The 69,065-nt window shown below is 41.5% G+C and overlaps 3 protein-coding genes across 5 annotated transcripts; 2 read left to right on the plus strand and 1 right to left on the minus strand.

Annotated features, from left to right (window-relative positions):
• Positions 1-601: 601 nt before the first annotated feature.
• LOC135548539 (solute carrier organic anion transporter family member 2B1-like) lies at positions 602-25,090 on the minus strand. 3 transcript variants are annotated; one of them, XM_064978252.1, is made up of 15 exons: positions 24,917-25,089; positions 21,848-21,974; positions 19,294-19,431; positions 16,206-16,368; positions 15,833-16,057; positions 15,223-15,321; positions 10,726-10,856; positions 8,832-8,928; positions 8,401-8,565; positions 7,270-7,459; positions 7,000-7,150; positions 6,315-6,484; positions 5,471-5,535; positions 3,349-3,469; positions 602-3,130 (listed from the first exon to the last, which is right to left on the minus strand). In XM_064978252.1, the coding sequence occupies exons 2-15, from the start codon at positions 21,932-21,934 to the stop codon at positions 2,944-2,946; spliced, it is 1,989 nt and encodes a 662-aa protein (XP_064834324.1). In that variant the 5' UTR covers positions 21,935-21,974; positions 24,917-25,089; the 3' UTR covers positions 602-2,943. The 3 variants fall into 3 exon arrangements, with proteins under 3 accessions (XP_064834324.1, XP_064834326.1, XP_064834325.1); XM_064978254.1 differs by lacking the exon at positions 19,294-19,431 and having other exon boundaries at positions 24,917-25,090; XM_064978253.1 differs by lacking the exon at positions 24,917-25,089 and having other exon boundaries at positions 19,294-19,455; positions 21,848-21,921.
• Positions 25,091-38,722: 13,632 nt separating this feature from the next.
• LOC135547861 (olfactory receptor 52D1-like) lies at positions 38,723-44,744 on the plus strand. Its single transcript, XM_064977083.1, has 4 exons — positions 38,723-38,814; positions 43,429-43,818; positions 44,021-44,247; positions 44,392-44,744. Exons 1-4 carry the CDS (start codon positions 38,723-38,725, stop codon positions 44,742-44,744), a joined length of 1,062 nt encoding a protein of 353 aa, XP_064833155.1.
• Positions 44,745-64,989: 20,245 nt separating this feature from the next.
• On the plus strand, positions 64,990-65,928 carry LOC135547964 (olfactory receptor 52N5-like). Its single transcript, XM_064977166.1, has one exon. It carries the CDS (start codon positions 64,990-64,992, stop codon positions 65,926-65,928), a length of 939 nt encoding a protein of 312 aa, XP_064833238.1.
• Positions 65,929-69,065: the final 3,137 nt, after the last annotated feature.

Here is a 69,065-nt window from a genome sequence, read left to right on the forward strand (position 1 = left end):
ACATCCGGCCGTGATTGGGAGTCCCATAGGGCGGTGCACAATTGGCCCAGCGTTGTCCGGGTTTGGCCATGGTAGGCCTTCATTGTAAATAAGAATTTGTTCTTAACTGACTTGCCTACTCACTCACTCACTCACTCACTCACTCACTCACTCACTCACTCACTCACTCACTCACTCACTCACTCACTCACTCACTCACTCACACTCCCCTATACCCCAACATAGTGTTCTGGAAGCAGCAGTGTTAGAGCCAGCCAGCAGACACACTCACAATTCAAGAATGATGTGTCTCTCTGAAATCAAAACAGGAATTGGAACTTTGCCTTTTGACTCTGTGGGACATGGCAGGACTCCCAGATGTTAACTCTGATATTCTGAGATTCAGGTGCATTCAGATATCAGATATATCAATGTTAGGGAGGTCTTGGCAGGTCCACACACACAATCGTTCATGCACCAGCTTGTGTCACCCCATACCTGTTTAAGACAGTAAGTCAGCAAGACACAGTTAATCTATGAAGTAAAAACATGCGATCTCCTGCCAGGACTCCTTGACACAACCTTTTCTGCAGTGAAAGGATGAGGACTGAACATGTCTGTTGATAGAGTTTATTAACCTTGTGTATCATCACTCAGCATGGCAGTTATAAACGCTTGGCTCAGGTTTCACAACATCCCCGCCCCATCTCCACCTCCCTCCTCTCGCTCCCCTTGGAGAGCAATGCCCCTCTTCCATGTCACATGGGTTCACATTAGTTCATTACATGCATGATTTCTTCCCTGTTTGGAAAGGGCCTTTGAACTCACAATGCTTGCCTACCATAACTCATTACATGACAAGAGCAATGGAGAAACAGATGCCTTGTGTGGAATTGTCCATCAAATAAAAATTCCATTTTATATAATGTAGTGAAAATATTTACATTTTTTTCTTCACAGGATAAGATTATAAACATGATATGAGTTGTATATATGTAAGGCACCTCCTCAATCTATAATGATTATTTTCTTTGAAAGTATACGTTCACCACTTTATATTGTTTACAAAGGACAAAAAGTTTGTAAAAAATCTGTAGAAAAATATATGGTATATAAAAATGGTATAAAGCAACCAACATCTGAAGACCATTAGTTTGGTAAGTTTGGTTTAAATGGTCTAATGCTCTCTTTGGTCTGATAATGCTGATCTTCAGTTCATAGATCAGGTGTCTCCTGTAATACTCACTATAGGTAGAGATTACCCTCTAGAGGTCTAGGATCAGTTTATAGCAGCTTATCCTCCCCAAGTCCTAACCTTAACTATAAGAGGTATAGAAAAAGATCTGACCCTGTTTCAATGGATAGGGAACTACTCAGACTGGTCCCAGAGAATGACATGCTATAGTAAACGTGCCATGGCTCAGATACAGCACTTGCTGTACACATTATTACAGTCAGTTTGGGCGCAGTAATGGTGTACTTTCTCTATGCACAGTTTTGGGAGAAGGGAACTATGTTATTCAAGCAGTAATTGAAATACATTTTGCAGTAGCTTGGTGTTACTTGAACTAAATTAAAACATGGTAGTATTTTTAGTAGGTAACTAGAAAGGTATAGGATAGCCTGAACATGTGACAGTTGGTTTGGTGTTTCTAGCTTGAATGGTTCAAGAGTTACTGTTGGTGAGGTATTTTATGCAAATTTGAATAGTTCTATTGAATACGTTTTTTAAGAATTGGAAGTTATGATAGTCTGAACATGTGAAAGTTGGTTTGGTGTCTCTAGTTTGAATGGTCTAAGAGTTACTGCTGGTGAGTTAATCTATGCAAATGTGGGACACATTCATGTAGTTATAGTTAAAGATTTTAAAGAATTTGAAGTAGGTATAGCCAGAATGTTTTAAAGTTGGTCTTGTAGCTCAGCTTAACTGGCCAAGGAACGGGTTTATTTTAATAAGCAACCCCTGTATTCCTATGGTTCTCATTTAAACTCATGTTCATTTTTGCACATTTATAGTTAAAGTATACATAGTTTAAGAAAATCCTTTGACAGGAAACCTAAGTTGGGTCAGTCTGAACATTTCAATCTTGGTTTGGAGTTAATAACTTAATAGAGCTCATTTAAATATTGATATGGTTCAAAAGGTATAAATGTTATCAAAAATATTTTTCTCAAGCAACCCCAATTGGGGCAGTCTGGGCATTTGGAAGTTGGTTTCGTGTTAAATCGTTTAAGCTCGAGCGGTCTAAGAAATCAAATAATAATAATATGAGTATGTAAGAAATCTAGAGTTGCACACCTAATTACCTTTTGCCATGTAGGGGTATAGTTAACTACTGGAACTACACCCTACCTTTTTGCAAAAATAAAATGGGTGATGTAGTCAATAATCTTGTTTTTTCTGCATCACACCTGCCTAATTATTTTTTTTCATTTAGCAAACGAGCTTATTCAAAATTTATTCATTTTTGTACTGGTCCACCATGGGAATCAGACCCCCAACCCTGGCATTGCAAGCACCATGCTCTGCCAATTGAGCCACACATTACTTAATTCTCACTTGCCTATATGTGTTTAATAGGCAAATTACACATTCTGTTGATACCCCAAAGTGATGTGTTATTGCAACTGGTAGTCTATGACATTTCAGATGTCATTTTTATTTGTATAAATTTTCACTTAGTAGTTTGGATGTAGTGAACTCCTTTTTCAAAGTAACTTTAGTTTAATAAAAATATATATTTTTGTTAAAGGGTAGCTTTAGTATAGCTTAACTTCTTCCAGTGTGAAGTAATTGCTAGCTTGGTAACCTATATTTTCAGAGTAGCTTCCCCAACACTTTCGAAGCAGCTCTCATTTCTGTAGTCTTCATCGTAACCCTCTGGGGGATAGAAATAGACTTTCTACGCAGTTCGCAATTCAGTTCTTTCTTTTTTTCTGTTCTCCTTCTCTATCAGGCCTCTCTCATGCTGCCATATTCTGCAATTCTTTGGAGGCAGTGTTCTTGTCTGGACTCTGCTCTCTGTCAATCATAGTGTATCCCTGTCCTGCCTGCTGGCCTTGTTTTCCTGCCCTATGTCTCAGGACCAGGAGGGACAGCAGGAAGCAGACAAACGCTCCGGTGACAAAGAATGCCTGCAGACCCAGGAACCTGCACACAGAAAAGAGGGGGGGATATCAGACATACTGTATACTCTATAACAGGCCTGGATCTAAGAAATAGAGTATTGGAAATACTTTTAAATACTTGAACTGTGTTTGATTTAGTTTGCCTGGTAAAATGGTCCGTAACTACTCTATGCTAAATCAAGTGCATCTCAAATACTTTCTAGTATGGTTGACATGGCTGACATATCTGTTGGCTCTTGCCTCTGTCTGAAGAGGTCCATGTTGTAGTAGTGACAGGACGTGTTCTTCCCACACTTCTTCCCCCAGATGATACAGGTGGTGTCTATGGCAGTGCCATACAGAACTGGGGCTGGCAAGAACGCTGGAGACACACATACACAGAATTATAAACACACATCCATGCACGCACGCACACAGACATGCATGCACACACTGTGTAAACATAGATTTAGATGAGTGCCTGTGAGGGGATTCTTCTTGAGTGGCAGTGTTTTTATATTAATTATCCCCGTAGAGTCTTATTTCCATTGTGCCCATGGTCCTGCTTAAAGGTAGAGTCAGCTAAATGACATTGCATGAGCAGCAACGCAGATATTGCAATGAGTGAGATGCTTCACACTTTACAACGTGGTAGCCACGGGACCAAAACAGCAGAGAAGTTTGGTATCTCGCTCCAATGCTCTTAGTTGTTGTGGAAATTGACCCACTATGCTGTTTGCTTTGTGCATCTACGTCATATTGCTGACTCTACTATACCTTTAATGTCACCTAACAGGAAGAACAGAGTAACATTTAGGGTTAAATATTTAAAAGGCAGTTTCCCAGACATTTGCTGTTAAAATGATGGATGTCTGCTCGAGCAGAAAAGTCAATCCCTGTAGGTCATTTATCTAAATTTCTTGGAATCCAAGGCAAAGAGGTGAGTGTGGCTGTCTTTGTAATGCTGATATACAGCGTCTTCAGATAGTATTCACACCCCTTGACTTTTCCACATTTTGTTGTTTTAAAAGGTGGGATTAAAATGGATTTAATTGTAATAGATCTACACAAAATACTCTGTAATGTCAAAGTAGAAGAAAAATATGAACATTTGTAAAAAAAAAATGAATAATAATAATAATTTTTAAAATTTAAAGTAGGAAAATAAACACTAAAATGTTTTGATTACATAAGTATTCATACCCCTGAGTCAATATGTACACATTAGAATCACATTTGGCAGTGATTACAGCTGAAAGTCTTTCTGGGTAAGTCTAAGAGCTTTGCACACTTGGATTGTACAATATTTGCACATTATAAATGTCTTAATTCTTCAAGCTCTGTCAAGTTGGTTGTTGATTATTGCTAGACAGCCATTTTCAAGTCTTGCCATAGATTTTAAAGACAAAACTGTAACTAGGCCACTTATTTAATGTTGTCTTGGTAAGCAAATCCAGTGCAGTGTTTACTGTATTTGGCCTTGTGTGTTTTAGGTTGTTGTCCTGCTGAAAGGTGAATTTGTCTCACAGTGCCTGTTGGAAAGCAGGCTGAACCAGTGATGTATTGTGTTGGATTTGCCCAAAACATAACGCCTTTTATTCAGGACTTGAAGTTTATTTTTGTCCTTATTGCAAATAGCATGTTTGGGAATGTTTTTTTATACTGTACAGGCTTCCTTCTTTTCACTCTGTCATTTAGGTTAGTATTGTGAAGTAACTACAATGTTGTTGATCCATCCTCAGTTGTTTCCTGTCACAGCCATTAAACTTTAACTGTTTTAATGTCAACATTGGCCTCATGGTGAAATCCCTGAACAGTTTCCTTCCTCTCCGGCAACTATATCTTTGTTGTGACTTGGTGTATTGATACACCATCCAAAGTGTAATTAATAGCATAACCATGCTCAAAGGGATATTCAGTGTCTGCTTTTTAAAAACATTTTTACCGATACCAATAGGTGCCCTGCTTTGCGAGGCAATGGAAAACATCCCTGTTTTTTGCGATTGTATCGGTGTTTGAAATTCACTTCTCAGCTGAGGAACCTTACAGATAATTGTATATGTGGGGTACAGAGATCAGGTAGTCATTAAAAAATAATTTTAAACACTATTAATGCACACAGTGTGAGCCCATGCAACTTGTTTTTTTGACTTCTTGTTAAGCATTATGTGACTTGTTACTCCTGAACTTATTTAGACTTGCCATAACAAATGGGTTGAATACTTATTGATTCAAGACATTTTCAGCTTTTCATTTTTATTCATGTGTAACAATTTCTAAAATCATAATTCTACTTTGACATTATGTGGTATTGTGTGTAGGCCAGTGACATAAAATCTAAATTGAATCCATTTTAAATTCAGGCTGTAACACTATAACTCACCCAGCACTCTGAAGAGCATGTACTGAACCCCCACAGCAAAAGACTTATCCTCTGGTCTCACTGTCCTGCAGAGGAGAGTGGGAGAGAGAAGGACAAATTGATGAAAAGGGTAGATGGGACGGAGAGTGAAAGGATGGGTGATGGGTAACATCAGTAACAGAATCAGTGCTTGTGTGAAGAGGCTACTGGCCAGCTGGATGGAACTGCGTTTAAATCAGAGTGAATCACAACAGCTGAACGGATGCAGTAAACCATGTCAGACTTATCGCTCTCACACACACACACACACACACACACACACACACACACACACACACACACACACACACACACACACACACACACACACACACACACTTTATCTTGAAATCTTTGTTGTTGCATGCACCATAGAGACCTTTTCCCCTACATATAATCATTGAACATTGGTCACTTTAATAATGTTTACACACCGTTTTACAGACTTTATATGTATATACTGTATTTTAGTCATGGCTCAACCTATGTAACTACTGCTGTACACACCATTGCTACTCATATACTGTCCATTCTGTCTATACGCACCATTATATATATTTATCTTCCTGAACTCTGACATAGCTCGTTCTGATATTTCTTAATTTATTTTCCCTTTTTGGATTATGTGCGTATTGTTTTCTAGGCATTGGAGCATGAAACAAACATTTTGCTGCACCTGCAATAACATCTGCAGATCTGTGTACGTGACTTTGATTTGCAGATGCTCTCCCTCTCCCTCTCCCTCTCCCTCTCTCATTGGTGTGTGTGTTCAGTATGTTAGTATCATGTTAGGCCTGTGTGTGAATGGCGTGTGTGTCTGTTCTACCTCAGTATCATCATGTAGGATGGGGTCTGTGAGAATGATGCAATGAAGCAGGTGAGAGCAGAGAGAATCATGAAGGGCAGGAGGAGGTGTTTACAGTCACTACCGCATGTCCCTGGCAATGCATAACCATAGGATCCGCTGACCCCTATGCAGCCACAGTCGGTGTATTTCTGTCAGAGAGAGTCACATGACGTTAACCACTGGCCAATCAGACTCACACCATTGCATCTGGCAGTAACTGTTGGCATTAGTAGGTATGAATGAGAATCTCACAAAGACGTTGAAAAAACATTATCAAGAAACAGTCTATCTGGCTTCAAGCAAAACTAATATTCTTCTCCCAGGCTTTGTGTGATGGTGGAGTGCATGTGTGTGTGTGTGTGTGTTGGTTCAAGAATGCTGAGTCTGGCTTTAAACTCTGTTTTCCATGCCGTAGGCATCGGGTTGTGACAGTAAAGCAGAAGTGAGGCCCCTTTAGAGTCTGTCTGACACGTCTACTACCTTGAAACCCATCATCTAGGGTTTCTTCAGTCATTCTGCATCTTATATGATTTCATTTTCTCTCTGCTTTCTTATTTAAGCTCATGTGCAAATATAATACATGGAAGATTCATTGAATGGGAATGGTTGGCCAGGAGAAGTTAGGATTCGGCCCATTAATGGATAGGCAGGTGTAGTGGTTTACCAGGATTTTGCTGGTGTTGTCATCCAGTACTTTGGTCAAGCAGCCTGCATGACAGGGCGATCTGAACTCCACCCCATCTGAGCCACACACGGGGTTAAAGGCCTCAGTTGGACAGGAGCACCCAGAGCTACACTCCAAAGGCCTGTTCTGTCTGAGAACAGAAGAAGATGTAAGAGACATGGTGCCTGGTACAATATGGCAACATATGGCTCAAGTGTTGTTTTAAGGAGGGTGGAGAGGTGAAGGTAACCTTTTGAGACGGCAACCTACTTGGTGGGGTAGACGCCAGTGACCCTCTGTGTGGAGCAGCCGAGGAGGAGGAGAGGCAGTGCGGTGAGAATACACATCAAGATGGCTGACGTGCACATGAGGGCGGAGCCTCTAGTAGAAATTTTCAGCCTCCTCATCAGAGCCCCGCCCAGCACAATGCCCAGCACCGCCAGAGGGATGTTCACCCCACCTACAGGCACACAAAGATCAAAGAGTGAGGGTCACTCAGAATAAAGCAGTAGGCACATTCCAGATCATGTTAATTGCAGTCGCCCTGCACATCTCAGAAGACAGCTATGTTAATATGGTTCCGGAGATATTAAACACGGTGAGATGTGTGCATCCCGACTTTGAGAAAGACAATCTGGAACACAACCAATGTTTCCCATTACTTATGCAGGGTGGTTCCCCTCTGCCTAGCTCTGTTAACCCCCTCCTAAAAATGGTCAGCCTTATTTGGTTGTCATGGAAAATGTTGATATATTGGCAGCTTCAGTTGCTAACACTGGTGATTTTGCACCCCGCCAAAGAACTGGCTACAACACTGGGGTAAAGGGCAAGTAAATCCTATCCAGATTTGAACCTGTTCATCAAAGAGAACACATTGTATTCCAAGGCTATAAACATGGGTGGCATGGGTTTGATTGGCTGTGCTCTGCACATACAATGGAGTCTTTATCGTCTGGACAGCATCTGTAAATGATTACCTCCAGTTGATAATTAATCTGACAGATTTTTATGCAGATTTTTCTACTATGCTAATCAGATTTGGGGCGGCAGAGTAGCCTAGTGGTTAGAGCGTTGTAACCGGAAGGTTGCAAGTTCAAACCCCCGAGCTGACAAGGTACAAATCTGTCGTTCTGCCCCTGAACAGGCAGTTAACCCACTGTTCCTAGGCCGTCATTGAAAATAAGAATTTGTTCTTAACTGACTTGCCTAGTTAAATAAATAAATAAATAAGATTTCTACAGGGCGAGGACATTGACTTTAGGGGATTCAAAGTGTTTACGTGGTAGTTTTCTAATTTTCATTTGGTCCATTGGTTGAATTTCCATTTGGTCTTATTTCTATTCAAATGAACCGTAATCTAAACCAGGATGTTCCACAGAGATAACGAATGGTGTGTCTCACCGATCATCATGTTGGAGAAGGAGGCGGTCTGAGTGAACTGGCGCTCTATGAACTTGGCCATGAAGGTGGCGAGGCCGGCTATCATAGCTGCCAGGTGGACCTGTGCCAGCACCACCAACAGGTAGATGGGGTTCCGCAGGGTCCTCAGGGCGATACGGGGGAAACCTGGGAGAGAGAAGGGGAGGGGAAAGAGAGGGAGACGAGGGGGAGAAGGAAGAGGCGAGCGAAGCCGCTGCTAACTGCTTCAGATCATATTTAACAAGTGATGAAAAGCAACAATAGAGGAAGAGAGAGACCACCACAACTACTTTTCATATACTATCAGTATCATGACAGTGACCGTCACCCTCAACACCATGTAGTTACCCACAGACACAATGAAGGGAAATGGAAAGGAAACAGACGGATGTGGTCTTATAAAAGAGTCTAACTTTTGAGGAACTGTTTGAGGGTGAGCTCCTGGACGGGGTCTGGCAGTGGTTTCTTTTCCTCCTCGGCTCTGGGCTCTTTGGCATTGCCTGCAGCTTCCTAAAGAGGGGAGAGGAAGATCCACAAGTATTCTCTTTACTCGTGTTAAAACAGATTTGAGTGTGAATACGGTACAGTAAACATGTAATCCTGCCTGTATTGCATTAACTCTCTCTAATAGCCTTTGCAGAGACCTGGGTCACACGATGTGGCCAAGAGATAGTTTGTCTGTTTGCGAAATGATCAAATGTAAAGTGTATTTTTTATTTTATTTCACCTTTATTTAACCAGGTAGGCTAGTTCAGAACATGTTTTCATTTACAACTGCCACCTGGCCAAGATAAAGCAAAGCAGTTCGACACATACAACAACACAAAGTTACACATGGAATTAACAAACATACAGTCAATAATACAATAGAAAAAGTCTATATACAGTGTGTGCAAATGAGGTAGGACAACGGAGGTAAGGCAATAAATATGCCATAGTGGCAAAATAATTTCAATTGAGCAATTAAACACTGGAGTGATAGATGTGCAGAAGATGAGTGTGTAAGTAGAGATACTGGGATGCAAAAGAGCAAAAATAAATAAAAAACAGTATGGGGATGAGGTGGTTGGGTGGGCTATTTACAGATGGGCTATGTACAGGTGCAGTGACCTGTGAGCTGTTCTGACAGCTGGTGCTTAAAGCTAGTGGGGGAGATATGAGTCTCCAGCTTCAGTGATTTTTGCAGTTCGTTCCAGTCATTGGCAGCAGAGAACTGGAAGGAAATGCGGCCGAAGGAGGAATTGGCTTTGGGGGTGACCAGTGAAATATATCTGCTGGAGCCCGTGCTACGGGTAGGTGCTGCTATGGTGACCAGTGAGCTGAGATAAGGTGGGGCTTTACCTAGCAAAGACTTATAGATGACCTGGAGCCAGTGGGTGTGGCGACGAATATGAAGCGAGGGACAGCCAACGAGAGCATACAGGTCGCAGTGGTGGGTAGTATATGGGGCTTTGGTGACAAAACGGATGGCACTGTGATAGACTGCATACAATTTTCTGAGTAGAGTGTTGGAGGCTATTTTGTAAATGACATCCCCGAAGTCAAGGATCGGTAGGATAGTCAGTTTTACGAGGGTATGTTTGGCAGCATGAGTGAAGGATACTTTGTTGCGAAATAGGAAGCCGATTCTAGATTTAATTTTGGATTGGAGATGCTTAATGTGAGTCTGGAAGGAGAATATACAGTCTAATCAGACACCTAGGTATTTGTAGTTGTCCACATATTCTAAGTATGCTGCAATGCAGTGCATTCAAGTTACACGCCAAGCTTTAGACCTTTTAAAGCTCCAGCATTCAAGAGAGAGAGAGAGAGAGAGACTGTGTGTCTGTGTTTGTTTTCGTGTGTGTGTGTGTGTGTGTGTGTGTGTGTGTGTGTGTGTGTGTGTGTGTGTGTGTGTGTGTGTGTGTGTGTGTGTGTGTGTGTGTGTGTGTGTGTGTGTGTGTGTGTGTGTGTGTGTGTGTGTGTGTGTGTGTGTGTGTGTGTGCGTGCGTGCGTGTGTGTGTGTGCACGCCAAGTTATGCTCTGGCATGTTAATGTGATATCCAGACTCTTTCACTATTGAGCAAGACCTGGCACGAGTATTCTTCTTTGTGCTAGATGCCTGATTAGAGAAACATGAACCAAAATCTGATTTTTTTTCTCAGAATGATGGATATGAGCCAAAACCTTATTCAACAAGGTCAAACCACACCACTTTCACCTGCTCTGAACCACATATTTTCTACGAGAGAAGATTGTGCAACTTTCATTAGAGTCAATAAATCATAAATACATGTCATGACTGTGACACAGCTGGTACACAATCACCTCTTTTGGCATCTGTTGGGGGAAGAAGAGGTAGGGCAGGGAGGTGAGAAAGAGGAAGGAAGCTGCCACGACAAAGCCCAACCACCAGGCTCCCACCCAGCGAGGGTCCCCTCTCTCCAGACCTATCTCATCTGCAGACAGGAGAGAGACATGTTATTGTACTAGTGGCAAAGTACATGATCAATAATAAAATAAAAATATTTGATGAAACTATTAAATCAAATAATAAATTGAATCAAATGCACTGTATGTATAGAAGTGTACCCTGATCTCAGTTCCTGGTTTCAATATGTTAAAACGTTTTCAGCAATTTTAGACAGTGTTCAGAGAAAGTTGTTTTTTCCCTAGGTATCATGCAACAGAACATTGAATCTCCGTCAAACTGATAGCAGTTTCCAGGAAGAAATCACAGTCTTTCACTTTCAGTCATTGAAAATGAATGTGGAGCTTCTCCCAGTGAAAGAGAGTGATTTCTTCCTGGAAACTGCTATCAGTTTGCCGGAGGTTAAATGTTCTGTTGAATGAGGTCACACTGAGTGTAGGAACCCAAATTCCAATTAAGAACCTATTTTACTCCAAAAAGGGAGTAAAGCAGATTTCTCTCATAGAAATGAATCTCATATCATGCACTGTTTTACAGAAGTAAATAAATTAAATTATTCATTATATGCAGTGCATTAGGAAAGTATTCAGATCCCTTGTTTTTTTCCACATTTTGTTGCATTACAGCCTTATTCTAAAATGGGTTATATTGTTTTTTTCCTGTCAATTTACACACAATAGCCCATAATGACAAAGCAGAAACTAATTTATTTTTTAAAAACAAGTCTTCCTGGGTATGACACTACAAGCTTGGCACACCTGTATTTAGGGAGTTTCTTCCATTCTTCTGAGGAGCGTCGCTGCAGAGCTATTTTCACGTCTCTCCAGAGATGTTCGATTGGGTTCAAGTCTGGCCTCTGGCTGGGCCACTCAAGGACATTCAGAGACTTGTCCCAAAGCCACTCCTGTGTTGTCTTGGCTGTGTGCTTAGGGTCGTTGTCCTGTTGGAAGGTGAACCTTCATACCAGTCAGAGGTTCTGAGTGCTCTGGAGCAGGTTTTCATCAAGGATCTCTGTACTTTTCTGTTTTCATCTTTGCCTCGATCCTGACTAGTCTCCCAGTCCCTGCCGCTGAAAAACATCCCCACAGCATGATGCTACCACCAACATGCTTCACCATAGGGATGGTGCCAGGTTTCCTCCAGACGTGACGCTTGGCATTCAGGCCAAAGAGTTCAATCTTGGCTTCATCAGACCAAATAATCTTGTTTCTCATGGTCTGTGAGTCTTTAGGTGCCTTTTGGCAAACTACAAGCGGGCTGTCATGTGCTTTTTACTGAGGAGTGGCATCAGTCTGGCCACTCTACCATAAAGGCCTTCTGGAAGGTCCCATCTCCACAAAGGAACTCTGTGCTCTAGGAAGAGTCTTGCTGGTTCCAAACTTCTTTTATTTATTATTTGCCAGCTCTAAGAAGAGTCTTGCTGGTTCCAAACTGGAGGCCACTGTGTTCTTGGGGACCTTCAATGCTTCATACATTGTTTTGTACCCTTCCCCAGATCTGTTTTTCAACATAGTCCTGTCTCTGAGCTCTACGGACAATTCCTTCAACCTCATGTCAACTGTGGGACCTTATATAGACAGGTATGTGCCTTTCCAAATATTGTCCAATCAATTGAATTTACCACAGGTGAACTCCAATCAAGTTGTAGAAACATCTCAAGGATGATCAATGGAAACAGGATGCACCGGTCTGAATACTTGTGTAAATAAGGTTTTCCTGTTTTTGTATTTAATACGTTTTTCGCTTTAGGACACTGGCCATGATTGTTGTAAATCCAGTTTTAGAGGTATCTGAAGCATTGCAGGGTGAGAACATGTCTGTAGTGGTGGCTTTGGTTCACACAGAAGGAGGTTGAATATTTGCTTGTTAGAATTCACAGGAGCGGAGTGAAGGTCATCGCTATCATTAATATTATTCCAGCTAGTCTTCATTAACACCTGATTTTACTCACTGCTTCAAACTCAGGCATGTAAAGAAAACACCCTAACGTGATCCTTAGTACATAACCCACCCTATATTGTATTCCAACCCTAACCCTAGCTTTATGTCCACTTCCTGGTTCAACACTAACCCTAGCTTTATGTCCACTTCCTGGTTCAACACTAACCCTAGCTTTATGTCCACATCCCGGTTCAACCCTAACCCTAGCTTTATGTCCACTTCCTGGTTCAACACTAACCTTAGCTTTATGTCCACATCCCTGTTCAACACTAACCCTGGCTTTATGTCCACATCCCGGTTCAACACTTACCCTAGCTTTATGTCCACATCCCGGTTCAACACTAACCCTAGCTTTATGTCCACATCCCTGTTCAACACTAACCCTGGCTTTATGTCCACATCCCGGTTCAACACTTACCCTGGCTTTATGTCCACATCCCGGTTCAACACTTACCCTAGCTTTATGTCCACTTCCCGGTTCAACCCTAACCCTAGCTTTATGTCCACATCCCGGTTCAACCCTAACCCTAGCTTTATGTCCACATCCCGGTTCAACCCTAACCCTAGCTTTATGTCCACATCCCGGTTCAACACTAACCCTAGCTTTATGTCCACATCCCGGTTCAACACTAACCCTATTTTTATGTCCACATCCCGGTTCAACACTAACCCTGGCTTTATGTCCACATCCCGGTTCAACACTAACCCTGGCTTTATGTCCACATCCCGGTTCAACACTAACCCTAGCTTTATGTCCACATCCCGGTTCAACACTAACCCTAGCTTTATGTCCACTTCCTGGTTCAACACTAACCCTAGCTTTATGTCCACATCCCGGTTCAACACTAACCCTAGCTTTAAGTCCACATCCCTGTTCAACACTAACCCTAGCTTTAAGTCCACTTCCTGGTTCAACACTAACCCTAGCTTTATGTCCACTTCCTGGTTCAACACTTACCCTAGCTTTATGTCCACATCCCTGTTCAACACTAACCCTGGCTTTATGTCCACATCCCGGTTCAACACTTACCCTAGCTTTATGTCCACATCCCGGTTCAACACTAACCCTAGCTTTATGTCCACATCCCGGTTCAACACTAACCCTAGCTTTATGTCCACATCCCGGTTCAACACTAACCCTAGCTTTATGTCCACTTCCTGGTTCAACACTAACCCTAGCTTTATGTCCACATCCCGGTTCAACACTAACCCTAGCTTTAAGTCCACATCCCTGTTCAACACTAACCCTAGCTTTAAGTCCACTTCCTGGTTCAACACTAACCCTAGCTTTATGTCCACATCCCTGTTCAACACTAACCCTGGCTTTATGTCCACATCCCGGTTCAACACTTACCCTAGCTTTATGTCCACATCCCGGTTCAACAGTAACCCTAGCTTTAAGTCCACATCCCGGTTCAACACTAACCCTAGCTTTATGTCCACATCCCGGTTCAACACTAACCCTAGCTTCATGTCAACATCCCGGCTCAACCCTAATACCCTGACTACACCGCTCACGTTGTGTGCGAGCGCGCTGCAAAATAAATGTAGAAATCTATGTTATTCAATTATTGCACCCACACTGCTCGCGCGCATCAACGAGCATCTGCGTTGCCAAGGGCTAAAATAGAAGTCCTTTCTACTTCTGACGCAGATCGCACTGAAAGTCCTGCCTCTCCCATCTCCTCATTGGTTTTTAGAAGCAGGTATCCACGTGCCATTTCCTCATTGGTTATACCAACGTGGGTGATTGAAAGACGAACTGTGTTGCTGGTTGTTGTGGTAATTCTATGAAAGTTTAGATGCCAATCACGATATAAGTTCAAAGATGAAAAAGCCTGGAAGGAGGAGAGATGACTAGAAACGATTCGGTTGACCATTTTATGTGTGGATGAATTGTCGGAGTAGAGGACCTTGTGCATTTCAGGTAAAATAACAACCTAATGATTATATCCCAGGACAAATTATCTAGCAACAGCAAGCTAACTAAATAGGACAAAATAGCTAGCAGGTTTGGTGTGGGGGGACAAAATAAATTGATGCACGATGGCGCACGCGCACAGCCAGTTTGGGTTCTGTGTAACCCTAGTTTTATGTCCACATCACAGTTCAAACCTCCCAGTTCAAACCTAACCCTATGTTTATGTCCACATCCTGGGTCATCACCAACCCTCAATCCTCGTTAAATTTTGGTGAAACTCATTGTCAGTAGTGTGATAAGAGAAAACATGACCCCTGGATGTTCCTTCCCTATATCAACTCTAGATTAAACACTTCTGACATGCTGTGAACATCTGAGGAGTGCCTGGGACTGTGTGTGTGTGTGTGTGTGTGTGCGTGCGTGCGTGTTTGTGTGTGTGTGTGTGTGTGTGTGCGTGCGAGCGTGTTTGTGTGAGTGTGTGTGTGTGTGTGTGTGTGAGTGTGTGCGTGCGTGCGTGAGCAAGTGTGCTAACCTTTGGACATCTTATCGATGTCGACATAAAGATTCAGCATGAAGGAGCCCATCATGAAACCAAATGCAGGACCGATAGACGTGACAGCCAGGAGAATACCTGCAGGGGGGAACCACAGTCGGACTTAACACTCCTGTTGTGGGGTCAATACAGTTAAACAGAAAATAAAGTGCGACTGCTCATGATTTGCTTCTCCCCAGATCATACTTCCGAGTTGATGAAAAGAAAATGAAAGTCTGCTCATGGTTTTTAGACTAAACTTGACACAGCCTTGAGAGCTGCAAACAATGAGTGGATACAAAACATTCACTTTTGTTTCATTGCTATTTTGTTCACCTTCTGCACCAGGGTTATGTGTGAAATGTCTCATCTAGCACTCCATCTAACATCCCTGCAAGTATTCCCAGTATTGGAGGTTATAGAGTGCAGGCAAAAGTTGCAGGAATGTTGCAGAAGTATGGTGGAACGCTCCCTCTTAAAAAGCAACAATAATCTATTGATTTGTAGTTTAAAAAAACTGACGTTTTGGCCCAAAAGACCTCCATCAGAATGTGTTTTCCCAGTATTCCAAGAATTTTCTGTGTATCCCAGTCATTCCCAGTGATCATACCGAGGTAGAAGGGAGAGTTTCTCTTGCTGGCGTAGTCATCAATGTAGGAGATCCCGAAGGGTTGGATGGGAACGCCACCGATTCCCAGGAGTAGCTGTCCTAGGAGCAGGAGCGGGAATACGCCCTGCTGAGCATGACTTTCCTGCTGTGTGCAGCTGTGATTGGACAAGGGTGTTTGGAAGGAGCTCTCTAATTGGCAGAGACCAGAGTTGTCATCCTTGGATTCTATGGAACAAAGGAAGAGGTAGGAAGGAGTTAGAAGTTAGGTGATAACAAGTATTTTTGTTTTGAGATTCAAACAAATGTGTGTTTGTGTGTGCGTGCGTGTATTTGAATGTGTGTACGTGTCTGCATTTGTGTGTGTGTGACTTACGGCTGATGTGGACTGTGTACTCATAGGGGCCACTGATGAAATGAGGCAGGGCCATCATCAAAGCAGCCAGACTGGCCACCAGTGCCCCTCCACCGATGAACCGTGGCCGGTGAACACGGCTACCAAAGAAACTCACAAACACTATCAGGACCGTGTTCCCCACCTACACACACACACACACACACACACACACACACACACACAGTCTTGTACGGCTAACCTTGCCTTGAGGGGACAAAAAATTCAGGCCCATTTAAAATCCTATTTTCCCTAACCCTAAACCTAACACTAAACCGTACTCTTACCCTAACCTTAATCTTAACCCTTAACCCCAAAAAACCTAACCTTTTTACATGTTTATTATTTCACCTTTATTTAACCAGGTAGGCCAGTTGTGAACAAGATTAAGCAAAGCGATGCGACACAAACAACAACACAGACTTACTCATGGAATAAACAAACATACAGTCAAAAACACAATAGAAAATTCAATATACAGTGTGTGGAAATGAGGTAAGATAAAGGAGGTAGGGCAATAAATAGACCATAGCGGCGAAATAATTTCAATGTAGCAATTAAACACTGGAGTGATGTGCAGAAGATGAATGTGCAAGCAGAGATACTGGGCTGCAAAGGAGCAAAAAATAAAAAATAACAGTATGGGGATGGGGTAGTTGGTTGGGCTATTTACAGATGGGCTATGTACAGGTGCAGTGATCTGTGAGCTGCTCTGACAGCTAGTGCTTAAAGTTAGAGAGGGAGATATGAGTCTCCAGCTTCAGTGATTTTTGCAATTCGTTCCAGTCATTGGCATCAGAGAACTGGGAGGAAAGGCGGCCAAATGAGGAATTGGCTTTGGGGATGACCAGTGAAATATACCTGCTGGAGAGCGTGCTACGGGTGGGTGCTGCTATGGTGACCAGTGAGCTGAGATAAGGTGGGGCTTTACCTAGCAAAGACTTATAGATGACCTGGAGGGAGTGGGTTTGGCGACAAATATGAAGCGAGGGCCAGCCAACGAGAGCAGTTGTGGGTAGTATATGGGGCTTTGGTGACAAAATGGATGGCACTGTGATAGACTGCATCCAATTTGCTGAGTAGAGTGTTGGAGGCTATTTTGTAAATGACATCGCCGAAGTCAAGGATCGGTAGGATAGTCAGTTTTACGAGGGCATGTTTGGCAGCATGAGTGAAGGATGCTTTTTTGCAAAATTGGAAGATGATTCTAGATTTAATTTTGGATTGGAGATGCTTAATGTGAGTCTGGAAGGAGAGTTTACAGTCTAACCAGACACCTAGGTATTTGTCATTGTCCACATATTCTAAGTCAGATCTGTCCAGAGTAGTGATGCTGGGCGTGTGGGCAGCGATCGGTTGAAGAGCATGCATTTAGTTTTACTTAAATTTAAGAGCAGTTGGAGGCCACGGAAGAAGAGTTGTATGGCATTGAAGTTCGTCTGGAGGTTAGTTAACACAGTGTCCAAAGAAGGGCCAGAAGTATACAGAATGGTGTCGTCTGCATAGAGGTGGATCAGAAAATCACCAGCCGCGAGAGAGACATCATTGTTGTATACAGAGAAAAGAGTCGGCCCGAGAATTGAACCCTTTGGCACCCCCATAGAGACTACCAGAGGTCCAGACAACAGGCCCTCCGATTTGACACACTGAACTCTGTCTGAGAAGTAGTTGGTGAACCAGGCGATGCAGTCATTTGAGAAACCAAGGCATTTGAGTCTGTCGATAAGAATGTGGTGATTGACAGAGTCAAAAGCCTTGGCCAGGTCGATGAATACAGCTGCACAGTATTGTCTCTTATCGATGGCGGTTATGATATCATTTAGGACCTTGAGCGTGGCAGAGGTGAACCCATGACCAGCTCGGAAACCAGATTGCATAGAGGAGAAGGTGCGGTGGGATTCGAAATGGTCGGTGATCTGTTTGTTAATTTGGATTTCAAAGACCTTAGAAAGGCAGGGTAGGATAGATATAGGTCTGTAACAGTTTGGGTCTAGAGTGTCTCCCCCTTTGAAGAGGGGGATATCCGCAGCAGCTTTCCATTCTTTGAGGATTTCAGACAATACAAAAGAGAGGTTGAGCAGGCTAGTAATAGGGGTTGCAACAATTGCGGCAGATAATTTTAGAAAGAGAGGGTCCAGATTGTCTAGCCTGGCTGATTGGTAGAGGTCCAGATTTCAGCTATCTGGATTTGGGTGAAGGAAAAATGGGGGAGTCTTGGGCAAGTTGCTGTGGGGGGTGCAGGGTTGTTGACTGGGGTAGGGGTAGCCAGTTGGAAAGCATGGCCAGTGTTAGAAAAATGCTAATTGATATTCTCAATTATCGTGGATTTATCGATGGTGACATTGTTTCCTAGCCTCAGTGCAGTGGACAGCTGGGAGGAGGTGCTCTTATTCTCCATGGACTTTACAGTGTCCCAGAACATTTTGGAATTTAGTGCTACAGGGTGTACATTTATGTTAGAAAAGCAAAGGCTAGCTTTTTCTAACTGCCTATTGGTTCCTAACTTCCCTGAAAAGTTACATATCACTGGGGCTATTCGGTGCTAATGCAGTACGCCACAGGATGTTTTTGTGCTGGTCAAGGGCAGTCAGGTCTGGAGTGAACTGTTCTTGGTTCTATTTTTTTTAAATGGGGCTTGCTTATTTAAGATGTTGAAAAAAAAGCACTTTTAAAGAATAACCAGGCATCCTCTTAACCCTAACCCTAACCCTAACCCTAGCTACTAATCCTAAATCTAAAACTAACCTCAGCTCCTAACCCTTTACATAATTCTAACCCTAACCCTAATTCTAACCTTAACCCTAAACCCCCTAGAAAAAGCAGTTGACCTTGTGGGGACTAACAAAATGCCCCCAGTTGGTCAAAAAATGTTTTATTTACTATTCTTGTGGGGACCAGAAGTCCCCACAAGAATAGTTAAAAACGTCCACACACACACATACCTTAACACACTCACGTGCACCCTCTCACATGTGAAAATTAAAAGTACATCTTCTGAAAAGAATCATCTTCACCCGATGAATTTGCAACAAATCAGCCTGTTATCTGAACCAGCTCATGGCACGCTCACCTCATTGAATGAGGCCAGGATGCCAGACTTCTGGCTGGAGAAGCCGTAGCGTCTCTCTATAGTGGAGATGGAGCTCTTCAGATACCCAGACACCAACAGTTGGGCCAGCTGGAGCATACCATGGCATAGCACGAAGAACTAGTGGAGAGAGAGGCTGACAGACTGTAGAGACGTGTAGTAGGAATCATTCATAATTAATATAACAGATCTGGTCAATGGTCTACAGAAAGCTCAAAAGTCTCATTCAAATATTCAGGAGAACGTTATGTGGAACCTTGTCATGTTTCACGTATGAAACATTTATGTAAAGAAATGATGTAATATAACAAAACGTAATGCTACTGTAGTTACCTGGAGGGCTATAGAGGGTCTGGTTTTCTCTCTTTAGAATGGCCACTCTGTAGGCCTATGGGTAACTTTATGAGGATTTTCACTCACAGAACATAATGTGTTTACACGTAATACAAACTGCCTAACCCTAATCTTTTTAAAGTCATACTTTATTTGCCAAGTTTCTTATCTTTTAACTCTCCTGAAGATACAGTTTTACAAGTGAATTCACAAGGAAGTAGACTCATGTAGTTAAAAGACACATACAAGAAGCCAAGTTTATGTGTTTCTAACTCAAGGGAACACTACAAGGATGTGCTGAAAACACCAGGAAACAAAACCCTTCCTGGGGCTACAGAGGAAAATCACATTAGACTACAGGACACACATCAAAGTGTTCACTACATTAAGAAATAAACTACATTTCAGCAAAACCAGGAAGATTTGCTCCCTTTCCTCTCTGACGATGGACTTTTTTGCCTCCAGTCCACAACATGAGGATATGCTGTCAATTAATGGAGCTTAAACTTCTTAATGTTTGCACGCTAGCTGTCTCTGTGACCCTAACATCACAGAATCCAAGTCTAAATCTTCTGGACTCCTGAACAGCAGTCTGTAGACATAGATTTGCCCTTTGACCTCACTGGGCTTTTTCAACATTGCAGATTATTTACAAATCAACTTCAATCATAAATAACTACTAATTATTCTTTGGAGATCAGTCGAATTACTCACAACGCATCACAGATTTGATGCTCTTGAACACTGACACTCACTGAGACTTGGGAGTAATGATGTGAGAGGTGAGATGCAGGAGTAAATAATTGTGTAAAAAATACTACATTTTCATACCTGAGCAAAAGTAAAGAAAGGTATCAATAGAAAATGACTCAAGTAAAAGTGAAAGTCACCCAGTAAAATATTACTTGAGGAAAAGTCTAAAAGTATCTGGTTTAAAATGTACTTAAGTACAGTGGTAGAAAAGGTACTCAGTTGTCATACCTGAGTAAATTAAAAAGGAAACACTATACATCAAATTCCTTATATTCAGCAAACCAGACGCCACAATTTTCTGTTTTTTTAATTTATAGACAGACAGGGGCACACTCCCACACATCAATCATTTACAAATGCAATATCTGTGTTTAGTGAGTCCGCCAGATCAAAGGCAGTAAGGATGACAATGTATTATTGTGATTGGTGCATCAATGGGACCATATTGCTGTCCTGCCTGAGCAATCGAAATATAATGAGTAGTGTTGGGTGTCAGGGAAAATGTATGGAGTAAAAAGTACATTATTTTCTTTAGGAATGTGTAAAAGTAAAAGTAGTCAAAAATATGCAAAGTACAAATACTCCAAAAAATGACTTGAGTATTACTTCAAAGTATTTTTACTTAAACTTTCTAAAGGAAAGTGTGGGTCCCACGCCGGACGGTTGAGCTAACGTAGGCTAATGCAATTAGCATGAGGTTGTAAGTAACATGAACATTTCACAGGACATAGACATATCTGATATTCGTAGAAAGCTTAAATTATTGTTAATCTAACTGCACTGTCAAATTTACAGTAGCTATTACAGTGAAATAATACAATGCTATTGTTTAAGGAGAGTGCATATAGTTATGAACTTGAAAATGTCTTAATAAACCAATTAGGCATATTTGGGCAGTCTTGATACAACATTTGAACAGAATGCAATGGTTCATTGGATCAGTCTAAAACTTTGCACATACACTGCTGCCATCCAGTGGCCAAATTCTAAATTGAGCCTGGGCAGGAAAAATACGTATCTTTTACCAGATCCAATGTGTTATATTCTCCTACATAAATTTCACATTTCCACAAACTGCCAAGTTTTTCCTTTCAAATGGTATCAGGAATATGCATATCCTTGCTTCAGGTCCTGAGCTAAAGGCAGTTAGATTTGGGTATGTCATTTGAGGCAAAAATTTTAAAAAAGGGGTGAATCCTTAAGAGGTACTTTACACCACTGGGAGTCAAATGTAATAAACGAGAACCAATAATTTTGGAAATTGTACACACAACAGCAACAGCCGGACGGTAAAATGCAATTTTGCTCATCAGCAATGTTGCGTGGCGTTCTAAAAAGTAAATCTACTCTCATATATTTCTATTCCTTTGCTACTACTGGTATGTAATTGACATTTGGCGCTAGTTGCAAGTGGAAATGTTATATGTAGTCTTGAGGTGACGCAGCCTACCTTGATGCTGTTGAAAGGGCTCCTGCATCTGGTGGAAGGCTTCGATCTCAATTGTTCAGAGTTCATCTGGAGGTCGCTGGCCATCATACCTGTCCGAATCAGTGATCCAGCACAGGAAGTAGAAAATCTATAAATGTCACAAGATTATCAGTCAAGTTATTTTCCCTGTACTCTGGTTACTTCATATCTTCAATCTTTATATTCACTTTGTCTCTCTATAATTTGGACTCCAATAACACTTATACTTACTTCTATCTCTGCTAGTGTTCTGTATCTACTGCCATTGTTAAAATCAGGTAGAGGAGATGTGCTATTCATTTAAATCATATTGAGATGCAGTGCTCTGAGTTATATTCATTTTGAAGTGAAACGATCTTCATTCACATCATAATGTTGAGAGAGAGAAAAAGAGAGAGATTAAGAGAGAAAGAGACAGAGAGTGGGGAAAGACAGATCGACAAATTGAGACCAACGGAGACAGATGTAGGGAGAAAAATTTAGGGGGATATGCCTGGGTTCAAGTTGTCCACCATTTCTCATTACAAAGTGAATGTGAAAGTCAGTGAGCATTACTCCATTACAGCCCATAAAGAATCCCAAGTTGTGGTGACATGCTGGAGAGATCATGACTTTAAGATGAACTTTACCTCTGCGTTTTACAACAGTTTGGTGAATTACTGTGCACATTATGCACCAGATCACACTAAACAATTCACAAATAGCAGATATAAATCTGACCTGAAGACAACACAGAAGAGAGGTTGCATGGCACTGGCCACTAGAACACATCTTAGAGAAGCATTTCTACATGCAGTCTATACTTACTGTGTGTTCTTACAGTAAAGCAGTAAAATGCTGCAACATACAGAGTCTTCAGAGAGGAATTACACCCCTTGACTTTTTTCACATTTTGTTGTGTTACAGCCTGAATTGAAAATGTATTAAAAAAAACATTTGTCACTGGCCTACACACAATCCCCATGATGAGAAAGGTGCTTCGACAAAGTATTGTCTCTGAAGTGTGAATACGTATGTAAATTAGATACTTCTCCATTAAATTTTAAATACATTTGCAAAAACTTGTAAAAAAAAACATGTTTTCACTTTGTCATTATGGGGTATTGTGTGTAGATGGGTGAGAGAAAAAAAAACATTTTGAATTGAGACTGTAACATAACAAAATGTGGAGTCAAATGGCATGAATACTTTCTGAAGGCATTGTAGTGTTTTTGTGTGGTATTTTTTCACGTCCCCCCCCCCCCCCCCAAGCATGTTTGTGTAACATGGGAGTTGGTGTGGCTGCAGTCAACAGAGATAAGATGGGCAGGAGACAACCACCAGTCAGTTGTGGAATGTCAACAAAAACAAAGACTGCACCATAAAATACCACACCAGTGGGACTGGCATTACTGCGGACATAGAAATATCAAACTCCATTTCAGACTCCTCAAATGTATACATACAAAAGCAATACCTTTTAGATTTTAGTGCTAACACCTTGGTGTTCATTGTTATGCACATGCACCAAATGCCAAAAGGCCAGTTTCAACAACAAATACAGTTGAAGTCGGAAGTTTACATAAACCTTAGCCAAATACATTTAAACTCAGTTTTTTGCAATTCCTGACATTTAATCGTAGTAAAAATTCCCTGTCTTAAATCAGTTAGGATCATCACTTTATTTTAAGAATGTAAAATGTCAGAATAATAGCAGAGAGAAGGATTTATTCCAGCTTTTATTTCTTTCATCACATTCCCAGTGGGTCAGAAGTTTACATACACTCAATTAGTATTTGGTAGCATTTCCTTTAAATTGTTTTAACTTGGGTCATACGTTTAAGGGTAGCCTTCCACAAGCTTCCCACAATAAGTTGGGTGCATTTTGGCCCATTCCTCCTGACAGAGCTGGTGTAACTGAGTTAGGTTTGTAGGCCTCCTTGCTCACACATGCCTTTTCAGTTCTGCCCACAAATGTTCCATAGGATTGAGGTCAGGGCTTTGTGATGGCCACTCCAATACCTTGACTTTGTTGTTCTTAAGCCATTTTGCAACAACTTTGGAAGTATGCTTGGGGTCATTGTCCATTTGCAAGACCCATTTGCGACCAAGCTTTAACTTCCTGACTGATGTCTTGAGATGTTGCTTCATTATATCCACATAATTTTCCTACCACATGATGTCATCTATCTTGTGAAGTGCACCAGTCGATATAGAACTCATTTTTCTGTGGATATAGATACTTTTGTACCTGTTTCCTCCAGCATCTTCACAAGGTCCTTTGCTGTTGTTCTGGGATTGATTTGCACTTTTTGCACATAAGTACATTCATCTCTAGGAGACAGAACGCGTCTCCTTCCTGAGCGGTATGACGGCTGCGTGGACCCATGGTGTTTATACTTGCGTACTATTGTTTGCACAGATGAACCTGGTACCTTCAGACATTTGGAAATTGCTCCCAAGGATGAACCAGACTTGTGGGGGTCTTTTTTCTGAAGTCTTGGCTTATTTCTTTGGATTTTTCCATGATGTCAAGCAAAGAGGCACTGAGTTTGAAGGTAGACCTCCACAGGTACACCTTGAAGTACATCCACAGGTACACCTCCAATTGACGCAATTGATATCAATTAGCCTATCAGAAACTTCTAAAGCCATGACATAATTTTCTGGAATTTTCCAAGCTTTTTAAAGGCACAGTCAACTTAGTGTATGTAAACTGATGACCCACTGGAATTATGATGCAGTGAATTATAAGTGAAATAATCTGTCTGTAAACAATTGCTGGAAAAAAATACTTGTCATGCACAAAGCAGATGTCCTAACCGACATGCCAAAACTATAGTTTGTTGATAAGACATTTGTGGAGTTGTTGAAAAACAAGTTTTAATGACTCCAACCGAAGTATGTAAACTTCCGACTTCAACTGTATGCTGCACACCGCAACCTGTCCTCTCACACATAATCTCTACACACTGCACAGTACATTAGATTACAGTGTCTGAATTACAGCTTGGAGAGTTAGTGGATCACAGTTACAAGAAGTAGTACAGAACAGTACAGTTGGTCACTTACTCTGTAGATGAAGCTGAGGTTTAGTGCTTTGTTCTGTATCCACTCCTCAGATGTCGACTCACACAGAAAGTGATCTTAGTTGGAACCCCAGGAGGTAGCTTTCACTCGATGAAACAAGGCGTGCTCAACTTTGAGGAATTCCTTGAACTGGGCAAGTGACTGAACAGATAGGGGGAGGAGAGTGGGGCTGGGAGTGGGAGTGGGGGTGTGGGTGGGAAGGAAGGAAGGAAGGAGGAAAGGGGAGGTAAGTTAACAGTATAAGAGAATACAAGATAAGAGAAAGGAGATCAACCCTACTATCATGTGGGTGGAATGTCTGAACATAACATACTGTACTGGTTGTTAGACAGCTATGCACGTTGTTTATTTGGTTTACAGTAAAGACTGAGCGCAATAGATCTGAATTGGATGGTTTATTTGGTGTGCTATACATTTGAAGTCGGAAGTTTACATACACTTAGGTTGGAGTCATTAAAACCTGTTTTTCAACCACTCCACAAATGTCTTGTTAAACGAAACTATAGTTTTGGCAAGTTGGTTAGGACATCTACTTTGTGGATGACACAAGTAATTTTTCCAACAATTGTTTACAGACAGATTATTTCACCTATAATTCACTTTATCACAATTCCAGTGGGTCAGAAGTTTACATACAATAAGTTGACTGTGTCTTTAAGCAGCTTGGAAAATTCCAGAAAATGATGCCATGGCTTTAGAATCTGCTGATAGGCTAATTGACATCATTTGAGTCAATTGGAGGTGTACCTGTGAATATATTTCAAGGCCTACCTTCACACTCAGTGCCTCTTTGCTTGACATCATGGGAAAATCAAAAGAAATCAGAAAGAAATTATAGACCTCAACAAGTCTGGTTCATCATTGGGAGCAATTTCCGAACGTCTGAAAGTACCATGTTCATCTGTGCAAACAATAGTACGCAAGTATAAACACCATGTGACCACGCAGCCATCATACTGCACAGGAAGGAAACACATTCTGTCTCCTAGAGATGAATGTTCTTTGGCGTGAAAAGTGCAAATTGATCCCAGAACAACAGCAAAGGACCTTGTGGAGATGCTGGAGGAAAGATTGTACTTTTTTTAAAGAAATTTCCTCTTGTCTGATGAAACAAAAATAGAACTGTTTGGCCATTGTCATTGTTCTGACCTTTATTTCCTTTGTTTTGTATTTATTTAGTATGGTCAGGGCGTGAGTTGGGGTGGGCAGTCTATGTTTGTTTTTCTATGATTTGGGGATTTGTATGTTTCGGCCTAGTATGGTTCTCAATCAGAGGCAGGTGTCATTAGTTGTCTCTGATTGAGAATCATACTTTGGTAGCCTGGGTTGCACTGTTTGTTTATGGGTGATTGTCTATGTTAGTTGCTTGTGTCAGCACAGGTCTCATTTATAGCTTCACGGTCATTATTTGTTTATTGTTTTTGCATAGTTTGTATTCAGTGTTCAGTGCTTTCTTTTATTAAATATTCATCATGAACACATACAACGCCGCATTTTGGTCCTCCGATCGTTCTCGCCTCTCCTCTTCAGATGAAGAGGAGGACGACCGTGACAGCCATAATGACCATAGTTATGTTTGGAGGAAAAATAGGGAGGCTTGCAAGCCGAAGAACATCATCCCAACCGTAAAGCACGGGGGTGGCAGCATCATGTTGTGGGGGTGGTTTGCTGCAGGAAGGACTGGTGCACTTCACAAAATAGATGTCATCATGTGGTAGGAAAATGATGTGGATATAATGAAGCAACATCTCAAGACATCAGTCAGGAAGTTAAAGCTTGGTCGCAAATGGGTCTTGCAAATGGACAATGACCCCAAGCATACTTCCAAAGTTGTTGCAAAATTGCTTATGGACAACATAGTCAAGGTATTGGAGTGGCCATCACAAAGCCCTGACCTCAATCCTATGGAACATTTGTGGGCAGAACTGAAAAAGTGTGTGTGAGCAAGGAGGTCTACAAACCTAACTCAGTTACACCAGCTCTGTCAGGAGGAATGGGCCAAAATGCACCCAACTTATTGTGGGAAGCTTGTGGAAGGCTACCCTTAAACGTATGACCCGAAACATTTGATTGTTACCTTGATTAGCGTTAATAATCCTTTTAATTATACTGAACAAAAAGTAATGCAGCATGCAACAATTTCAAAGATTTTACTGAGTTACAGTTCATATAAGGAAATCAATCAATTTAAATAAATGAATTCGGCCCTAATCTATGGATTTCACATGACTGGGAATACAGATATGCATCTGTTGGTCACAGATACTTAAAAAAAAAAGGTAGGGACGTGGATCAGAAAACCAGTCAGTATCTGGTGTGACCACCATTTGCCTCACGCAGCGCGACATGTCTTTTGCATAGGCTGTTGATTGTGCCCTGTGGAATGTTGTCCCACTCTTCTCCAAAGGCTGTGCGAAGTTGTTGGATATTGGTGGGAACTGGAACTCACTGTTGTACTTGTCGATCCAGAGCATCCCAAACATGCTTGGAGTATGTCTGGTGAGTATGCAGGCCATGGAAGAACTGGGCCATTTTCAGTTTCCTGTAATTGTGTGCAGATCCTTGCGACATGGCGCAGTGCAATATCATGCTGAAACATGAGGTGATTGCGGCGGATGAATGGCACGACAATGGGCCTCTGGATTTTGCCAAGGTATCTCTGTGCATTCAAATTGTCATCGATAAACTGCAATTGTGTTCGTTACCATAACGCCACCATGGGGCAATCTGTTCACAACGCTGACATCAGCAAACCGCTCGCCCACATGACGCCATAAACGTGGTTTGCGCTAGTGAGGCCGGTTGGACGTACTGCCAATTTCTCTAAAATGACATTGGAGGTAGCTTATGGAAGAGAAATTACCATTCAATTATCTGGCAACAGCTCTGGTGGGCATTCCTGCAGTCAGCATGCCAATTGCAAGCTCCCTCAAAACATGAGACATCTGTTGCATTGTGTTCTGTGACAAACCTAATTGTTTTTAGTGGCATCTTATTGTCCCCAGCACAAGGTGCCCCTGTGTAATGATCATGCTGTGTAATGATCATCTTCTTGATATTACACACCCGTCGGGTGGATGGATTATCTTGGCAAATGAGAAATGCTCACTAACAGGGATGTAAACAAATTTGTGCACAGAATTTGAGAAAAATATTTTCTTTGTGAGTATGGAACATTTCTGGGATCTTTTCTTTCAGCTCATGAAACATTGAATCAACACTTTACATGTTGCCTTTATATTTTTGTTCAGTGTAAATAACACTATTCTGATGTTGGCCTATGGTGGTTGGATATCCTCAGGACTCTGATCAGGCTGCAATGGCATCATATCACCAGGAGGTGGTAATACAGTGCTTTGAATGGGATATTTCCTTAAAGAGCATGCTACAGAAAATCACAGAGAACCTGTTTTATACAGCCAACTGCAAGACAAAACTCACTTTGAAGCAGTCTTCAAAATGTTTAATTGGAAATTTTGAAAAGCAATGATATCTTGGTCTGAATCACAGGCCTACTGAATCACAGGCCTACACCTAGGTTTAGGTTAAGGGTAGGGTTAGTAGATAGTTAGTTGAAATGTTACTGATAGTCTGTAAAGCATCAACAGATGGACTATCCAAGTTAACTGCAAAATCCAAACTTGTCAAAATTGTTTAATTTCTTGTTCAGCCCACTCCTGATTTTGGCTTCCGGTCTAAGGCATTGCATTTCAGTGCAAGAAGCATCACTACAGTCAATGGGTCGGATCCGGGCTGTATCACATGCGGCTGTGATTGGGAGTCCCATAAGGCGGTGCACAATTGGCTCAGTATCGTCCGGGTTTGGCTAGGGTAGGCCGTCATTTTAAATAAGAATTTGTTCTTAACTGACTTACCTGGACAACGCGACCGATGTTGTGGGCCAGTAAAACAGATTTTGTTGTCTAATTCATTATGGCATTTCTTTGTGTAAACAACAGTTTTCCCATCTTCAAGGCAAGTGACCATAATCTTCGGGCAACCAAAAAAATACTGCTGACTTGGCCAATGGGAAAGTGCTTTTCGGTCTCTGTGTAATGTATGACATAATGATTAATCAGTTGCAAAACGGTTTTATGATGACAGTTTTTCTAATCAGGTCACATAGTTTTAAACTAGAAACTCCTGGCCCTATAGGGAGGATGAAAACCTTGTCAAACTGTAGCAACCTTGTACTTGTTCAAGGAATTATATTTGAAAAGTAAACTAATGGGGGTTTCCGTTACATGTGCATTAACACAGTCTAGCCTATGTAAATCACTATTTGTTGATTTAATACATTTTTTAAATAAAAAATGGCCCAGGTAGCCTAGCCAACTAAAGTTTGAATATAAACAACATTTTAAACAAAATATAAACAACATTTCACATTTTAACACAAATATATTTGCTTAGGCTATATAATACTGTACTGATCCTGGTTTATAAGTGCGGATATAGAGAATGTTGACAGTTCGAGCAGCGCTCCCTGTTTTCCACTTTGTTTCCCATGGGCAGATGGGACAGGGCGCATAGAGGCCAGGCAGTTGATCAGCCTGATACAGCATGTCAGATCGTTAATGTGTAGGTGTAGGCTGCTACAACATTTCTGTAAAGAGTTTTTGCTTTTGTCTGATGGGAGTGAGCTTTCTATAAATGCTTGACACACGCAACCTGTGATTTCAGTGAATCTGATTGGTCAAGACACACACACACACACACACAAACCAGCATCACTCTGATGAGAAGGACATAGAGTGCGAGTTGACGAATTATAAGGCAAGTCAGTCTAAAAAACAGTAGGCCTACTTTGTCCCTGTTTTCAATTTAATAAACCAAATCAAAAGTGATGGGGGGCTACCCCACCAAATTGAAAAGTGCTGAGGCAAATGCCTGCTCGCCACACGTTTCCTGTCATCCCTGCAGTGGACACAACACTACAGGGTCCATATCTGTTATATTACTTTTCATTGAATGTTGCTTAGACTGACTTTTAATTGTGCAAGAGGTATAAGACCTGAAAGGCGCAGCAGTCTAAGGCACTGCTTCTCAGTGTTAGAGGTGTCCCTACAGACCCTGGTTCAATTCCAGGCTGTATCACAACCAGCCGTGATTTACCAGGGTGGCAAGTAGCCTAGTGGTTAGAGCGTTGGGTAAGTAACCGAAAGGTTGTTAGATCGAATCCCTGAGCTGACAAGGTAAATGTCTGCTGTTCTGCTCCTGAACAAAGCAGTTAACCCACTGTTCCTAGACTGTCATTGTAACTAAGACTTTGTTCTTAACTGACTTGACAAGTTACATAAATCAATTACAGCCTCTCAAATACTGTGAATCTTTCCAGAGCAAAGTAATAGGTTTTCAGAATCTGACCTTGGCAGTCATTTTCTTATACAATAAAGGCCTTGGATGTGTTTCCAATTCTTGTTGGAAAGGAAATGCCTAAATGCATTTCGCTACACTCGCATTAACATCTGCTAGCCATGTGTATGTGACAAATACATTTGATTTGATTTTGATTTGATACATTAAAGTCATCATCATCACCTCCGATGTTGTAGTGGACGGCGGTTCAATGGTCAATTAATTGTAATTAAATGTGTCAAGGATGAGGGGTAGCCGACTAGTGAAAAGGAACATATTTGGTGAGAGAGTAACAGGACGGCACAGATTTCCAGCTGAATTGGCAACATTATGTACTTATTTTCAGATGGTCAAATTCTTGAGTTAGGGCCAGTTCTTACTCTCATGTCCTTGAGTTTCTATGACAACTAAAGTTCTGTTTGCATCTTTCTCCTCGTAGCACCATGGAACACTGCTATTAACACGGAGCTCAAGGGAAAAATTGGCTCCCTAATGTCTGCTGTTTCATCACCTCTGCACCCAGTCAACACGCCCCCCATTAGAATAGCATGGACCTCTGAGAGACTAGAGGATCCATAATGAACACTAACCTAATGGCTCTAACTAATGGCTCTGCCTAACACCCATAGGGATGAGTGGAACTGTTGCACTGTCATTAGCAAGCTCCATTGTGGGATGACTTCAACAAACACCTATTAACAGGGTCTGATAGTAATTAGTCTTTGGGAGACAGAGATTGTGTTAATCAGACAGCTACGTTAATACTAATGAGATAAGGCCATAATGTTGTCTCCTGGTATTTGAGGCCCAACAGCTCCACCTCTACCTCATAGTCACAATACTGATTGGTGTTTGGCTTTTGGGCCTTGCGTTTTTCTGTATTGTCTACTAGAGTGATATAGTTTAGACAACAGTTCACACTTTGAATTTTGCTCAGTCAGTATTATATAGTCTGTGTTCATAGTGAATCCCACTCCTATTTCAGACAATAATAGGCCTGCATAAACTTACATTATGTAAGCTGACCTTTTCTGTCTGTAGTTGTGACACTATTTTCTGTGTCCTCACTCCTACCTAAAGTATGCTCTATAACCCTGCAGTGTCCAGTGGAAAACCTTGCTGAGAAAGGGAGAGAATGCCCTGGAAGGCCATCCCAGGGTGCATCATCCCAGGGTGCATCACTTCACCACCTCTAATTCAATTATCTCTGGGTCATCAGCAACACCTATGAGGCCAGAGGGACGGTTCACTACCTACAAGACCACACACACCACCTCCTTCACACACATACATACAGAAGCACACACACTCATACTGACCCCATCAACCATAGTCCCTAAAGGAGTACAGTGCAGTCATCTCTGATCTTCTGAAGTAAAACTTTAGTTTGTTGACCGGACAATGAGTGAGTCTGCACAGTGCTTTCTCACCAGTGGCTGTTTGGAGGGGTTGAGGAGGCTGTCCCTACAGAGACCTCATTAACCCCCTGGTGTTACATGGTGTGATTAGTGGCTCTATGACAGTGACTGGGGAACTCATTAGTCAGACATGGGCTCTATACTGCAGCAACAAGTTGCAACACTGTCAAACAAGCATGTGTGATGAAATAGCAGAGTCAATCTTACACACAGATATGCCTACACACCAGGGTTGGGGTCAATTTGGATATAATCAGTCAATTCAGGAAGTAAACTGTTGGCACTACATCTATCTTAAGTGACTTCTCAATAGACTGAAAAGGAGAAGCTATTTATTTTATTTTATTAAGTTTTGTAATTAAAAATTCAAATCACTTTCTTTGAATTGACCTTAGCCCTGCTTCAAACAACAAGCAAAATAGCAAAATATTTCTGATATGTATTTGCAACTCAATTGCTAAATAATTTAAAAAAACGTATAAATAAGGATATATCATACCAATTATATATACTCATCGATTCCTTCAGAATATAACTTATAAAAGCTCAATGAGCTTAGTTCAACTGGTACCCCACTCAAAATATAAGATTGTTTTACTCCAATGTTTGAAAACATTGTAAATGTAAACAAACACTGTTCAAACCTAAAAATATGCTTAAAACAACTAAATTGGATCACTTAGATGGTCAATCCTTGCATCAATAGCTACAGTATGAATTTAAGAGTGGTTACATTTATTCAGGCCCATCTCAGCTTTTTACCAAAACAGAGGCTGGATGTCTGCTTTGTTATTTTTTCAACTCCGGATTGCCCCTTTAAATATACATTTTGAAACAATACATTTTTCTGACCAATATCCCTGCTAGCCAGTGACATACCCAGTGCTTAGCCTAAAATTTGTACAATTAAAGTGTTTGGGACCTCATGGAAGGCACTAATACAAATGTTTTTTAAAATTTTAAATCCATTACTAATTTATGTCACCATCCATGACTATCATCATCAAATGTGTGTTCCTTATCTACATTTTTCTCAGGATTATGGTACTGTAGAACCTCCTAACATTTATTGGAGCTAGTGGGAAGAGCGGTAGCTGATTGATGATCATAAGAATGACGATCATAGATGACCAGGTGAGAGGCATAGGTCTGTAAGGTCTTACGTGGACTGCCCTTGTCACTCCTCCTCATCAGACAGGCTGACAGGATCTTGGCGTAGCAGAAACTGATGATAAAGAAAGGTGCTGCTGCTGAGAGTCCAAGACAAGTCATGCACAATCCTGGAATGACATGAAGAATACACTTACTTGCCGTAGATGTTGTTGATGGGGGTGGGTAAGCAGGCCAGGTTCAGGGTGGAGCGGTTGCTACAGTAGACATGCCTGATGTAGGTGCCACATAGTGGAGTACCCACATTCAAAGTGAAGAGCACAGCTATAAAGCTGATTGCTCCTGGCCAGCACGCATGATCACAAACACCATGGGCCATGGTCATGATAGCATGGTACCTCAGTGGTTCACCGCCACAGTGGTGAACTGCCACATGCTGTACCTGCAGTTAGAATAGCATAGAATAGTCCGTATCTGGTGTGACCAACATTTGAAGAGTGACACTCCTTAGCATAGAGTTCAGGCAGTTGATTGTGGCCTGTGGAATGTTGTCCCACTCCACTTCAATGGCTGTGCGAAGTTGTAGGATATTGGCGGGATCTTAAACACACTGTCGTACACGTATATCCAGAGCATCCCAAACATGCTCAATGGGTGACATGTCTGGTGAGTATGCAGGCCATAGAAGAACAGGAACATTTTCAGCTTCCAGCAATTGTGTACAGATCCTTGCAACATGGGGCCGTGTATTATCATGAAGAAACATGAGGTGATGTCGGCGGATGAATGGATTTCGTCACGGTATCTCTTTGCATTCAAATTGCCATCGATAAAATGCAATTGTGTTCGTCGTCCGTAGCTTATGCCTTCCCATAACATGACCCCACCACCACGGGGCACTCTATTCACAGCATTGACATCAGCAAACCGCTTGCCCACTTGACGCCATACACGTGATCTGCAGTTGTGAGGCCGGTTGGACGTCCTGCCAAATTCTCTAAAACGACGTTGGAGGTGGCTTATTGTAGCGAAGTTTACATTAAATTATCTGGCTCTGGTGGACATGCCTGCAGTCATCACACCAATTGCACGCTCCCTCAAAACTTGAGACGTCTGTGGCATTGTGGTGTGTGACAAAACTGCACCGTTTAGAGTGGCCTTTTATTGTCCCCAGTTCAAGGTGCACCTGTGTAATGATCATGCTGTTTAGTCAGCTTCTTGATATGTCACAACTGTCAGATGGATGGATTATCTTGGCAAATGAGAAATACTCACTAAGAGGGATGTAAACAAATTTGTGCACAACATCTGAGAGAAATAAGCTTTTTGTGCATATGGTACATTTCTGGGATCTTTTATTTCAGCTCATGAAACATGAGGCCAACACTTTACATGCTGCCTTTATATTTTTGTTCAGAATACAATGTTTTTGATCCAACCTCAGTTTTCTCCAGAGTTACAGGCATTAAACTCTAACTGTTTTAAAGTCGCCTTTGGCCTCATTTTGAAATCCCTTAGTAGTTTACTTCCTCTCTGGAAACTGAGTTAGGAAGGACAACTGTATCTTTGTTGTGACTGGGTGTATTGATAAACCATCGAATGTCATTAAAAACTTCACCATTCAATGTCTGTATTTTTAACAATTTACCAATAGGTGCCCTTCTCTGTGAAGCATTGGAAAATCTCCCTTGGAAAACCTCCCTGGTCTTTGTGGTTGAATCTGTGTTTGAAATTCACTTTTCAACTGAGGGACATTACAGATGTGTAGAGTACAGAGATTAGGTAGTTATGGAAAATGTATGTTAAACACTATTATTGCACACAGAGTGAGTCCATGCAACTTATTATGTGTCTTGTTAAGCACATCTCTATCCACAGTTTCTGGTTGGGGTAGGTTTTAGTAGTCACAGTGGGTACAACATCTCCTACACATTTCCTGATAAACTCAGTCACCGTATCCGGGTATTCGTCCATATTATTCTCAGAGGCTACCCAGAACATATCCCAGTCTGTCTGATCAAAACAATCTTGAAGCATGGATGACTATTGGTCAGACCAGCGTTAGTCCGTAGCACGAGTACTTCCTGCTTGAGTTTCTGCCTACAGGAAGGGAGGAGCAAAATGGAGTCATGATCAGGTTTGCCGAAGGGATTACAGGGGCCTTGTAGGCGTCTCAAAAAGCTGAGTAGCAGTGGTCCAATGTTTTGTCAGAGCGAGTGCTACATTAAATGTGTTGGTAGAACATCTGTATCGGCTTGAGGGGGAGTATACTGCAAAGTTGTTTAGAAGCTAGAAGCATGGCTGCCTTAGAGTACCTCATGATAAGCTGTAGACCACACTATTGTCGCGCCCTGACCTTAGAGAGACGTTTTATTTCTCTGACCTTATTTGGTGAGGTCAGGGTGTGATGTGGTGTGGGCATTCTTTGTTCTGTATTTCTTTGGTTTTGGCCGAGTGTGGTTCCCAATCAGAGACAGGCTGTCTATCATTGTCTCTAATTGGGAATCATACTTAGGCAGCCTGTTTTCCCGCCTATGTTGTGGGATCGTGTTTTTCGTTAGCTCAAGCCAGCAGAACGTGACGTTCGTTATTCCTTTTGTTGTTTTTGTTTGGTGTTCTGAGTATTAAAGATCATGAACACTTACCACTCTGCACCTTGGTCTACTTCTTCAGACAAACGTTACATCTACCAAGAGAGTTTTCCTCTATATTTTTCGTAGCCATCTATTTCCCACCACAAACCGACACTGGCACTCAACAAGCTGTATAACGCCATAAGCTAACAAGAAAATGCTCATCCAGAAGCAGCGCTCCTCGTGGCCGGGGACTTTACTGCAGGCAAACTTAAACCATTTTACATAATTTCTACCAGCATGTCACATGTGGAAAACTCCCCACACAGCGACGCGAACAAAGCTCTCCCTCACCCTCCATTTGGTAAATCTGACCATAATTCTATCCTCCTGATTCCTGCTTACAAGCAAAAACTACAGCAGGAAGTACCAGTGACTCGCTCAATACGGAAGTGGTCAGATGAAACAGATGCTAAACTACAGGACTGTATTTTCCGGGATTCATCCAATGGCATTGAGGAGCATACCACCTCAGTCTCCGGCTTCATCAATAAGTGCATCGACAATGTCGTCCCCACAGTGACCGTACGTACATATCCCAACCAGGAGCCATGGATTACAGGCAACATCCACACCGAGCTAAAGGCTAGAGCTGCCGCTTTCAAGGAGCGGGACACTAATCCGGATGTTTATAAGAAATCCTGCTATGCCCTCAGATGAAACAGGCAAAGCCTCAATACAGGACTAAGATTGAATCCTACTATACCGGCACTGACCCAAGTCAGATGTGGCAGGGCTTGCAAACTATTACGGACTACAAAGGGAAACCCAGCTGTCAGCTGCCAAGTGACGCGATCATACCAGACCGACTAAATGCCTTTTATGCTCGTGTTGAGGCAAGCAACACTGAAGCATGCATGAGAGCACCAGCTGTTCCGGACGACTGTGCTATCATTCTCTACATAGCTCAACATTCACAAGGCCGCGGGATATGTACTCAGAGCATGCGCAGACCAACTGGAAAGTGCCCTCACTGACTTTTTAAACTTCTCCCTGACCGAGTCTGTAATATGTTTTAAAACACCTATTCATTCAAGGGTTTATTTATTTTTATTTTTAGAATAATAGTGAAGATATCAAAACTATGAAATAACACATGGAATCATGTAGTAACCAAAAAAGTGTATATTTTATATTTGAGATTTTTCAAATATCCACCTTTTGCTTGATGACAGCTTGGCACACTATTGGCATTCTCTCAACCAGCTTCATTTGGAATGCTTTTCAAACAGTCTTGAAAGAGTTCCCATATGCTTAGCACTTGTTGGCTGCTTTTCCTTCACTCTGCGGTCCGACTCATCCCAAACCATCTCAATTTGGTTGAGGTCGGGTGATTGTGGAGGCCAGGTCATCTGATGCAACACTCCATCACTCTCCTTCTTGGTAAAATAGCCCTCACACAGCCTGGAGGTGTTTAGGGTCATTGTCTTGTTGAAAAACAAATGATAATCCCACTAAGCCCAAACCATATTGGATGGCGTATCGCTGCAGAATATTGTGGTAGAAATACTGGTTAAGTGTGTCTTGAATTCTAAATAAATCACAATCACTGTCTCCAGCAAAGCACACCCACACCATAACAACTCTTCCTCCATGCTTTACAGTGAGAAATACACATGTGTCACCTACACCGCGTCTCACAAAGACAGCGGTTGGAACCAAATATCTAAAATTTGGACTCATCAGACCAAAGGACAGATTTCCACCGGTCCAATGTCCATTGCTTGTGTTTCTTGGCCCAAGCAAGTCTCTTCTTGTTTTTGGTGTCCTTTAGTAGTGGTTTCTTTGTAGCAATTTGACCATGAAGGCTTGATTCACTCAGTCTCCTCTGAACAGTTGATGTTGAGATTAGTCTGTTACTTGAACTCTGTGATGCATTTATTTGTGCTGGAATTTCTGAGGCTGGTAACTCTAATGAACTTATTCTCTGCAGCAGAGGTAACTTTGGGTCTTCCATTCCTGTAGCGGTCTTCACAAGAGGCAGTTTTATCATAGCTTGATGGTTTTTGCGACTGAACTTTCAAAGTCTTAAAGTATTGATGGACTGTCATTTCTATTTGCTTATTTGACCTGTTCTTACCATAATATTGACTTGTTTTTTTACCAAATAGGGCTATCTTCTGTATACTCCCCCTACCTTGTCACAACACAACTGATTTACTCAAACACTTTAAGAAGGAAATAAATTCCACAAATTAACTTTCAAGAAGGCAACCTGTTAATTGAAATGAATTCCAGGTGACTACCTCATGAAGCTGGTTGAGAGAATGCCAAGAGTGTGCAAAGCTTTCATCAATGCAAAGGGTGGCTATTTGAAAAATCTCAAATCTCAAATATAATTTGATGTGTTTAACACTTTTTTGGTTACTAAATGATTCCATATGTGTTATATCATAGTTTTGACGTCTTCACTATTATTCTACAATGTAGAAAATAGTAAAAATAAAGAAAAACCCTTGAATGAGTAGGTGTTGAAAAACTTTTGACGGGTGGCGTACATGTTTCAAGCAGACCACCATAGTCCCTGTGCTCAAGAAAGCGAAGGTAACCTGCCTAAATGTCTACCGCCCCATAGCACTCACGTTGGTAGACATGAAATGCTTTGAAAGGCTGATCATGGCTCACATCAACACCATCATCCCAGAATCCCTAGACCCACTCCAATTTGCATACCACCCCAAAAATCCACAGGTTACGCAATCTTAATCGCACTCCACACTGCCATTTCCCACCTGGACAAAAGGAACACCTATGAGAGAATGCTGTTCATTGACTTCAGCTCAGCGTTCATCACCATAGTGCCCACAAAGATCATCGCTAAGCTAAGGAGCCTGGGACTAAACACCTCCCTCTGCAAATGGATCCTGGACTTCCTGATGGGCCGCCCCCAGGTGGTAAGGGTAGGCAACAACACGTCTTTCACGATGATCCTGAACACAGAGGCCCCTCAGGGGGAAACTCCAACACCATCATTAATTTTGCCGCCCACCCAATGGTGGTAGGACCAATCACTGACAATGATGAGACAGCCTATAGGGAGGAGGTCAGAGACCTGGCAGTGTGGTGCCAGGACAACAACCTCTCCTTCAACATGAGCAAGACAAAGGAGCTGATCGTGGACAACAGCAAATGGAGGGTTGAACACGCACCCATTCACATCGACTGGGCTGTAGTGGAGTGGTAGAGAGTTTCAAGTTCCTTGATGTCCACATCACCAACAAATTATCATGGTCCAAACACACCAAGAAAATCCTGAAGAGGGCACGACAATGCCTTTTCCCCCTCAGGAGACTGAAAAGAAACTCAAACATTTCTACTGCTGCAACATCGAGAGCATCTTGACCGGTTGCATCACCACCTGGTATGGCAACTGCTCAGTATCTGACTGTAAGGCACTACAGATAGTAGTGTGTAGGGCCCAGTACATCACTGGGGCGAATCTTCCTGCCATCCAGGACCTATATACTAGGCGGTGGAGATTAAATATTCACTTACTTTTTGACAATCTTCCTCTGATTTGTCATCCAAAGGGTCTCAGCTACAACATGTAGTGTCGGTTTATTAGATAACATCCTTCTTTATATCTCCAAAAGTCTATTTAGTTGGTGCCATCGATTTAAGTAATCCACTCGTTCAACATGCGGAGAAAGGAATACAAAAAGCTACCGCAAAACTTTTTTAAAACAAGTCAAAATACATTTCTATTTAATCCTCAAGTACCCTAAAATGTAACTAAACTAATATTTCATACAGAAAGATGTTCAGTAGGAAACCGATATTAGCAGGTGCGTGTCCTCTTCGTCGTGCTCGCATAGACTAATTTCCAAGTCTGTATCCCAGTACTAAAACTCATTCTTCCTCGTTTGGGAAGAAACAAGCATGAAACCTTGAACAAAGACTACTGACATCCAGTGGAAGCCATAGGAATTGCATACTGGGAGACAGATTACATTTTTTCCCTATACGTTCTAATGGAAGAGCATGGGCTCCGGTTGGTTTTTCTTGGGATTTTCTCCTACCATATATTTTGTGTTATAGTCTCCTACATTGTTTTAACATTCTACAAACTTCTGAGTGTTTCTTTTCTCAGGGCCTGAGCAACAGGCAGTTTACTTTGGGCACGTCAGAAATGGAGAAAAAAGGACCCGAGCCTGAAGTTTTAAGCGGTACCGGAGCGCCAAGTCTTGATACAAAAGACTCTTTGACCTTTTGACGCGTAAGCTCTAAATATTAATAATGGCCCTTACAGCATGAGTTCTTTTTCCACGTGGTGCCGGAATTCTATGCTGGGTATGAGCGGGGTATGAGCATATATTACATATGCCGACCATGGCTACGGCTGAGAAAGTCTAGCATTCTCAATACTTTTTATTAATTTAAAAACACACACATATATAAATATATATATATATTTTTTTTTTATCTCCACTGGATATGTAGCCTACAGATACCTCACTCGTCACCAAGCGAGGTAGATTTCTCATCAAATGCAGTGAGTATTATGGCTTGAATAGGTTTTAGCCTGGTCGAGGCGGAGGATAATGAAAGCAGGGTGGTGGACAAAGTCATGTAAGCAACAAAGTGAGGTAGTTTGTGCGTACAATCAGATTGAATGGTGCAAATTTTTAGCTATATTGTATGCAGAGACCGAGGGATAAGTGAAGCAAGGTTTTAGATAGAATTGGTTATCATAAACTATGGAGCGAGACAGGATTATCTAGGTTTATGCTTTGACGCCATCTACGGGCTTTATGTTACGTGGGTGGACCAGTTATTGCTCTTCTTCCAAAACGTGGTTACATATATAAACTTCAAGTATTACTAACTATACAGTATGTTCCTAAGAAAAGTCAATGTAATGTAACAACCCAAATTGTGCTTTTTGGTCTACAGTACTCTACAGATTAGTCTAAAGGTTGTTGACTTGGGAAAATATGATTTGATTGAAATAATCAAATCATATTTTCTCTGTCCAACAACCATTTGTCCAAATGATGAAACATAATTGTGAGAATGCATTACAGATTAAGGAATAACAAAAGTTGATTACATACTTTTCATTTTCTGTTTTACTTCAGAAATGGAGCCCAGAAGTCCATTTCCAAGGGGTTTATTTTATTCAACTGATAAACTTGTGTTTGCCCCACATTTATTGATAATCCCCCATCATAGTAATATTTCCTCCATCATATCCCTCCACGATACCTTCCCCCATTTGACCCCCCATGCACCTGAAAACCCCCCACAAAATAAAATGAACCCCCCCATAAACCCCACTAAAATGGTTTCAACCATTTATGGCAACCCTGTCCGTGCTACGGCTAGGCAGTAGGATTGTATTTGGGTGATGATCTGTGAGGTTCTAACATATTATTTGCTTTGTGATTGGTCAAAAACTGTAAACAACTTGTTAAGTCATGTGCATCGGTTCTTGTATATAGTTTTTATATTTCCCAGTTGTTTTGAATGCGACATTATAGTGAATGGCATTCTGGGATTGGGGAGTTTTCTCTTGTCATACGTAAAAAAAACATGGCTGCCATCATAAAGAATTTAGCTGCTGTTAGCTTAGTTGACATGCATTTATTTTCTAAACAACATTCCACAAGTCCCTTGTGTTCACCAGAGATGTGATACATTGTAAACAAGTCTAGCTGTTAGGTCGCTAACTTATGTTTAGTTTTTTTGTCAGCGCAACCTGTCATTTAGACTGGTTTATGGAGTGAGTTTGGCTGTGGAGGGGTTCCGTGTGATGCTTGGATGATGAAGTTTGCATTTATCTTTTACAATAAACGGTACAATTGAGAAATAAAGTTTAAGACCTTTATTTTCCATCAGTACAAAAAAGGATTTAGATGCTGTTCAGACAACAATGGTGTTTAGACGCCTGTATTGTGTCATACGTTCTTTTGCTATTGTCCCAATCACATATTTGAGATTGTACACTGCATGGACCACTCAATAATGATCACAAATATGTGATCGTACGCACCAAAGGGTTAACAGCTTCTAGCCACAAGCCATAAGACTGCGGAACAATTAATCTATTGGCCAACCGGACTATTCCATTGACACCCCCCCTTTGTTTTTACACTGCCGCAACTCGTTGTTTATTATCTATGCATAGTCACTTTACCCCTACCTACATGTACAAATTACCTTGACTAACCTGTACCCCCGCACATTGACTCAGTACCGGTAGCCCCTGTATACAGCCTAATTTTTGATATTTTATTGTTTATATTTTTTGCTTTAGTTTATTTAGTAAATGTTTTCTTTATTCTATTTTCTTTAAACTGCATTGTTGTTTATGGGCTTATAAGTAAGAATTTCATGGTAAGGTCTACTACACCTGTTGTACTCGGCGCATGTGTCAAATAAAATTTGATTTGATTTATACAAACATGGCGTCACACATAGCTGGCATATAGCTTAGTATTAGCTCATCATAATCGGTACATAATCATAATCAAAAAAAAACATTTTACACACATCATATGTGTCCATTACAATCTATGCAAGAATCCGAATGCATGATTTGTCACCAGAACTTGAAAACATGTGAATTAAACAGTAAGTAAATTATGCTCCATACATATATACATTATGCTACAGTAGAAACAACAACACAATCTACAGAAAATAAGGCACTTACTTTGATAGGAACGCACACACATCCAAAGTTATTATTTGCACGGAAAGCAACAATGAAAGCAATGCGAGCACCAACCAGAAAAAAAGTGCCAGGGGGAAAGCATTTGTGCTTTCGACTCTCTCTCTATCACACCTGCTCTCTCTAACTCTGAATGATCGGCTATGAAAAGCCAACTGACATTTACTCCTGAGGTGCTGACCTGTTGCACCCTCTACAACCACTGTGATTATTATTATTTGACCCTGGTGGTTATCAGTGAATGTTTGAACATCTTGGCCATCTACTGTTAGAATCTCCACCCGGCACAGCCAGAAGAGGACTGACCACACCTCAGAGCCTGGTTCCTCTATAGGTTTCATCCTAGGTTCCTGCCTTTCTAGGGAGTTTTTTTCTAGCCACCGCGCTTCTACATCTGCATTGCTTGCTGTTTGGGGTTTTAGGCTGGGTTTCTGCAAAGCACTTTGTGACTGATGTAAAAAGGGCTTTATAAATAAATTTGATTGATTGATTGAGATGCGCAATGTATCACACTTGAGAGAGAAGCCTGTCCAGCTCAGTAAAGTCTCAAACCTAAATTGTCCATAACAGTGAAATAAATGGGCTACTCCCTATGTGAATTATTGAGGAAGCCAAAAACACCTCAATTCAAACTGTTGTTGGAAAATCAAACTTGTTTGAAAATAATTTGAAATTGGCAAGTTGTAACATAGCTTATACATAATAAGAAGGCAGCATGCCTTGGTTTGAGGGCAGCGCAGGTTAACTGTCCTGTTGCGTAACAATAACATTTTGAAACAATGAGTGCATTCTGACATCATGCGCATAAACAAAACTCACACTGGTGCGACCGTTAGAGATATTTGGAACTCACACATGAAAAGGTGAAAGGAACATTTGTAAAGTGTTCTGAGCTGTCATCTGTCTCCAGAGATGCCCCCTAAGAATCCCAACACTTGACTACTTGTTGGTGTTCTCAGGGTGTCGTATGATGGATGGATAGAAAGATGGAACAACTCCTACTGGGGGGAGGAGCATTAACAGTATAAAGGACAGTCACCTCTTGCCCAGTAAGGACTTCATCACCGTCTGCTCAGATAGGTAGATAGTAATTTACAACTAATATTGTTACTATGGGCTATGCAAAATAAAATAGCAAAGTAATACAAGAATAAATTGACTATGCTGTGTAGATGATCAATGATAAACTCATTGTGAATAGCTCTCATAGTTATTAGGTGACTAGAAGACTATACACAGCTCTCTCTCTCTCTGAAGCATGTGTGTTCTGAGGAGGTTCCTCCTGTGCTATTCTTTTTACAGGACTCTGATGTTGCGCATGGAGAACGTGTCCTACATGGCCCTGAGGCAGCCCATCGTGTTTGAGCTGGAGGGCTTTGAAGTGTCTCGGAGCCATGGTTACCCTCTGTTTGCCCTGGTCCTGGCCATCTACTTCCTGGTGCTGCTGGGGAACATGGTTGTGATGGGTGTGATTGCAATAGATAAGATGCTACACAAGCCTATGTACGTGATGGTGTGTAACCTGGCTGCCTGTGACCTGCTGGGAGCAACGGCTGTGATGACTCAGCTCATGGTCATCTTCCTGATGGGGGACAAGAGGATTCCATACAACAGTGCCTATGCTCAGGCCATCTGTGTTCACACCTATGGTGTAGCTGTACAGACCATACTGTCAGCCATGGCCTATGATAGGTATGCAGCAGGTCATGGTAGATGAAAATGTCTCACATTAAAGTAAAGTTCTGCCTAGCTGTACTCGTCTATGGGAGAGTGAAATGTTCTCTCAGGGCCACATTTATTAAGTTGTTTCCACAAGTGCAAAAATTGAATCTGTTATTGTTAAGAAGGAATAATACTAATAGTAGTAAAATAATGCATTATACTCAAATTACAGGTATGTGGCAGTGTGTGAACCATTGAGGTACCATGCAATCATGACCACGGCCCACATGGTTTTTGTGATCTTGCTGGCCTGGGCTATAGCGATCATCCTTATAGCTGTGCTCTTCGCTTTGAATGTGGGTACTCCACTATGTGGCACCTACATCAGGCATGTCTACTGCAGCAACCGCTCCATCCTGAACCTGGCCTGTGTGCCCACCCCCATTAACGATATCTACGGCAAGTTTGTGTAAATGAGGGTTGACCCCCGCCATTATGTTATATCACTGCAATTATGAAGCATTGGTTGTTTTTTGTGTCTTGTTTTGTCATTCACATTTTCTTTCCCATGACTTGTATTATGACATCTTCATCTCATTCCAGGTTTGTGCATGACTTGGATTCTCAGCAGCAGTTCCTTCCTCATCATCTTTTTCTGCTATGCCAAGATCCTGTCAGCCTGTCTGATGAGGAAGAGTGACAAGGGCAGTCGTAGTAAGGCCCTACAAACCTGCGCCTCTCACCTGGTCATCTACTTGATCTTCGAAATTGTCAGCCTCATCATTATCCTCAGTAACCGCTTCCCCCAGGTCCCAATGAACATCAAGAAGTTCTGCACTATCCTGATCTTCATCATTCCCCCTCTAATTAACCCTATCATCTATGGATTTTTCACTAAAGAGTTACGCACAAGCATTATAAAGCTGTTGAAAACACGGGTCGCACCCAAACTGTAAAATGTTTGAGAGTTTACTGTGGCATCCCCACCGTACCCATCGTACCAGATAGAGAACATGCATATAATGATAACAGGAAACAGGAACAATGGTGGCCCTCTTGAAGCATGTGGGAACAGCAGACTGGGATAGGGATTGATTGAATATGTCCGTAGACACAGGTCATCTAACAGGTTGCAGGGGGAAAAAATATGGCCATTGTAAAAGAAATTTGAATGAAGTGAACTTACTGTAGTGACCTCCAGTGGGTCCCCAAAGTGCTTTACAGTATGGCTTAGTGAGCATTGAATGTGTAGTGGGCTTGTAGTAGGAATACAGTATTTGTTTGAAAACAATTATAATTAAAAGTTACATTCCAAAAGAGATAGCAGATAATACAAGCATGATAAGATGTGTGTCTCTAGCTCATGCTGTTTAATTTCCATGGTGGTTAGAATATGACACATGACTTTGTAGTGCCATTGTGAATTTGTGTAGCTGTTACATTTGTTTTGTTATACAAATGACAGCATGTTCAATGTGAATAATAAGTAAACATACATGGTACCATTATTTGGGAATGCCTACTTTAAAAAATAATATTTTTGCAGCCCTTATAATAATATACAACTGAAACATACACAACACCACATAATGACAAAGCAAAAACAGGTTGTAATTATTTCATGCGCATTTATAACAACATAAAAAATGGAAATATCACATTTACATAAGTTTTTAGACCCTTTACTCAGTATTTTGTTGAAGCACATTTGGCAGTGATTACGGCCTCAAGTCTTCTTGGGAATGGCGCAACCAGTTTGGCACACCTGTACTTGGGGAGTTTCTCCCATTCTTCTCTGCAGATCCTCTCAAGCTCTGTCAGGTTGGATGGGGAGCGTCGCTGCATAGCTATTTTCAGGTCTCTCCAGATACGTTAGACGGATTCAAGTCCGGGTTCTGGCTGGGACACTCAAAGACATTCTTTGACTTGTCCTGAAGCCAATCATGTGTTGTCTTGGCTGTGTGCTTAGGGTCGTTGTCCTGTTTGAGGTCCTGAGCATCTGGAACAGGTTTTCTTCAAGGATCTCTCTGTACTTTGCTCCGTTCATCTTTGCCTCGATCCTGACTAGTCTCCCAGTCCCTGCCGCTACAGAACATCCCCACAGCATGATGCTGCCACCACCATGCTTCACAGTAGGGATGATGCCAGGTCTCCTCCGGATGTGACGCTTGGCATACAGGCCAAAGATTTCAATCTTGGTTTCATCAGACCAGAGAATCTTGTTTCTCATGGTCTGAAAGGCTTTTAGGTGTCTTTTAGAAAACTCCAAGTGGGCTGTTATGTGCCTCATGAGTGGCTTCCGTCTGGCCACTCTACCATAAAGTCCTGATTGGTGGAGTGCTACAGACATGGTTGTCCTTCTGGAGCTCTGTCAGAGTGACCATCAGGTTCTTACTCACCTCCCTGACCAAGGCCCTTCTCCACCGATTGCTCAGTTTGGCCTTTATTATTTTATATAGACAGGTGTATGTCTTTCCAAATCTTGTCCTATCAATTGAATTTACCACAGGGTGACTCCAATCAAGTTGCGGAAACAACTAAAGGATGATCAATGAAAACAGGATGCACTTGAGCTCAATTTCGTGTCTCACAGCAAAGGGTCGGAATAGTTATGTAAATAAGGTATTTCTGTTTTTTTTAATGTTTTTTTTTATAAATTTGCAAATATTTCTAAAAACCTAGTTTTGCTTGGGTTATTGTGTGTAGATTGATGAGGACAGCAATTATTTCAATCCATTTTAGAATAAGGCTGTAACATAACAGAATTTGTAAAAAGGAAAGGGATCTGAATACTTTCAGAATGCACTGTGTCATGACTGTCATGTGAGGATCACAATGGGTCCGATCAGCTTTGCATTGACTGACAATATCCAGACCCTCTCCCCCCTGCAAAGGGGGGAGGAGGGTACTGGCCGTTTTAACACCCAGTCGTAAATTAAGCAGGAGAAGACTCTCTCTCTACCCTCCATTATTGGCTAAAGGAAAGTTCCCTTGTCTCCAGAGACTTTTACCCACCCAAAACTCTAACGTCTAAAGAGTGGTTACTGGAACAATAATTCTAACATTAAGATTGTGGGTAATGGTCAGTGGGGAGATATGGAAAACACATTTCATGTGATTGATTATTTTGTGATGTCATTGAAAATCTTATGGAGGAAATATTGTAACTTGGAAAGTATGGCCATTACAGGTATGAGGTTTCATCCGGTGCGTTGAGCATATAATATGAAAAGTGATGAAGGTATTTGTGTTAAGATAGGAATGTGATTTTAGTTTTCTAATGAGGTAATCGTTTTGGATAATATTTTACACAGTAACTAGCCATGCCCCGAGTGAGCTCAGAGAACTTGTCAGCCTGACGGAATGCCCTTTTTGACCAAGAGTGTATAAAGGCTTGGAAGAGAAATCAACCTTTAGACCAGGAAATGTGAAGTGGAGAACTACATGTTTGAAACTTTCAACCTCATCACGAGGTGAAGAAAATTAATAATAATAATAATAATAAATTAACTCACCTACCAGACCAGAACCCCGCCAGTCTGCAGCTGCACGTGTACAGTGATTATGAACTTTGACTATCTGCACGAGGTGGAGAAAGGAGAAGCTCACCTCAGACAATCACTGGTACAGCTAAGTAGCTGTTCTGAGGAATGAACAACCCATGGAGACCTGACAACTAAGAAGAAGGACATTGTAACCTCTGGTGGACAATCAGAGCATGTACAAGTGGGCAGCGGAAAGGCCCAACAAACCCTTTCCAAGAAGGCTTGGTTTCGACAGAGATAAGCAACAAACGAAGGCATTTTACACGTAAATACATTCATGATTTCTTACTCCAAACGGGCGGCAGTTTGTGTGCAAAGTATATGATTAATGTGAGAATAGTTGCAGAATGTGTCCACGATAAATGTCCCTTTTCTCTATCTTTCTCTTTTCCCCACCCCTCTTCATTCGTTGTGTATAAGCCACCATATTTTGTCAGTCCAATAGGACCATTGTCTCATGTAATAAGTGTGTTTCTAGTCTGTGTTATTATTTAGTTAGCTAGTAAATAAATCATTAAACCAATTTGTGTAGTACTGAATAATGAGCAAGGCTGGGGTTTTTACAGATGCATAAGGGTACGACTGTTCAGAATGATGATGATATGATCATTTTTATTGTATTCTTTTGTATTTAACCTTCATATAATTCTTAGGGCTTGGCCCCTTTTTTCTCAATTTCCACATGAAATGTGTTGCTTGTTGCTCAGGCCCTGAAGGCAGGATATGCAAATAATTGGTACCATTGAAAATAAAACACTTTGATGTTTGTATAAATGTTAAAATAATGTAGGAGAATATAACACAATAGATATGGTAGGAGAATATCCAAAGAAAAACCAACCAGAAATTATTTTTTTTGAGAGCCCATGCTCTTACAATGGAAAGTATAGGAGCATACTGAATTCTAGCTCCCAGGATGAAATTCCTATGGCTTCCACGGGGTGTCAGCAGTCTATGTTCAAAGTTTCAGGCTTGTAACTTCCAAAACTAATAAGAAATGTTAGTTTTAGTACAGGGACACAGTCTTGGAAATGTGTGTATGCGCGAGCGATGAAGACAGAGCGCACCTGCTAAAATCGGTTTCCTATTGAACATACTTTTTTCTGTAAGAAATATTATAATTCCGGCGCCGACAGAGATGGCCGCCTCGCTTCGCCTTCCTAGGAAACTCTGCAGTTTTTTGTTTTTTTTTACGTGTTATTTCTTACATTGGTACCCCAGGTCATCTTAGGTTTCATTACATACAGTCGAGAAGAACTACTGAATATAAGAGCAGCGTCAAATCACCATCAGTACGACCAAGAATATGACTTTCCCGGAGCGGATCCTGTGTTCTGCCTTCCACCCAGGACAACAGAATGGATCCCAGCCTGCGACCCAAAACAACGACGTCATAAAAGAGGCAAACGAAGCGGTCTTCTGGTCAGGCTCCGGAGACGGGCACATCGCGCGCCACTCCCTAGCATTCTACTCGCCAATGTCCAGTCTCTTGACAACAAGGTTGATGAAATCCGAGCAAGTGTAGCATTCCAGAGGGACATCAGGGACTGTAACGTTCTTTGCTTCACGGAAACATGGCTCACTGGAGAGACGCTATCGGAGTCGGTGCAGCCAGCTGGTTTCTCCAAGCATCGCGCCGACAGAAACAAACATCTTTCTGGTAAGAAGAGGGGCGGGGGCGTGTGCTTTATGGTTAACGAGACGTGGTGTGGTTACAACAACATACAGGAACTCAAGTCCTTCTGTTCACCTGATTTAGAATTCCTCACAATCAAATGCCGACCGCATTATCTACCAAGGGAATTCTCTTCGATTATAATCACAGCCGTATATATTCCCCCCCAAGCAGACACATCGATGGCTCTGAACAAACTTTATTTGACTCTTTGCAAACTGGAATCCACATATCCTGAGGCTGCATTCATTGTAGCTGGGGATTTTAACAAGGCTAATCTGAAAACAAGACTCCCTAAATTGTATCAGCATATCGATTGCGCAACCAGGGCTAGTAAAACCTTGGATCTTTGCTATTCTAACTTCCGCAATGCATATAAGGCCCTGCCCCGCCCTCCTTTCGGAAAAGCTAACCACAACTCCATTTTGTTGCTCCCTGCCTACAGACAACAGGTAAAACAAGAAGCTCCCACGCTGAGATCTGTTCAACGCTGGTCCGACCAATCTGATTCCACGCTCCAAGACTGCTTCCATCACGTGGACTGGGATATGTTTCGTATTGCGTCAAACAACAACATTGATGAATAAGCTGATTCGGTGAGCGAGTTCATTAGAACGTACGTTGAAGATGTCGTTCCCATAGCAACGATTAAAACATTCCCAAACCAGAAACCGTGGATTGATGGCAGCATTCGCGTGAAACTGAAAGCGCGAACCAATGCTTTTAATCAGGGCAACGTGACCGGAAACATGACTGAATACAAACAGTGTAGCTATTCCCTCCGCAAGGCAATCAAACAAGCTAAGCATCAGTATAGAGACAAATTAGAATCACAATTCAACGGCTCAGACACAAGACGTATGTGGCAGGGTCTACAGTCAATCACAGATTTCAAAAAGAAAACCAGCCCAGTCACGGACCAGGATGCCTTGCTCCCAGGCAGACTAAATCACTTTTTTTGCCCGCTTTGCGGACAATACAGTGCCATTGACACGGCCCGCAACCAAAACATGCGGACTCTCCTTCACTGCAGCCGAGGTGAGTAAAACATTTAAACGTGTTAACCCTCGCAAGGCTGCAGGCCCAGACGGCATCCTCAGCCGCGCCCTCAGAGCATGCGCAGACCAGCTGGCTGGTGTGTTTACGGACATATTCAATCAATCCCTATCCCAGTCTGCTGTTCCCTCATGCTTCAAGAGGGCCACCATTGTTCCTGTTCCCAAGAAAGCTAAGGTAACTGAGCTAAACGACTACCGCCCCGTAGCACTCACTTCCGTCATCATGAAGTGCTTTGAGAGACTAGTCAAGGACCATATCACCTCCACCCTACCTGACACCCTAGACCCACTCCAATTTGCTTACCGCCCAAATAGGTCCACAGAAGATGCAATCTCAACCATACTGCACACTGCCCTAACCCATCTGGACAAGAGGAATACCTACGTGAGAATGCTGTTCATCGACTACAGCTCAGCATTTAACACCATAGTACCTTCCAAACTCGTCATCAAGCTCGAGCCCGCCCCAGGTGGTGAGGGTAGGTAACAACATCTCCACCCCGCTGATCCTCAACACTGGGGCCCCACAAGGGTACGTTCTGAGCCCTCTCCTGTACTCCGTGTTCACCCACGACTGCGTGGCCCCGCACGCCTCCAACTCGATCATCAAGTTTGCGGACGACACAACAGTGGTAGGCTTGATTACCAACAACGACGAGACGGCCTACAGGGAGGAGGTGACGGCCCTCGGAGTGTGGTGTCAGGAAAATAACCTCACACTCAATGATTGTGGACTTCAGGAAACAGCAGAGGGAACACCCCTTATCCAAATCGATGGAACAGTAGTGGAGAGGGTAGTAAGTTTTAAGTTCCTCGGCGTACACATCACAGACAAACTGAATTGGTCCACCCACACAGACAGCATCGTGAAGAATGGTGCAGCAGTGCCTCTTCAACCTCAGGAGGCTGAAGAAATTTGGCTTGTCACCAAAAGCACTCACAAACTTCTACAGATGCACAATCGAGAGCATCCTGTCGGGCTGTATCACCGCCTGGTACGGCAACTGCTCCGCCCACAACCGTAAGGCTCTCCAGAGGGTAGTGAGGTCTGCAGAACACATCACCGGGGGCAAATTACCTGCCCTCCAGGACACCTACACCACCCGATGTCACAGGAAGGCCATAAAGATCATCAAGGACAACAACCACCCGAGCCACTGCCTGTTCACCCCGTTATCGTCCAGAAGGCAAGGTCAGTACAGGTGCATCAAAGCTGGGACCGAGAGACTGAAAAACAGCTTCTATTTCAAGGCCATCCGACTGTTAAACAGCCACCACTAACATTGAGTGGCTGCTGCCAACACACTGACTCAACTCCAGCCACTTTAATAGTGGGAATTGATGGGAATTGATGTAAAATATATCACTAACCACTTTAAACAATGCTACTTAATATAATGTTTACATACCCTACATTATTTATCTCATATGTATACGTATATACTGTACTCTATATCATCTATTGCATCTTTATGTAATACATGTATCACTAGCCACTTTAAACTATGCCACTTTGTTTACATACTCATCTCATATGTATGTACTGTACTCGATACCATCTACTGCATCTTGCCTATGCCACTCTGTACCATCACTCATTCATATATCTTTATGTACGTATTCTTTATCCCTGTGTATAAGGTAGTAGTTTTGGAATTGTTAGCTGGATTACTCGTTGTTTATTACTGCATTGTCGGAACAAGCATTTCGCTACACTCACATTGGTAAGATGGTAACTCTTTAAACAACTTCTTCCAAATTAGTTAAATGTTTCATGATTGATTTAATCTTGTAACAATTAAACATAATTAGTGGATTAAATAAATAACAGTCATCAGATTAATGAAAGTCAAATCACGACAACTGTATGTATCATCTCTCAAAACTTCTCAGGGATCAAATTCCGTCAACTGGATCGATTTGACAACATCCGGTGAAATGGCAGAGAGCCAAATTCAAATTAAATTATTAGAAATATTTCATACAATCACAAGTGCAATACACCAAATTAAAGCTTTACTTCTTGTTAATCCAGCCACCGCGTCAGATTTCAAAAAGGCTTTACGGCGAAAGCAAACCATGCTATTATCTGAGGACAGCACCCATCAAACAAACACAGACAATCATATTTCATCCCGTCAGGCGTGACACAAAACTCAGAGATAACAATATAATTCATGCTTTACCTTTGAAGAACTTCTTTTGTTGGCAGTCCAATATTTCAAATAAACATCACAAATGGTCCTTTTGTTCGACTAATTCCGTCGTTATATCTCCAAAATGTCCATTTATTTGGCGCGTTTGATCCGGATAACACCGGTTCCAACTTGCACAACATGACTACAAAATATCTAATAAATTACCTGTAATCTTTGTCCAAACATTTCAAGTAACTTTCCTAATACAACTTTAGGTATTTTTTAACGTAAACAATCAATCAAATTTAAGTGGATACAAACAAAGTGGAGCGAGCTTTCAGGTCGCCACCCAACCACAACAGTACACTACACTCGACCCTCGTTCTGAACATCCCTACTTCTTCATTTATTAAAGGAAAAACATCAACCAATTTCTAAAGACTGTTGACATCTAGTGGAAGTGATAGGAACTGCAAGCAAGTGCCTTAGACATCTAGATCCCCATAGAAAACCCATTGAAAAGAGAGTGACCTCAAAAAATAAATCCTGGTTGGTTTGTGCTCGGGGTTTCGTCTACCAAATAAGTTCTGTTATACTCACAGACATAATTCAGTTTTAGAATATTCAGAGTATTTTCTTTCCAAATATCCAAATAATATGCATATCCTTCTAGGCTTGAGTAGCAGGCAGTTTACTTTGGGGACGCTTTTCATCCGGATGTGAAAATACCTAGCCGAGAGAGGTTAAAATACAGTAAGTCACTCCACAACACACTGGAGAACTTGATTCAATAATAAAAAAGTGTTCACTTATTAGGGACCATATTCACAAAGCATCTCAGAGTATGATCGCTGAACTAGGATTAGGTTTGAGTTTCAGATCATAATTTATAAGATTACATGGACAGAGGGGATCTGATCCTATATCAGCACTCCTATTCTGAGATGCTTTATGAGTTTGGGCCCAGATCTTCTCATATCAGTGAGCATCTGAGAGAAAGAAGGAAATGAGGAAGGAAAATAGGAAGGAAGAAATAAAGGAAAGGAGGGGAAGCGAGATGACTCTGCTGTTTCAAAACACATTTGTTTATCAGGATTGCATCTTGTTGCTGCAGTCTGACTAATAACTACCCCAGTCACTGGCATAGAGCCACTAATCACACCATGTAACACCAAGGGGTTAATGAGGACTCTAGGGACACAGGGACACAGACTCCTCACCTCCTCCATACAGCTACTAGTGACTCACTGTGCAGAAACTCACTCATTGTCCATCCAATTAGACAAATCAACTCAAGTTTTACTTTCTGAGTTTAGAACTGACTGACTAACATCAGACCATGGCTTTGATCTCATGTCAGGGATACTGTATGATGATGTAAACCTGACAAAGACCCTTACAGGTCAACATATTGTTAATAAACTTTGGACGCATGCTTTCATTGAAAGATGTTTCTTTATTTTTACTAATTTCTAGAATAATAGTGAAGACATAAACTATGAAATAACACATATGGAATCATGTAGTAACCAAAAAAGTGTTCAACAAATCAAAATATATTTAAGTTTTGAGATTCTTCAAAGTAGCCACCTTTTGCCTTGATGACAGCTTTGCACACTCTGGGCATTCTCTCAACCAGTTTCATGAGGTAGTCAGTCACCTGGAATGCATTTTGAATTCACAGGTGTATTTTTATTCTTAATGCCTTTGAGCCAATCAGTTGTGTTGGGACAAGGGTGGTATACAGAGATAGTCCTATTATGGCAAGAACATGTCAAACAAGCAAAGAGAAACGACAGTCCATCATTACTTTAAGACATGAAGGTCAGTCAATACAGGACATTTCAAGAACTTTGAAAGTTTCTTCAAGTGCAGTCGCAAAAACCAACAATCACTATGATGAAACTGGCTCTCATGAGGACCACCACAGGAATGGAAGACCCAGAGTTACTTCTGCTCCAGAGGACAAGTTCATTAGAGTTACCAGCCTCAGATATTCCAGCCCCCAAAAATCTTTGCAGAGTTCAAGTAACAGACACATCTCAACATCAACTGTTCAGAGAGACTGTGTGAATCAGGCCTTCATAGTCGAATTGCTGCAAATAAAACACTACTAAAGGACAACAATAAGAAGAGGAGACTTGCTTGGTCCAAGAAACATGAAAAATGGACATTAGACCGGTGTTAACCTGTCCTTTGGTCTGAAGAGTCCAAATATGAGATTATTGGTTACAACCGCCATGTATTTGTGAGATGTAGAGTAGGTGAATGGATGATCTCCACATGTGTGGTTCCCACCATGAAGCGTGGAGCAGGTGTGATGGTGTGGGGGTGCTTTGCTGGTGACACTGTTGGTGATTTATTTAGAATTCAAGGCACACTTAACCAGCATGGCAACCACAGCATTCTGGAATGCTTTTCCAACAGCGATAATTTGTCCAGAATATATTTATGAAATATAAAACTTAAGCACATTTTAGAACATGGCATATATTTTAAAATATCTGTTAATGTAATATACTTTCAGCTTTTCTTTACCTCTGGTACCTTAGCGTTAGGTTGCAAAAGTGGAGTTTGAATGCAAAGGTTAAATAATTGAGTTGTAGTTTAAGATAAATTGTGCAGCTATTGAGGTATAGCCTACCTGTCACTTACGAAAATAGTAAGTTTAGCTGTGTGTATTTAAAAAATAGCCCCAGCCCGCCTTCAACTGACAGAGCACCCGTTGCAATTTTGAATTTTCTTCTGATGAAGGAGAAGAACAGCTGTCACCACCAAAAATCTTTTTCATGGCTAATGGCATTTAATTTGATTGTATTTTCATAATATTGGTCCATCTTGGTACACATTTGTAGTAAGTACACTCATCATGAGAACACTCTTCTTGTCTTGGTGGATGGAATATTGAAGCACCGTTAGGTGCAGCTCGTTGCATTTCTTGCAGGGTCGTCTGAGGTGGCAAGCATCTAGTTTGTGGGATAGTCCGCACTTCCAACATTGTTGTCTATCCTTTATCCACACAATGATCTGTCCTGTGTTCAGCTTCTTGAACTCGGGACAGACGGTGAGGTAGTGTTTGTTGTCACAGTGAGGAGAGTATGGCTTGGAAGAGGGATTGGATGATGCAGGCTCCTAAGAGCTGGGGTCTTTGCTAGAGTTGAAGTAGATCGAAGTGTATCTCTCCTTTGGTCTTAGAAGAGACACGTTGGTTTTCTTTGCTGGCACGGGCATGTAATATTTGTAGAGGGCCGCAGCTCTGCTTACAATACACTTAACCTGGGACTTCCTCTGCAACCAGGCTGCCAGGTCATACAAGGTGTACATTTGGTCCGTGTCTGTCTAGAGAATGCTGTGAGTAAAGCAATACACGACGATGGCATTCCGGTAGTTCTGTGGCATCTTGCTTTTAAGAGTCGGTCAACATGGGATCCGCATCTGAACTCGTAGGGATCTAAGCATGGGCGTAGGTAGACAGTGCAAAATCATCCGTGCAAGGTCTTTGGTAATGCATGTAGGCCTTAGTGTGCTGGAGTACCCTCGGTAGTTTTAGGTGTCCAAGGAGCACTTGATACTTGTACCGCTCTTTCACATGTCTGTGATTGCTCATCATGTTGTCTAGGACCATTTGGAGGAGGGCAAAGTCATTCTCTCTGCCACTCTCAAAATGGGGCAACAACAGCTTTGGGATGCCATGTGATGACGCAATCAGCTGTCCATGCAAAGTGGCAAAGCAGGCGCATGGTAGGGTGATGTCTGGTCCGGAGGAGTGTATGGCGCTGCTGGATTGGGATAGGGCATTCCTAGGCCTGGAGGGGAGTAGTGTTCTGCTGGAACGGGATATCCCAGAGCAATGTAGGGTGCTACTAGGGCTTTTTACGGTGACATATTACCGCCACACCAGTGGTCATGAGTCATGACTAATAGCTTCCAACACTTTACTCAGCAAATTGAATGCAGTCTATCATAGTGCCATCTGTTTTCTCACCAAAGCCCCAACCCACCACCGCAACCTGTACGCTCTTGTTGGCTGGCCCTCGCTTCATATTCGTTGCCAAACCAACTGGCTCCAGGTCATCTATAAGTCTTTGCTAGGTAAAGCCCCGCCTTATCTCAGCTCACTGGTCACCATAGCAGCACCCACCCGTAGCACGTGCTCCAGCAGGTATATTTCACTAGTCACCCCCAAAGCCAATTCCTCCTTTGGCCGCCTTTCCATCCAGTTCTCTGCTGCCAATGACTGGAACGAATTGCAAAAATCACTGAAGCTGGAGACTCATACTCATATCTCCCTCACTAACCTTAAGCACCAGTATCTCTACTTGCACATTCATCTTCTGCACATCTATCACTCCAGTGTTTAATTGCTAAATTGTAATTATTTCACCACTGTGGCCTATTTATTACATTACCTCCCTTATCTTACCTCATTTGCACACACTGTATATATACTTTTTTTATATTGTGTTATTGACTGTACGTTTGTTTATTCCATGTGTTGTTGTTTGTGTCGCACTTCTTTGCTTTATCTTCGCCAGGTCGCAGTTGTAAATGAGTTGTAAATGAGAACTTGTTCTTAACTAGCCTACCTGGTTAGCCTACCTGGTTAAATAAAGATGTGAAAAAATAACACTAAGGTAACCTGCCTAAAAGACTACCGACCCGTAGCACTCACGTCTGTAGCCATGAAGTGCTTTGAAAAGCTGGTCATGGCTCACATCAACACCATCATCCCAGAAACCCTAGATCCACAGCAATTTGCATACCGCCCCAACAGATCCACAGATGATGCAATCTCTATTGCAATCCACACTGCCAATTCCCACCTGGACAAAAGGAACACCTACGTTAGAATGCTATTCATTTACAGCTCAGCGTTCAATACCATAGTGACCTCAAAGCTCATCACTAAGCTAAGGACCCTGGAACTGAACACTTCCCCCTGCAACTGGATCCTGGACTTCCTGACGGGCCGCCCCCAGGTGGTAAGGGTAGGTAACAACACATCTACCATGCTGATCCTCAACACGGGGGCCCTCAGGGGTGCATGCTCAGTTTATTTTTTACTTTGAGTAAATACTTCCTTAACACTTTTTTCTTCTTAAAACTGCATTGTTGTTTAAGGGCTTGTAAGTAAGCATTTAACTGTACTGTCAACACCTGTTTTATTAACTTCTCTAGGGTACGTGGGACGCTATCGTCCCACCTGACCAACATCCAGTGAAAGTGCAGGGCGCCAAATTCAAAGAACAGAAATCTCATAATTAAAATTCCTCAAACATACATGTATTATACACCATTTTAAAGATAAACGTGTTGTTAATCCCACCACAGTGTCCGATTTCAAAAAGGATTTAGGACAAAAGCATACCATGCGATTATGTTAGGTCAGTACCTAGTCATAAAAAAACACAGCCATTTTTCCAGCCAAAGAGAGGAGTCACAAAAAGCAGAAATAGAGAGAAAATTAATCACTAACCTTTGATGATCTTCATCAGATGGCACTCATAGGACTTCATGTTACACAATATATGTATGTTTTGTTCGATAAAGTTCATATTTATATCCAAAAATCTCTGTTTACATTGGCGCGTTATGTTTTGCCTCCAAAACAACCGGTGCAGAGAGCTACGTCAATTTACAGAAATACTCATCATAAATGTTGATGAAAATACAACTGTTATGCATGGAATTAAAGATATACTTCTCCTTAACCTCTCTAGGGTAGGGGGCATCATTTGGAATTTTGGATGAAAAGCATGCCCAAATTTAACGGCCTGCTACTCGGGCCCAGAATATATGATATGCATATAACTGGTAGATTTGGATAGAAAACACTCTAAAGTTTCCAAAACTGTTAAGATAGTGTATGGGAGTATAACAGAACTGATTTAGCAGGCGAAAACCTGAGAAGAATCCATTCAGGAAGTAGTTTTTTGGGGGGGTTTTGTAGTTTTCTATTCAATGCCATTACAGTATCCTTTGACATAGGACTCCATTTGCAGTTCCTATGCCTTCCACTAGATGTCAACAGTCTTTAGAAATCGTTTCAGGCTTGTATTCTTATAAATGAGTGAGTAAGACCAGTCTGAATGAGTGGACCCAAACGTGACGCAGAGTTTTTTCAGGCGCATGTGCATTTCTTGTTTACCTTTTATATTGACGACGTTATTGTCCGGTTGAAATATTATAGATCATTTAGGCTAAAAAACAACCTGAGGATTGAATATAAACATCGTTTTACATGTTTCTATGAACTTTACGGATACAACTAGGATTTTTTGTCTGATTGTTTTGACTGAGTTTGAGCCTGTGGATTACTGAAGAAAACGAGCTAACAAAAGAGGTTTTTGGATATAAAGAGACTTCATCGAACAAAAGGAACATTTATTGAGTTAATGAACGTCTTCTGATTAACACCAAATGAAGTTCATCAAAGGTAAGGGATTAATTTTCTCTATTTCTGAGTTTTGTAACGCTTCTGCTTGGCTGGTTACTGTTTGTAATAATTTGTCAACTGAGCTATGTTCTGGGCTAGGTATGTTCTGGGCTAGGTATGCTTTCGCCGAAAAGCATTTTATAAATATGACACTGTGTGTAACGGTTTTCTTGAGTCGAAGGAGAGGCGGACCAAAACGCAGCGTGGTTATTATTCATGGTACTTTAATAAAGAAACTATACATGAATAGACTAACAAAACAAGAAATGTGACAAACCAAAACAGCCCTATCTGGTGCAAACACAGAGACAGGAACAATCACCCACAAAACCCAACACCAAACAGGCTACCTAAATATGGTTCCCAATCAGAGACAATGACTAACACCTGCCTCTGATTGAGAACCATATCAGGCCAAACACAGAAACAGACAAACTAGACACACAACATAGAATGCCCACTCAGATCACACCCTGACCAAACAAAACATAGAAACATACAAAGCAAACTATGGTCAGGGTGTGACACTGTGGTTTGTTTACAAGAAGTTAATCTTTAAATCTATGTAAAATAAGTTTTGTTTTCTGAATTTTTATAATGAGCATTTCTGTAATTGAATATGGGGCTCTGCAACCTCATTGGATGTTGGCCAGATGGGAAGCTAGCGTCCCATATACCCTAGAGGGGTTTTAATGCAACCGCTGTGTCAGATTTCAAAAAAGCTTTACGGAAAAAGCACACCATGGAATAATCTGAGTACAGCGCTCAGAGACCAAAACAAGCAATACAGATACCCGCCATGCTCTGGAGTCAACAAAGGTCAGAAATAGCATTAAAATATTAACTTATCTTTGATGATCTTCATCAGAATGCACTCCCAGGAATCCCAGTTCCACAATAAATGTTAGTTTTGTTTGATAAAGTCCATCATTTATGTCCAAATAACTCCTTTTTGTTTGAGCATTTAGTACAGTAATCCAAATGTGCAGGCACTAGGTACAGACAAAGTCAAAAAAGTTATATTACAGTTCGTAGAAACATGTCAAACGATGTATAGAATCAATCTTTAGGATGTTTTTATCATAAATCTTCAATAATGTTTCAACCGGAGAATTCCTTTGTCTTTAGAAATGAAAGGGAACGGAGCTAACTTTCACGTGTGTGCGCCTGACTGAGCACATGGCCTTCTGGCAGACCCATGACTCAATCAGCTCTCATTCTCTCCCACTTCACATTAGAAGCCTGAAATAAGGTTCTAACGACTGTTGACATCTAGTGGAAGCCTTAGGAAGTGCAATATGACCCCACAGACACTGTATATTGGATAGGCTAGGTCTTGAAAACCTACAAACCCCAGATTTCCCACTTCCTGGTTGGATTTTTCTCAGGTTTTTGCCTGCCATAGGAGTTTTGTTATACTCACAGACATCATTCAAACAGTTTTAGAAACTTCAGAGTGTTTTCTATCCACCTCTACTAATAATATGCATATCCTAGTATCTGGGCCTGAGTAGCAGGTAGTTTACTCTGGGCACGCTTTTCATCCAGATGTGAAAATACTGCCCCCTACCCCAAAGAAGTTAAACACATGTGACAAATAACATTATATTTGATTTGATTTTGAACAAGTTATTTCCAAAAGTTTCTTGATGAAGTGAGCAACCTGCAGTATACAATGAGAATTGGGCCATTTTGACACATTCACCTAAAATGTTAGGTGTGCTAGTATCGTAATTGTACTAATATCAACACAAACAGGGTTCTGTGCAGTTAGTCTGTGCAAGTTGATCTAATAAAGCAATCTGGAGAAGTTGACACAGAACAGAGCATTCAGTTGTAACTAATCCTCATTTTCACCATCTGCACACCATGAGAATTAGGCCATTTTGACCCAGTCCTCAAGATGTGTGGTGTGCTGTCATTATAATACAGGGGCGCAACTTTCACTGGGCATGGGTGAAAGTTACCACCCCCCCAAACACACACACACACACACGCATTCTAAAATGTGTTGTGTTGTGCTTTAAGTCCAAGTTGTAAAAGCAAGGAGAGCAGAGACTGGCTACTCTTTAGTTGACAGATTTAGCTGGCAAGGTAACTGCTGTTTTACAGAAAGAAGAAGAAACAAATATTTCCAGTGCTGAGCTAGTAGTGTAACTGAAATTTTACGTTAGCTCATGTTTCACCCCCTTTGGCTGAAGTGAATGAACTAGACTAACAGCCAGTTCAGCTCTAGCTAGCCTCTACCTTTCTGTCAGGTAGCAGTATCTAACAGCTGTTGTGTGTATGGAAATGTTTTGTCCCGTTTCAACATACTATTGTACCATTAGTTAGAGCTAGCCAACTAAAATTAGCTTTTATTTTTGCCTCAATCTCACTAGACCTGAATCAAATGATGAAACCAGCAGCCAAACCATTGAAGACCAATATTCTGCATTTTTTTCAGCGCAATGTGAGTTTTTATTAGTCTGTATAGCAATCTAACATTATTGATCTGTTATTTTCCCTAGCCAATTCCCTACTTTTCACACTTACACAATATACACAGCTTTACAGGCTTCACTGTCATGGTGCAGTCATTGCATAACACTATGCTCATCATGTCTTAGCAGGACAGGTTCCCCTGCAGGGTCAGACAGCCAGGGAAGACCAGTCTACAGGGCTCAGGAACATTTTGCTGTATATTATAGCAATCAGTGAATGGATACAAAGTTCCATATTGAGTTGATGAGTAAGCTACAGTCTGGGATCTGGAAATAATGGTAATTTCAATTACTGAACCATTGATTCTAATCATGGATAATGTAATGTACACCAAGGTAATTCTTTGCCATGCCTCATCTGAGCACGATCATCTGGTGACAGGGGTCTCATCAGGGTCAGGCAGTCAGGGAAGACCAGTCTGCGATGGAGCTGAGGTGAATTTTTGCCGATACAGCACTATTTTCTCTGAGAGACAAACACTGGACAAGCAAGGCGTTTCAAAGATTGATACTATTTAAGGCAGTCTGACAAACCTCTAAAGTTGATTTCCAAACTATTTCCTGATGACACAAAACATGTAAAACAAAAATGTGAGGAAGACCTGTGAGATGTTATTGATACTGATGAATGTATAAAGATGTGTTAGAATGCTCTGTCATGTTCATATAATCTCAGAAATAAATGACTGCACTTTTAGACCATCCATAGGATGTACTATATGCCAGTAAAACTGAATATCATGCACTCAGAAATGTAATTATTCTGCTGGAGGTGTAAAACACAAAACGGGACATATTTGCATATGATATGGTCTTGTGAAGAGTATGTTCTTCTATCTCAGCATGTCTACAGATTCTACCTTCTCCCTGTTTTTGTTTGCTTGGAAATGTTGATACTGGCGACTGTTATCAGAAGAATCTGTGTAACCTAGCATTTATAGTTGCTAAGAAATTCATTGGCTTTAATTGGAAGGTTGGTTATCCTCCCACAATGGATGGAAGAAATGTCAAGTTATGTATCACTTGATTTGATTCATTACAAGATTAATGGCATGTAATGGGCAACTTTCATAAGTTCTGGATGCCTTATATGGAATACAGAACGACAAAAGGAGTGTGTGTTGAAAACATGCCCACGTCAGGGAGATAACTATTTAGTCAATCCCTAGCTGCTGGGTTGCTCAGTCTTGGCCCTGGGGGTCAGACATGACATACTGTTGGTTGTCACTTTGGCCTTGGCCTAACACACCTGAAACCAATAATGAATGTTTCACTAAGATCCGTCTTTAAAGGTAGATTTAACGTAGATGCCGAAAGTAAACAGCTGACTGGGTCAATCTCCACAACTACTAAGAGCTTTGAAGTGGGAGGTTCAACTTCTCAGCTGTTTTGGTCCCTTATGTAGCATGTAACTGTGTGAAGCAAACCCGTGCAGATGCGCAGATACTCTGTGGGAGAGTGAAGTTTTGCATCTCGCTTGTCACAATATCTGTGATGCTGCAACGTCACTGCTGAGAATACCTTTAAATAAAAGGTTAAAATCAAGGTCATGTGACATGATAAACCAAAACTCAGGGGCCTATATATGAGTCACAGAGAGGGCAGTAAAGACTTTTGTAAGTATTAATTGAGGAACCAGGTGAGGAAGGACACAATATTGTCATGTAGCATCAATGATATCGGTCCAAATTGTGTTATTATGCAACTACTGTAGTTCAAGCCACTGTCAGCAACATTAGAATAGAAAGGTATGATTGGACTGGTGCCCAGTTATCACTAACGCTACATGAGTCACAGAGAGGGCAGTACAGACTTACTTTTGTCAGTATTATTAGCAGACGAATGATTCATTTTCTAATGACTATGCTAGCTATGGTTCCATACATAATCAAGCTAACGTTAGCTAACTAGCTAGCTAGTTTAAGAATAGCTTGCAAAATAACATTACCTAATAGATTTAGGTAGCTAGTATCAGACTACAACACTAGAGTTACAAACTCTTAATAACAATGACTTGGACAATAGTCTCCAAAAACGTATTACAAGAAAAAAGCTTGCTACCAATCCATTAAAAAATATATAATACCAGCACAACATGTACAGTGTTGGTCACATGTTTCATAAGCTGAACTAAAAGATACCCGAAATTTTCCATACGCACAAAAAGCTTGTTTCTCTCAAATTTTGTGCACTAATTCCATACCCACAAAAAGCTTGTTTCTCTCAAATTTACATCCCTGTTAGTGAGCACACCTGACACCTGCTAATTAAACAGCATGATCATTACACAGGTGCACCTTATGCTGGTGACAATAAAAGACCACTAAATTTTTGTCACACAACACATAGCCACAGATGTCTCAAGTTGAGAAAGCATGCAATTGGCATGCTGACAGCAGGAATGTCCACCAGTGCTGTTGCCAGATAATTTAATGTTAATTTCTCTACCATAAGCCGCCTCCAACATCGTTTTAGAGAATTTGGCAGTACATCCAACTGACCTCACAACTGCAGACCACGTGTAACCACGCCAGCCCAGAACCTTCACATCCGGCTTCTTCACCTGCGGGATCATCTAAGATCAGCAACCCGGACAGCTGATGACTGGCTTTCTGATCCACGTCCTTACCTTTTTTTGACGATATCTGTGACCAACAGATTCATATCTGTATTCCGAGTCATGAAATCCATAGATTATGGCCTAATGAATTTTAATTTCAATTGACTGATTTCCTTTTATGAACTGGAGAGGTTGCCCTCTGTTATTGTTTGAACTACATATTGCCGCTTTAATAATGCATTTGAATGTAAACAAAGATGATTTCTAGTTCATTAGTAAGATTACTTTTAACATTTTGAGGAGCAATTTACATTGGGTAGATATGAAAAGGAGGTAAAATATATTTACGACATTGTTAGAATCACCAGACACAGAACACGGCTTGACCCGGACTAAAAAGTAATTTCCATTCATAGTTCATGACAGCTTTTCAAACCAGCTACACGGTGATCAAGGAAGACACTATCTATTGCTTATGGAGGTGCAATTTAGCTGAAGGACATGACATGAGCAAAACTGCAGTAGCATGGAGAAAGGAACTCACACATTCTATTTAATCTCAAAGCCCAAATGGACCACATCCCACAGGCTCTAACTTGTTGCTTTCCTCATTAGCTTCTCCTCGAAATGTGTCACTAGAGTCACGACGTCCATGTTTACATCTTGATTGACAGACTCATCTTCCTGTTGTTGGTTTTGTTGTAAATAAAAGGCTGTGATGTTGTTTGTGCACACAGTCTGGAGGGGTGAAAGAGAACATAGGAATCAACGTGGAACACTGAAAAGAGCTGTGGAAGACTTAATTGCCTATGTTAGTGCTGAACTCCAACTCTTCACATCAGGAACAATTCATATTTTGTTATATAGTGTGGAATGTGGTGATTCTAATGACATGTAATGTGTTTTGGTGCACACAATGTCCATACAGTTTTGTTAGGGTAATGTTGGCTAGCTACCTATGATATGTGAAATGTGAACCTTCCAAAACAATATATTGCTATCTTTGCTGGCTAGCTAGCTATCCAGCTCTCATCTGACTGATGATAGCTAATGTTACAGCTGCAAGCAGGAGTTGGATAGAAAACAAACATTTATCCAGCCCCATCCCTCAGCTGTTTACCAAATAACGTGGCGGGGCAGACGGCCCCTCAAAGTAACCCTGTTTATCTGCTACTGATACCACAAGCATCAGTAGATTACTTTTTGAAGCACCCAAACGTTGTGTTTTGACACTGATTCCCCAGGTTTTTACTACTAATCTCTAATATTCTCCTCTCAAGGTTCTGAGCTGCCCTCTCACTGGGGAATGGAAAACCGCACATACAATGACCACGTTCTCCTCCTGGAGGGGTTAAAGGTCCCTCAACAGTCCACGTACCCTGCCTTCACCCTCCTCCTCACCACCTACATCTTTATCATGGTGGCCAACATTGGACTCATAGCATTGATCTCCATGGAGAGGAGCCTGCACCAGCCCATGTACATCCTCTTCTGCAACCTGCCACTTAATGACATAGTTGGTGCTACAGTGATGATACCTCGTCTGTTATGGGACATTTTGACCACAGCTCCTGAGCGATATATCACTTACATAGGGTGTGTCATTCAGGCTTTCTGTGCTCATTTATTTGGTACCACATCACACACCATTCTCATGATCATGGCCTTTGACAGGTATGTGGCCATCTGCAACCCCCTGCGGTACGCTACCATCATGACAAACAAAATGGTTATCAGGTTGTCTATGTCTGCCTGGGGGGTGGCCATAGTCTTAGTGGGGATTTTGCTGGGCCTCACCATCCGCCTGTCACGCTGCAGGTCTAACATATTTAACCCTTACTGCGACAACGCCTCTTTATTCAAGCTCTCCTGTGAGAGTGTGCTTATAAATAACATATACGGTTTCACCTTTACTGTTGTGCTGTTTGTCTCGTCCATAGGCAGCATCAGTCTCACCTATCTCAAGATCGCCATTGTGTGTCTGAGCAGTAAAAACAGCTCTTTAAACAGCAAGGCCCTGACAACCTGCAGCACCCACTTACTAGTCTACCTCATTGTGATTGGATTTGGAGTCACCATTATCATCCTCCATCGCTTCCCAAAATATGCAGAAATTGGCCAAATGTGTAGTGTGCTGTTCCCCGTGATCCCTACTTGTCTCAACCCCATAATATATGGTTTACAGACTAAAGAGATTAAACAGAGGATATTTAGAGTGTTTCACAGAGCCAAGGTGGCTGCATGATGTTGTGTTAAATCTTTAACAAAAATATATGATATACAGTGCCTTCAGAGAGTATTCACATCCCTTGACTTTTTCCACATTTTGTTGTGTTACAACAAAGCATGCATTTAAAATTGATTAAATTGAGACTTTTGTCACTGACCCACACACAATACCCCATAATGTCAAAGTGGAATTATGTTTTTCGAAATTTTAACAAACTAATTAAAAAAATGTACACTGAAATGTCTTGGGCCAATAAGTATTCAACACCTTTGTTATGGCAAGCCGAAATAAGTTCAGTCGTAAAAATATGCTCAACAAGTCACATTGGATGGACTAGTGTTTAGCATAATTTCTGAATGACTCATCTCTGTACCCCGCACAAACAATTATCTATCAGATGATTATCTATCAGAAAAAGATATGATGTGGTTGGTAAAATTACCAATTAGTAAAAATATCAGAATTGAGCTGCCTGTGTAAACTGTTTTGAAATACAATGCTGAACTGTATTTTGAAGGGTTATGTTGACATTTGGATTTTTTTGGGCAGTTTAAAAAAATAAAATAAATGGGAAGTAAAAAATATATATATATATATATATATACAGTGGGGCAAAAAAGTCTTTAGTCAGCCACCAATTGTGCAAGTGTGCAAGTTCTACCACTTAAAAACATGAGAGAGGCCTGTAATTTTCATCATAGGTGCACTTCAACTATGACAGACAAAATGAGGAAAAAAACCCAGAAAATCACATTGTAGGATTTTAAATGAATTTATTTGCAAATTATGGTGGAAAATAAGTATTTGGTAACCTACAAACAAGCAAGATTTCTGGCTCTCACAGACCTGTAACTTCTTTAAGAGGCTCCTCTGTCCTCCACTCGTTACCTGTATTAATGGCACCTGTTTGAACTTGTTATCAGTTTAAAAGACACCTGTCCACAACCTCAAACAGTCACACTCCAAACTCTACTATGGCCAAGACCAAAGAGCTGTCAAAGGACACCAGAAACAAACAAATTGTAGACCTGCACCAGGCTGGGAAGACTGAATCTGCAATAGGTAAGCAGCTTGGTTTGAAGAAATCAACTGTGGGAGCAATTATTAGGAAATGGAAGACATACAAGACCACTGATAATCTCCCTCGATCTGGGGCTCCACGTAAGATCTCACCCTGTGGGGTCAAAATGATCACAAGAACGGTGAGCAAAAATCCCAGAACCACACGGGGGGACCTAGTGAATGACCTGCAGAGAGCTGGGACCAAAGTAACAAAGCCTACCATCAGTAACACACTACGCCGCCAGGGACTCAAATCCTGCAGTGCCAGACGTGTCCCCCTGCTTAAGCCAGTACATGTCCAGGCCCGTCTGAAGTTTGCTAGAGAGCATTTGGATGATCCAGAAGAAGATTGGGAGAATGTCATATGGTCAGATGAAACCAAAATATAACTTTTTGGTAAAAACTCAACTAGTTGTGTTTGGAGGACAAATAATGCTGAGTTACATCCAAAGAACACCATACCTACTGTGAAGCATGGGGGTGGAAACATTTGGGGCTTTGGGGCTGTTTTTCTGCAAAGGGACCAGGACAACTGATCCGTGTAAAGGAAAGAATGAATGGGGCCATGTATCGTGAGATTTTGAGTGAAAACCTCCTTCCATCAGCAAGGGCATTGAAGATGAAACGTGGCTGTGTCTTTCAGCATGACAATGATCCCAAACACACCGCCCGGGCAATGAAGGAGTGGCTTCGTAAGAAGCATTTCAAGGTCCTGGAGTGGCCTAGCCAGTCTCCAGATCTTAACCCTATAGAAAATCTTTGGAGGGAGTTGAAAGTCTGTGTTGCCCAGCAACAGTCCCAAAACATCACTGCTCTAGAGGAGATCTGCATGGAGGAATGGGCCAAAATACCAGCAACAGTGTGTGAAAACCTTGTGAAGACTTACAGAAAACGTTTGACCTCTGTCATTGCCAACAAAGGGTATATAACAAAGTATTTAGATAAACTTTTGTTATTGAACAAATACTTATTTTCTACCATAATTTGCAAATTATTTAATAAAAAATCCTACAATGTGATTTTCTGGATTTTTTTTCTCATTTTGTCTGTCATAGTTGAAGTGTACCTATGATGAAAATTACAGGTCTCTCTCATCTTTTTAAGTGGGAGAACTTGCACAATTTGTGGCTGACTAAATACTTTTTTGCCCAACTGTATATAAGTAAGGTCCCTCAGTCGAGCAGTGAATTTCAAAACATAGATTCAACCACAAAGACCAGGGAGGTTTTCCAATGCCTCGCAAAGGGCACCAATTGGTAGATGGGTACAAATAAAAAAGCAGACATTGAATGTGACTTTGAGCATGGTGAAGTTATTTATTACACTTTGGATGGTGTATCAATGCATCCAATGCATCAAGGCTTCCTTCCTAAATCAGTTGACGGAGAGGAAGGAAACCACTCAGGGATTTCACCACGAGGCCAATGGTGACTTTTAAACAGTTACAGATTTTAATGGCTGTGATAGGAGAAAACTGAGGATGGATCAGGGGCATTGTAGTTACACCACAATACTTAATTAATAGAGGGAAAAGAAGAAAGCCTGTGCAGAATAAAAATATTCCAAAACATGCATCATGTTTGCAACAAGACACTAAAGTAATACTGCAGAAAATGTAGTAAAGCAATTAACTTTTTGTCCTGAATACAGAGTGCTCTGTTTGGGGCAAATCCAATACAACACATTACTGAGTACCACTCTCCATATTTTCAAGCATAGTGGTGGCTGCATCATGTTATTGTAATCGTTGAGGAGTTTTTCAGGATGAAAAAGAAACAGGAAGGGGGGTGTTCTATGAAAAATTGATAGATTTTGACATGCAAATCATCATACACGAGTATCATACAAGAGTATTACTTAATTACAAACAATGCCCACAACCTATACGCTGATGATATCTTACTAACACTGTCATATCCCAGCTGTTCAATACCAAGTCTGGATATAAAGTGAATTCCCAGCTAACAGTGCAAGGGAGAGAGAATGTTTTTCTTATGTTACCCGTAAAGTTCCCCTGACGTTTGAGTGTCCAGTTTTCAGTTAGTTAGGGGATCATACAAAACTTACCCAGAACTTGGTTACCATGTTCT

The sequence above is a fragment of the Oncorhynchus masou genome, chromosome 11, assembly GCF_036934945.1.
Source record: "Oncorhynchus masou masou isolate Uvic2021 chromosome 11, UVic_Omas_1.1, whole genome shotgun sequence".
Classification (NCBI taxonomy): Eukaryota; Metazoa; Chordata; class Actinopteri; order Salmoniformes; family Salmonidae; genus Oncorhynchus; species Oncorhynchus masou.

Excerpts from the sequence above, each read along its gene's own strand:
- LOC135548539 (XM_064978252.1), bottom strand. The coding sequence starts at position 21,934 with ATGATGGCCAGCGACCTCCAGATGAACTCTGAACAATTGAGATCGAAG. Across the intron at positions 15,322-15,832 it reads AAACTCTCCCTTCTACCTCG|GTATTCTCCTGGCTGTCACG; the intron begins GTATGATCACTG and ends TCCCCCCTGCAG. Across the intron at positions 7,460-8,400 it reads CTTCTCCAACATGATGATCG|GTGGGGTGAACATCCCTCTG; the intron begins GTGAGACACACC and ends GTGTGCCTGTAG.
- LOC135547861 (XM_064977083.1), top strand. The coding sequence starts at position 38,723 with ATGCCTTTTCCCCCTCAGGAGACTGAAAAGAAACTCAAACATTTCTAC. Across the intron at positions 38,815-43,428 it reads ACCGGTTGCATCACCACCTG|GACTCTGATGTTGCGCATGG; the intron begins GTATGGCAACTG and ends TTCTTTTTACAG. Across the intron at positions 44,248-44,391 it reads CCCCATTAACGATATCTACG|GTTTGTGCATGACTTGGATT; the intron begins GCAAGTTTGTGT and ends ATCTCATTCCAG.
- LOC135547964 (XM_064977166.1), top strand. The coding sequence starts at position 64,990 with ATGGAAAACCGCACATACAATGACCACGTTCTCCTCCTGGAGGGGTTA.